This window comes from Panthera onca, chromosome B4 (genome assembly GCF_046562875.1).
Source record: "Panthera onca isolate mPanOnc1 chromosome B4, mPanOnc1 haplotype 2, whole genome shotgun sequence".
In the NCBI taxonomy this organism is placed as follows: Eukaryota; Metazoa; Chordata; class Mammalia; order Carnivora; family Felidae; genus Panthera; species Panthera onca.
Window position 1 is genome coordinate 78776555 of NC_138345.1, and position 69566 is coordinate 78846120.

The 69566-nt window shown below is 52.2% G+C and overlaps 3 protein-coding genes across 3 annotated transcripts in view; all 3 read right to left on the reverse strand.

The window, feature by feature from the left end:
* Positions 1-6770: 6770 nt before the first annotated feature.
* On the reverse strand, positions 6771-18635 carry KRT79 (keratin 79). Its single transcript, XM_060657515.3, has 9 exons — positions 17855-18635; positions 15127-15347; positions 13775-13835; positions 13555-13650; positions 9521-9685; positions 9233-9358; positions 8374-8594; positions 7786-7820; positions 6771-7509 (listed from the first exon to the last, which is right to left on the reverse strand). Exons 1-9 carry the CDS (start codon positions 18329-18331, stop codon positions 7307-7309), a joined length of 1605 nt encoding a protein of 534 aa, XP_060513498.3. The 5' UTR covers positions 18332-18635; the 3' UTR covers positions 6771-7306.
* A 5510-nt stretch (positions 18636-24145) lies between these two features.
* KRT78 (keratin 78) lies at positions 24146-32531 on the reverse strand. Its single transcript, XM_060657514.2, has 9 exons — positions 31992-32531; positions 31351-31565; positions 30246-30306; positions 29674-29769; positions 28431-28595; positions 27951-28076; positions 24969-25189; positions 24657-24691; positions 24146-24575 (listed from the first exon to the last, which is right to left on the reverse strand). Exons 1-9 carry the CDS (start codon positions 32355-32357, stop codon positions 24304-24306), a joined length of 1557 nt encoding a protein of 518 aa, XP_060513497.1. The 5' UTR covers positions 32358-32531; the 3' UTR covers positions 24146-24303.
* Positions 32532-68599: 36068 nt separating this feature from the next.
* The window catches only part of KRT8 (keratin 8), a 7873-nt gene continuing 6906 nt past the window's right edge, over positions 68600-69566 (reverse strand). The window contains exons 7-9 of the mRNA XM_060657512.3: positions 69527-69566; positions 69330-69388; positions 68600-69024 (exon numbers count right to left, since the gene is read on the reverse strand). The exon at positions 69527-69566 is cut by the window's right edge and continues 181 nt beyond it. Of these exons, the coding sequence (XP_060513495.1) occupies positions 68834-69024; positions 69330-69388; positions 69527-69566 (290 nt within the window). The 3' untranslated portion in view covers positions 68600-68833. The remainder of the gene's footprint in view (positions 69025-69329; positions 69389-69526) is intronic.

Here is a 69566-nt window from a genome sequence, read left to right on the forward strand (position 1 = left end):
GTGACTCTACCAGACAGCGAAGTCTAAAAGCTAGTTGCCATCCCACCCCCCAGCTTCCGCTATTGTCCTCGGTGACCCTTTGTCCTCCAGCCACTGTTCCCACTCTTATCAAAGAGGTCGTTGGGCCGGGAGATCAGGACCCGAGCTGAAGTCAGACACTTAACCATGGTGAAGCGACCGACTTCAGCTCGGGTCATGATCCCAGGGTCAGTGGGTTCAAGCCCCGCGTCGGGCTTTGTGCTGACAGCTCAGAGCCTGGAGCCTGCTTCAGATTCTGTGTCTCCCTCTCTCCCTGCCCCTCCCTCCCCTGCTTGCTCTGTCTCTCTCTCTCTCTCTCTCTCTCTCAAAAATAAGCAATAAACTTTAATTTTTTTTAAAAAAAAGAGAACACTTACAAAGAGGATGGCTTGCTGACAGGGGTGTGGAGCAGGGGCAGGAGGGTGTGTTTGTTTAGGGCTTTCTGAGTGAGGCAGGTGTGCACTCGCATTCAGCCTGGGATTACAGAGATCCCGAGGTCGTTCACGCAGCCCCAAAGCTGGCTGGCGCTGTGAGAAAGTACCCCCGCCCTCCCTGGCCGATCCGTGCCCTTGTGCCTGCAGTCACTGTCACTGGGCCTCGGCCGCACACTGGGCCTGAGTCACCCTTCGGGCAGCCAGAGTCAACTTGGGGATCAGAGACTTGGTAGGAAAGAAGCAGTCGGCATTCAAGGAAGGGGCCAGGAAGAATAGTGAGAGGTGAGGACTCCTAGAATGGGGGAGGGGAGGTTTTCCCACCCTAGGCACGTGCAAGCCGGGACGACCTAACACATATGGATGGCAAAACCATTCTTGCCATCCAAGACTTGCATGGCCCCACTTGTAAAACAGACAAAAGGAGACATACTCTGTCCGACTGCTGTTATGAGCAGGGAAGTGTGGGTTTCTCCCGGGCTAGCCTCCACCCCACCCCGCCCCCACCCCAAGCGGTCCCTGGGGTCTTCAGCCTCCAGGAACTCCGTGTGGGAACCCCTGCGTCCTGGTCATTCCCAGCCTTCAACAAGTATTTCTAAGGAACACGTTGTTGTTAGTGGACCTTCTGGACAAGGGATAGAATCCTTGTGTTTTATTGTATGATAACCCAAATATCTCGAGTTTTTAAGCTGTAAATATAATTTCAGTGAAACTGTTTGCTTGTTCTATTCAACCATTAGCAAGTCCTCCCAGCTCTCAACCCTAGTTTTCTTACATATAAAATCAAAAGTTTGGACTGGATCGCATCCAAAGTCCCCTTCCAGCTTCGGCATCCCGTCCTCTGTATCTTTCTCCGTAAAAGCAGCATCACCCAGCTGTTAAGAACTTGGGGTCTGGAATCAGATTGTTTAGGTTCCATGCCCAGCTCTGCTACTTACTGGCTGAGAGCCCTTAGACAAGTTACTTAGCCATTCGGTGCCTCAGCTTCCTCATCTGCAAGATCAGGATGATAACAGTACTTCTATCAGAGGCTGTTGGGAGGAGTGAATCGGCTAGAGCGTTGACAGTGGCTCCAGCCCACAGTAAGCACTCAGGGGACAGTAGCTGTTATTCCTAGAAGGCGCTGGATGGACATCAGGGGTGGCCTATGATCCACCCCTTGCAATGAGAAACATCACTCTGAAAGTGTGACTGTCTTCCCAAGCTGGAGACCACCCAGTTTGGTAAGGTGGAACTGGTTTTGCCGAGCACTAAGTCTTTGTGTTCCTAAGCTGTGGTTTAGGGTTTGGCTCACAGTCCCTCTGCGGACCTTCCCGTAACCCTAGAGGAAGCTTTCATGGGGCATGTCTGGGCTCTTCCAAGGAGGATGGGGTGACCAGGCTCAGAGTACAGGGGACATCCACCAAGAGGGGTTCAGATGAATCATCAGGAGGTCTAAGGTTGTCCGGGATGGGGTGGATACAATGATAGCCTCAACACAGGAGGCCACTCTCCTGATTTGGTAGTAAGGTTTAGGGGGGTGAAGGGCATAGACCAGTTGGGTGTAGATTGAGGAGTGAGGTCCAAGCTCAGAGTAGGGAGCTGTGGAGATGAAGAGGGAAAGGGGTGACTCTGAGAGCCACGATAGGGGAAGGACGAGATTTGGAGAGAGAGGGAAGCAGGGGTGGGACAGAGATAGCCTCACAGGAAAGGGACATAGGGCTTGATATCAGCAGCCCTAGAAGCCACTAACCAGCCATATGGCTGCTGGTGTGAGAGTTAGCTTCCGTGAGCCTTAATAGCCTCCCCTGCTTGGGATTCTCATCTCCTTCTCTCTCTGCCCTTCCCACGCTCGCTCTCTCTCTCTCTCTCTCAAAAATAAATAAACAGGGGCGCCTGGGTGGCTCAGTCGGTTGAGTGGCCGACTTCAGCTCAGGTCATGATCTCGCGGTCCGTGAGTTCGAGCCCCGCGTCGGGCTCTGGGCTGATGGCTTGGAGCCTGGAGCCTGCTTCCGATTCTGTGTCTCCCTCTCTCTCTGCCCCTCCCCCGTTCATGCTCTGTCTCTCTCTGTCTCAAAAATAAATAAAACGTTAAAAAAAAAAAAAAATAAATAAATAAATAAATAAATAAATAAACATTTACTTAAAAAAAATAATGCTGCAGTGAACATGGAGTGCAGAGATCTCTTCCACGTAGTGATTTTTGTTTCCTTCAAATATATTCCCAGGAGTGGAATTACGAGATCATCTGGAGAGTTCTATTTTTCATTTTTTGAGGACACTATGCACTGTTTTCCATAGTGGCTGCACCAATCTACATTCTCATCAACAGTGTACGAGGTTTCCCTTATCTTCCACATCCTCGCCCACATTTGTATCTCTTGCCTTTGTGATGGGGGCCATTCAAACAGGTGGGAGGTGATATCTCATTGTTGTTTTGCTTTGCATTTCCCTGAAGATAAGGGACATTGAACATCTTTTCATGTACCTGTGGACTATTTTAATTTCCTCTTTGGGAAAATGTCTATTCAGGTCCTCCGGCCATTTTTAAATTGGGTTATTTGGATTTTTTTGCTTTTGAGTTGTAAAGGTTATTTATATAATTTGGATCGTATATGTGATTTGCAAATATTTTTTCCCAATCCATGGTGGCCTTCTCATTTTGTTGATTGTTTCTTTTGCTGTGTGGAAGCTTTTTAGTTTGATAGAGTCCCACTTGTTTATGTTTTATTTTGTTGTTTATGCTTTAGGTGTCAAACCCACAAAACATCATTGCCAAGACCCTGTCAAGAGGCTTTTTCCCTGTTTTTTCTTCTAGGAGTTTTATGGTTTTATGGTTTCGGGTCTTACCTTTAAGTTTTTAATCCATTAAAGAATTCACTTTTGTGGGTGCTATGAGATAGTTTTATTCTTTTATGTGAATACCCAATTCCCTCAGCACTATTTATTGAAGATAATGTCTTTTCTCCATTGAGTATTCTTGGCTCCCTTATCAATATTAGTTGACTGTATATGCATAAATGGGTTTATTTCTGGGCTCTTGATTCTGTTCTATTGGTCTCTGAGTCTGTTTTTACACTGGTGCCATACTGTTTTAATTACTATAACTTCATAGTATACTTTGAGATCAGGAAGTGTGATGCCTCCAGCTTTGGTCTTCTTTCTCAGGATTGCTTTGACTATTTGCACTCCTTTGTAGTTCCATACAAATTTTATGACTGTTTTTTCTACTTTCGTAAAAAAAAAAAAAAAATTACTATTGGAATCTTGATAGGGATTGTATTGAATCTATAGATGGCTTGGAGTAGTATGGACATTCTAACAATATTAAATTCTTCCAATCCATGAACACAGATATCTTTCCATGTATTTATGTCTTATCCAATTTCTTTCATCAATGTCTTACAGCTTCCAGTGTACAGATCTTTCACTGCCTTGGTTAAGTTTCTTCCTAAGTATTTTATTGGTTTTGATGCTATTGTAAGTGAGATCATTTTCATAATTTCTCTTTCAGGTAATTCATCATTAGTGTGTAGAAACACTACTGACTTTTGTATGTTGATTTTGTGTCCTGCAACTTTACAGAATGCATTGATTAGATCTAATGGTTATTTGGTGGAGTCTTTAAGATTTTCTATATATAAAACCATGTCATCTGCAAAGAGAGACCATTTTACTTCTTCCTTTTCCAATTCTGACAGCTTCTATTTCTTTTTGTTGCCTGATTTCTCAGGCTAGGACTTCTAGTACTTTGTTGAATAGGAATGGTAAGAGAGGGCACCCTTGTGTTGATCCTGATCCAGGAAGAAAAACTTTTAATTCTTCACCATTGAGTATGATGCTAGCTGTGGGCTTGTTATACGTGGCCCTGTTTGCTGACAGTTTGCTGACAGTTGCTGACTATGAATGGGTGTTGAGTTTTTTCAAAAGCTTTTCCTACATTCACTGAGATGATCATATGATTTTTATCTTACATTATATATTTTTTTAGTTTCTTAAGGTTTATTTGTTTTTGAGATAGAAAGAGAGACAGAGCATGAGCAGGGGAGGGGCAGAGAGAACAGAGGCAGAACCTGAAGCAGGATCCCAGCTCTGAGCTGTCAGCACAGAGCCCAATGTGGGGCTCGAACTCACACACTGTGAGATCACTACCTGAGCCAAAGACAGACGCTTAACTGACTGAGCCACCCGAGCGTCCCTATCTTTCATTATATTAATGTGATGTATCACATTTGTTGATTTGTGTATTTTGAACCAATCTTGTATGCCAGAGATAAATCCCACCTGATCACAGTGTAAGGCCCTTTTTTTTTTAAGCTTATTTATTTATTTTGAGAGATAGCACGTGTGCACAAGCAGGGAAGAGGAAGAGAGAGAGAATCCCAAGCAGGCCCCATGCTGTCAGTGCAGAACCCAACCCAAGACTTCATCTTCTGAACCATGAGATCATGACCTGAGCCAAAATCAAGAGTCGAACACTTAACCAACTGAGCCACCTAGGAGCCCCAATAGTGTAGAGTCCTTTTAATGTGCTGCTGAGTTCAGTTTGCTAGTATTTTCTTGAGAATGTTGGCATCTATGTTTATCAGGGATATTGGCCTGTATTTTTCTTTTCTTGTAGTGCCCTTGTCTGCCTTTGGTATCAGGGTAGGCTGGCCTGGTAGAATAGTTGGGAGTGTTCCCTCCTCTTCTATTTTTTGTAAGAGTTTGAGAAGGATTGGCATTCATTCTTCTTTAAATGTTTAATTCACCAGTGAGGCCATCTGGTCCTGGACTTTTTTTTGTTAGGAGATTTTTGATTACTGATTCAATCTCCTTACTTAGTAATTGGTCTGTTCAGATTTTGTATCTCTTTCTGATTTGGTCTTGGTAGGTTGTATGTTTCTAGGAATGCAGCCATTTCTTCCAGGGTGTCCAGTTTTTTGTCATATGAGTGTTCAGAGGAACCTCTTATGATCCTTTGCATTTCCATGGGATCCATTATTGTACCTCCTTTTTCACTTATAATTTTGTTAATTTGGATCCTCTCTCTCTTTTCCTTGGTAAGTCCAGATAAAGGTTTGTCAATTTTGTTTGAAGGGTCAAAGATACAACTCTTAGTTTGGTTAGTCTTTTCTATTGTTTTCCTACTCTTTATTTCATTTATTTCTACTCTAATCTTTATCGTTTTCTTCCTTCTGCTGACTTTGGGCTTAGTTTGTTCTTCTTTTTCTAGTTATTTAAGGTGTAAAGTTAGATGGTTTAGTTGAGGTCTTTCTGTGTTCTTTTTTTTCTTTAAGGTTTATTTTAATGTTGAGGGAGAGAGACGGAGCGTGAGCAGGGGAGGGGCAGAGAGAGAGGGAGACACAGAATCTGAAGCAGGCTCCAGGCTCTGAGCTGTCAGCACAGAGCCCAACATGGGGCTCAAACTCATGAACTGTAAGATCATGACCTGGCCCGAAGTCAGATGCTTAACCAAGTGAGCCACTCATGAGCCCCTGTTATTTCCTTGACATATGTGTTTATAGCTATAAAATTTCCTCTGAGAACTACTTCTGCAGTATCCCATAAGTTTTAGTACGTTATTTTTCCATTATTATTTGTCTCAAGATACTTTTTTATTTTCCTTTGAATTTCTTTTATGATCCATTAGTTGTTGAGGAAAGTACTGTTTAATTTCCATGTGTTTGTGAATTTCTCAGTTCTCCTCCTATTACTGACTTCTAGTTTCATACCATTGTGGCCAGAGAAGACACTTGGTATGATTTCAATCTTCCCGAATTTACCAAGACTTGTTTTGTGGCCTGACATATGATCTACCCTAGAAAATTGTTCTGTGTGTGCTTGAGAAAAATGTGTATTCTGCTGTTGTTGGAAAAATGTGGATTTTTCTTAATGACCAGATATGAGGGCTGAGAGAGAAGCTATCTGACGCCATGATGATGAGTTACTTGGGAAACCAGGAGCCAGAGTGAAAGCAAGTGAAGAGAACTGGTTCTTGTTAAGACCCTCATTAGCCAGGTGATTTACACATGTTCTCATCACACCTTGCTTTTATGAAGGAGGAAACTGGGGCTCAGCGGTTAAGTGACTTGCCGAAGGTCACACAGTAAGTGGCAGAACTGGGATTTGAAGCCAAGTCGGCCCAGTTCTGAAGGCCAAGTAATAGGGGATGGGCTGGTAATAGGTAGATGCTCAGTGGCTGGGTTCTGCCTTGAACAACTTAGATATTCCCTCAAGTCTCCCCCTATGAATTCCACAAGGGAGAGAGTAAGAGCCAGGCCTACAGTGGTGATGGTTATCAGTGGATGTGCTTTTAACACGGTAATTAGCATGGGGCATAATGAGCATGTGGTTGACAATTTCAGCTCCCCCGGGGCAGGAGAGACCGGAGCCACAGACATCTAGCTGCAGTTACCATTTATTGAGATACATCACAGGCACAGACAGGGGAGGTGGGGTGGGTAAATTTGGAAAGGGACTGGGGGTTGGTGGGAGCCCGGGGAGGTTGAAAGGCCTTCGGGGACCATTCCCAACTTCCCTCCTTCCTTCCCCAGCCTGCCCCGAGTGCAAAGCAGATGAGCAGAGGAACTGAGGGAAATCTAGCCTCCTCTCGGTTGTCAAAAGATCACTCCCAAAGCACTCAAATACATCATTCAAGATGGTAGCCTTAACCCCCGTCCCCCTCCCATCACATTGCAGAAGCAAGGAGAAAACCTGGGCAGATTTGAGCCTTCCCAAAATGCAGATCACGTGCAAAGAGTCTGGCATGCAAGTAACACTGGACCTGTGGTCCGGGGCTGTTCCCGCTCCTATGGAGGTAGGCAGGGAGGGCAGCAGAGGTGGGGTGAGTAGAGCAAGGAGAAAACGGCAGGAGCCCCGCTTGCGAGGCTGGGCAGCTAATACCTCCGGCTGGACGTCTTGACCGTGGTGGTCTTCCGCAGGATGGAGGTACCCCCAGAGACGGGCCCTCCCTTGGTGCTGTAGCCCACACTGGTGCTGAACCCGCCCTTGCCAGCACCCCCACTCCCGCCCAGGGACATGCCACCCCCGAAGCCGGCGGCACCGCTTCCGCACACAGTGGTGGAGTTGCCAGTCACCGCTGCAAGACAAAGGGTCTGGGTGAGGTAGGGCAGCCGTGCTGGAGGAGGGCCGGGGACTTGGAGAAACCAGTGAGGGACAGCAACAAACGCAGGCCGTGGAGCCATGGAACACTGATGGAGAAGGTGGGGCGGGAAGCTCATTCTTTGAGAACCCCCCAACTGGTCTCCAGGGGCTCAGGCGGGGGGAACATGGGCTCCTGGCCAAGGATAGATTGAGTGGACTGAGCAGAGGACGGGGCTGGGCCTGGGGCAGGGGAAGACAGCAAAATACTCACAAATGCTGACTGCACTGGGGCACTCTCCAGACATCCTGCAGAAACAGAAAGACCAGGAGAAGGGTCAGGGGTCCCCGGAGCCCAAGCGAAAACCCTCTGTCTCCCCGACTCCCTCCTTCCCACTCTCTGCCTTTACAATGGATCAACTCAGTGGGTCATCTCTCGAGCCAAGGCCCGCAAGACAAGACCAGGAGACACACGAAACACGCCGTGGCCCTTCCAGCCGCTGCTGCAGAGAAAGCAGAGCCAGGGCGAGCCAAGTGGCCCCGTCCTGCGCCGTCCTCACTTCCCTCTGCACGCACACCACGGACAGCAAACAGAGCCCATGCCGAAAGACACCCAGTTTCTGGCTGAGGGGACTTTCTTTACATCTCGTGCCTTCCCAAGGACAGAGATGATTCATTTTTTCTCAAAGCTCCAAAGGTGGTGGCACCTGGTGTTGGAAGGAGAAGGCTCACTGCTGCAGGGATTCCAGACACCCTAAGGATTACTGATGGCTGTGCCAACCGAGGAAACACGTGGCAGAAGCGGTCAAGCTCTCCCCCAGGGCAGGGCTGGGAAGCCCTCTGAAGCAGGAGGGGCCCCCACCTGCTCTCCTCGCTCTCCAGCAACTTGCGGTAGGTGGCGATCTCCACATCCAGGGCCAGCTTGACATTCATGAGGGCCTGGTAGTCACGCAGCAGCCGGGCTAGGTCCTCCTTGGCCTGGTGCAGGGCCGTGTCCAGGTCCCCAAGCTTCTTCTGAGCATCCTTCAGCGCCAGATCCCCACGCTGTTCTGCTTCTGCGATGGCAGTCTGCAGTTGCTGGCACTGCCCAGGGGATGAGAGGGGTTGGGGACACCCTCCAGGGTCATCACATCCACCTCTCTGCCCTCAAACCAGACGTCACCATCCCCCACCCACCCCACCCACCCTGACTAACCGAGCTGGAAGGAAAGCAGAAATATTCCTCTGAGAGAAGAGATACTATTACACAAGCAGGGTCTTGTAGCACCACTGGGGAAGTCCTTACTGAAGTCTAACCTTAGCCTTTCCTGCTGCAACTCAACCCAGTGCCTCAAAAGAGATCAAATAAATAATGTAACCTCATCGTTCACCAGGTGCTTCACCCTGATACGGGGAAAAGTCCTTGCTTTTTTAGCCACGCCCTAAATGGAATCAGCATCTAGGACCTGAACACTTGAACCCTCAGCCTCCTGCTCTGACCCCCTGGAGATGGGACCAACCTCCTTGGAGGACGTTGTCCCAACTGCTCTACCACTAATATGCCATGTGACCTTCCCCAGGCCTCAGTTTCCTGTCCTGTAAAAGGAGTACATTGATCCAGCGTTTGAGTGTGTCCCATCCATCAGGAAAAGAGCAGCTCTGACCCCCTCAGCATGACAGTGAGAAGGTCCCCACCTCCACCAACCCAGGCCTGACCCCCAGGCTCCCAGCCAAAGGCTCACCTGCTTCTTAACTGCATCCACCTCACCCTGCAGCCTCTGGACAGTGCGGGTGAGCTCAGCAATCTCGTTCTTAGTGTCCCGCAGGTTGTCCCCATGCTTCCCAGCTGTCACCTGCAGCTCTTCATACTAGAGACCAAAAAGGTGGCTGTTGTGAGCTGTCAGTTCCCGGCCCTCCTGGGTGACTAGGGGCCCTTCGGAGGCTGGGTGTGTCTGGCCTCAGGCCTCTCACGATGGGGGATGTTCTGTGTCCAGTCCCAGCCCATACACCTGACCGGCTATTCTCCTCACCTTGGTCTGGTACCAAGCCTCAGCCTCAGCCCTGCTCCTATGGGCAATCAGCTCATACTGGGCCTTGACCTCAGCAATGATGCTATCCAGGTCAAGTCTGCGATTGTTGTCCATGGAAAGGATTACATTGGTGTCAGACACGTGGGTCTGCACTTGGCTCAGCTCCTGCAGAAAAAGAGAGAGCTGCCAGCGGTGCCCCTGCTCCAGGCCCCCAGGAGACAGCTGAAGGGTGAAGGATGGGGTCCCCAGGTGGCATCAGGAGGCCTGTGTTCTGCCCCAGGCTCCAGCCTAGAAGGAAAAGCATCATTCTCCCCGGCTGTGAAATGGCACTCTCATTTTGGTAAATATCATTTCTTTTTGTGCATTTACAAGTTTCCAAGAGATTAAAGAAGGGGAAAGAATGCATACTTACTGCCCTCAACCCTGGTGCCAGGCATTCGGCCAGCACGTCCACCAGTCCCTTTCATCGTCAGAAAGCCCTGGGAGGCAGGCAAGGCCATGACTGGCGCACAGGGTGCTTTTGTCAAATTGGGAAAAGTCTCCCCTCTGAGTGGAAGCAGCTGGTGGGACCCAGGGAGCTGACCGTGGGCCTGATTCAAACCCCACTCTCCACTCAGCCAGTTAACAACCTGCAGCATCATTCACGGTGGTCCTGACAGAGGTTGGTGAGGAAAGAGTCTTGGAGAAGAGAAGTGACACATCCAAGGTCATCCAGTCCTATCCTGGAGCCCAACTGGAACCAGTCAGTTGAGCGACAAATCCCAAATCGTTTCCTCTAGAATATACTGACATTTATAGACCATGGTGATATTCTTGGACCCTTCCTGGGTTTCTAGGACCATCAACTTTGACATATAAACAGGCATTTAAAGATGTCATGAACAGCAGCTTAGTTTCTGTGTTCTGGCTTTGGGTTCAGCTCTATCGCTACGCCATATGCATTGGCTCCCAGCTGAGCTCTGCCTCCGTCTCTCCCAAGGTCCTTCCTGCCCTGGGCTGCCAACAAACTGCCCAAACCCCAGAGCCAATCAAATACCTCATCCAGAGGCGCCAGAGTGGTTTAGTAGGTTGAGCATCTGACTCTTGATTTTGGCTCAGGTCATGACCCCAGGGTCATGAAATCAAGCCCCACACCAGGCTCTGCACTGAGTGTGGAGCCTGCTTGAGATTCTCTCTCTCTCTCTCTCTCTCTCTCTCTCTCTCTCTCTCTCTCTCCCTCTTCTCCTCTCCCCCACTCACTCTATCTCTCTCTCTCTCTAAAATTAAAAAAAATGTGGGATGGGTGAAGAGGAAGGGGTGAACATCCATGCTGCTCCCCAAACACAAGGCACTCTATGCTGCCTCCGTGTCACTGTGCAGGCTGGACCCTGGCTAGCAGGCCCTTACTGCTCTTCCTTTAGAATTCCTGCCCTTCCCTCAAAATTCGTCTCAAATCCCACCTCTTCTGAAGCTCCCACAGCTCTCCCAGGAAGAATCAGGCTCAGCCTGCTCCATATACCTTGTCTCTGTCCCAGCACGGCCTCACCACATGGTAACTGGAGATATAGGGCCCCCAAAGCAGGGACTTTGTCCTTCTGGTGCCATGTGGAGGCTACTCAGTAATATGTGTTAAATGAATAAGGGACCGCAAAGGAAAGAAACACTGAGCATGCAGACATGGGTCTTAGACAGTAAGAAAGCCAATTGTTGTCCATTCAGAGAAGAGGGGGTGGGCACCGTTGACCTGGCCCAAAAGTGAAAAGAATCTAAGAGAGGAGAATGAGGAATCCGCAAGCAATGAATGACCATCAGTGGTCCAGCAAGGAAAAAAGTGGGGAGGCACCTAGGAAATCATCGTGATGGCACAGAACACTCCCCAACAAGTTCCATTCTGACAGGGCAGATGGAGATGTTAGAAGGAGAAAAACACAGCCATGGATGAGCCAGGGGAAATGCTGAGGCCAGTAGACAAGGGCTGTAGGTAAGCTCTAGGTGAAAAAAACAGAGAGGCAGCATTGGACTAACCCAAAACACCAATAACTCAACTGCTACGTCATTTGCCTCTTTCCCATCAAAGGGAACAATCATCAACTTAGAAAGAGCAGCATGCTGGAGAAGAAATGGAAAACCAAGACAGACACAGAGAGTATGAGAGGCCTTGGCCTTGTTGGGGATCTCAGGGGTCCAGGCCAAAGGAGCATATCCTAGAAGGCCATGGCATTGCCAAGGGGATGAACACTCCCAGAGATCCATGAGAAATATGGAGAGTAGGACAGGTTCCAGAACCCCAGACACAGCAAATGTCCTCATTTTTGAGGGGATGATATTTAGACTTTTTCAACTTAAACTTGACGTCAACTTCCTATGAACCTCTAGAAATACAAAATATAAGTAAGAGGCAAGGAGCCAGCAAGACTTCCCTAAGGAAAGGCCAAGCCAAATGGATTTCACTTTCTACTATGGTTGTCTTACTAAAATGCTAAGGGACCGTCACAGATATTGCTTGACCAACAACTTCTTGAACACAAGACAGAAAGATGTGGGCCAGATAATGATGTGGTCACCTAGATTTTACAGTAGCTGAGCCACTTGAACCATAAATTATTGATTGGTGGAGTGAGGTCAGCCTGGGAGAAAGGCACCCCTGAAGGCCTAGGTCTTGCACTAGAACTCCGTTCTTGGCCCCGTCTGCTTTAATGTGCTTACCAGTCATTTACACTGAAATGTTATCACCCCACTGAACTGAAAGTTGACCAGGTCCACAGAGAACCCAAAGCTGGGGCATCATCAATAAATATATCCAATTACCCAACTGGGTATCTCCAACATATGGATGGGGGAAATCAAGTTTCAAAGTGCCCAATAGTGTCTGGTCGCCCAGACAATGGGACGAAACCACAATGACATTTCACAGGAGAAATGGGACTCATTAACTCTTCGGTTACAAAAATTCAACGGCCAACTTCCTGTCTTTGGAAGCTGGAAGCAAACAGATACATACCTCACTTGAAAGCACTCATGTGAAAAACTCCAGGGTTTTTATTAAGGATCAAATATCATGAAGTGACTTCTAAAGATGACACATAAACTAGTGCGACATTAGGCTGCAGGAATGCAAGTCTGTAACCGCCCTCCCTACCCCCCCTGTTTTCCAAAGTCTGAGATCAGAACCCTATTTCCTCAGCTTCTTCATATGCCACAGATGGCAGTCACCTAAGCATCCTGACCTCTAAAGTGCTGCCATATGAAAGACACAGGCCACACAGATGTGTGCAGCCTGGAGGGCAGAAGCAGGGCCAATCAAGAACAGAAGTCACGGGAAGATTGAAGTCAGCTTTCTAATTTGATCAACAATGAAAATGCCTGCCCTAAAAAATAGTGAGTTCCCTGCCACTAAAAGCATTCAAGTCGAGACTACATGACTCCTATCAGCGATGTTAGAGGAAGGGCTCCAGCATGAAGGGGAAGGGGGGCCATGAGGTCCCTTCCAAGTCTGAGTCTGAGATGCTAGGATCAACTCGGTTAACTTCAGCCCTCTTAGCCTGGTCTTCAAAGCCCCTTGTTTCCTGGGACCTGGCCTGGATTCTACCCACTACCCATATCTCAACTCCTGAGGCAATCTGGAATCTCCGTCCCCTCTCTGTCCATCTCTGCTCCTCCAACCCTTGCTCCATTACAAATGGTCTAGAAGGGAAATGGTCTAACACAGGAATAAGAGTCAGACTTTGAAGAAGTCCAAGAACCAGGCTTTATTTCCAGCACTGCATCTAACTAGCTATGTAACCATGAGGAAGCTACTCTGAGCCTCAGTGTCCCTGACTATAAAATGGAAACAATAATGGTATCTATATTGTGGCTTTGTTGAGAGGATCATATAAAGCTTAGCCCAGTGTCTGACCCATCCTTAGCACCTGATACATGGAAGCCTGTATTAATTAAAGGCCCAGGTTCTATATTCCCTCAATTAAATTGCACTGGTGAATTCAGATCAGACCTGCGGGGGAATCCCCAATGCCATATGTAAATGTAATTGTCTCTGTCCATTGCCATCTCACCAGTTCATAGAGGTGGTTTAGGAAGTCGAGCTCCTCAGTCAAGGTCCCTACTTTGCTGTGTAGATCCATCCGGGTCATGTACGCAGCATCCACATCCTGGGGGAAAGAGAGACAGCAGGGCAGATGCCTCAGCCCCCAGGACTCTCACCTCCCTCTGAGTCAGCCCAGCACCCTGGCAAGCCCAAAAACCACCTCCCCCACTCCCTGCCACCCTGCTCACCTTCTTGAGCACCACAAACTCGTTCTCCGCTGCAGTGCGCTTGTTGATTTCATCCTCATACCTGTTACACAGGAAGACTCAGGCCAGGCTCAGCCAGGTTCTGCCTTTTGGGACATTTAACCCACTCGGCTTTAAGCCCCGTTGGGTCCCACGTTATCTAAGAACACCTTTGAGAAGGAGTTCTGTAATACAGCCTACCAGTGAAGAAACTTGGGGTACAGTCTTTAAATATTTCTGCCCCGCCCCCCTTTGAGGAAATGGACACAGAATGTGTGCAATAATATGGCGACCAAGAGCAACTATCTCTTTGGATCAGAGCCCTGAGGAGGCTTTTATAAGAACAGGCAAAGATGTGTCCACAATGGCTCATCTTTGCTTTCACTTTCAACAGACGGGACATCTTTTAAAACAACTAACTTCTCTCCAACTGCTTTTGCTGAGACTTGAAGGGTTAGAAATTGCCAGTATCAAGTTATTGGAAAAGTTATGAAAGATTGGGCCCTAAAATGACAAATATACATATCAACTGATCATAATATGTGAATTTTATTTGGGTCTTGATTCAAACAAACTGTATTTTTAAAACTTAGGACATGTATGGACAATTGGAAATTCATAATGAACGGACAGTCGATGATATTGAAGAATTACTCTTTTGAAAGTTTTAGGTGTGTGAGGTGCCTGGGTGGCTCAATCGGCTAAGCGTCCAACTTCAGCTCAGGTCATGATCCCACGGTTCATGATTTCGAGCCCCACGTCGGGCTCTGTGCTGACAGCTCAGAGCCTGGAGCCTGCTTTGGATTCTCTCTCTCTCTCTCTCTCTCTCTCTGCCCCTCCCCTGCTGGCACTCTGTCCTTGTCTCTCAAAAATAAAACAAACATTAAAAATTTTTTTTAATTTTAAAGTTTTAGGTGTGATTATGGCATTGTGTTTATGTTTTATTAAGTCAAGCTATGCAGATAGGCTCTATGAATATAGCCAGCAAATATTTGTGAATGGAATCACATGATGGCTGGGATTTGCTTCAAGACAATAAGGTAAGGGAAAAATCAAGTAGATGTAGAAATAAAACAAGATGGGCTACGAGTTAAGAATTATTAAAGCTGAGTAATGAGGACATAAATGTTCATTACACTGTCCTCCCTACCTTAGAGTTTTTAAAATGAGGAACAATACACAAGTAAGTGGGACAATTCTCCAGGACGCAATGGGTCCAGAGCCTGGACACCCAAGGGGAGTAGCTCTGTCTGGGCACTGCCCCGGGTGGGTCCCAGGAGCCTGGGAATGGGGTGATTTCCCACGCTGTCCCATCCCTGCCCCCACAAGCTCCCAGCCTGTCCAGTCCTCCTTACTTGCTCTTGAAGTCCTCAAGGAGATCCTGCACATTTCTCAGCTCTGAGTCCAGCCTCCCCCGATCGCTCAGGAGGCTGTCCAGCTGCCTCCGCAGGTTGCCCAAGTAGCTCTCAAAGAGGGGCTCCAGGTTGTTCCTGGTGACACCCGTGTTCTGGCCCTGCTCCTGCAGCAGTGCCCACTTGGTCTCCAGCACCTTATTCTGCTGCTCTAGAAACCGCACCTGAGCCAGAGCAAGAAGAGTGGTGGGCTGGTACCATTCCTCTGGCCCCAGGAGGGACCCAGGACTGGGCCCATCACCACCACCCATCCCCGACCAGGACGTCACAGGGCCAGTGCAGACTACACATTGCCAAGGGGAGGAGTTCCTGAGAATACATTCTTTGCTGGAAAAAAAACAGTCCAATCCAATGACAAGACTCTAAAGAGTTAATAAACCATCAAAGCCCCAGCTCAGTCATTTGGTGGTTGGTGATGGTCAAGTCACTTCTCTCTGCATCTCCCTTTCCTACTTACACTGATTACACTGGACTAGATCAATGTTTGTGAACCCTCATTCTGCATCAAAATCAACTGTTAAAAATGCGGATGATGGGGGCACCTGGGTGGCTCAGGCAGTTAAGTGTCCGACTTCGGCTCAGGTCATGATCTTGCGGTCCGTGAGTTCAAGCCCCACATCAGGCTCTGTGCTAACAAGCTCAGAGCCTGGAGCCTGTTTCGGATTCTGTGTCTCCCTCTCTCTCTGCCCCTCCCCCACTTGCACTCTGTCTCTTTCTCAAAAATAAACGTTAAAAAAATGTTTTTACTGCAAATTCATATATAGTGTATGTGAATGTATGTATGCATATATACAAACATGTATGTATGGACATGTGGACACGCACACATATACAGAGAAAGCAAATGTGACAAAATGTAAACATTGGTGAATCTAAAGCAAAATAAGTCCGTCAGAGAAAGACAAGACCATATGATTTCACTCATGTGTGGAATTTAAGAAAAAGAACAAACAAGAAAAGAAAATAGAGAGAGAGAGAGAGAAACCAAGAAACAGACTCTTAACTCGAGAGAACAAGCCGATGGTTACCAGAGAGGAGGCGGGTAAAGTAGGGGACAGGGTCTGAGGAGGGCACTTGTCATGATGAGCACAGGGTGATGTATAGAGCTGTTGAATCACTATACTGTTCACTTGAAGCTAATATAACACTGTATTGGAACTGTATTCCAATAACTGTATTCCAATAACTGTATTGGAATTAAAATTAAATTAAATTTTAAAAATGGGTGCATCTGGGTGAAAAAATAGTTAGAAATATGTTGTACTGTGCTTGTAACTTTTCTGTAAATTTGACTCTTTTTTTTTTTTAATTTTAACTCTAGATGCCCAGTCCTATCTCTAAAGACTTAGAAGGGAGCTCAGGGGTGGGCTCTGGGGGGCTTCTCTGCCCGGCCAACAGGGACAACCACACAGACCACGTCCTAGACTGTGATGCTGAGAGCCTGGGAGAGGTTTTTGCTTGTCTGACCTCTGGGACAGTCCCACAGGAGGACCAAAAGTCACTAGGGGAGAAGGTGAGGAGGTGGGCGGAATAGCTTGCTTCACCTTCCACCATCTGGTTTCTCCAGGTCCCACCTCCACAGCACCCCAGGCCCTAAATCACATGGCCTGGGAACCATGCATCAGGTGCACCTGCCATGAGCGGTGACAGGGCCTCTTAATGCCAAGGACCATAGGGCCCATGAACCTGAGTTTCAGGCCCACCTCTGCCTCCAAGTATCTGTGTGAGCCTGGGAAAATCTCTTGACCCCTCTAGACTTCTGTTTTCTCTTCTTTAAAATAGACACAATATCACCTATTCTGATTCCTCATGGGACACTGTAGGTTTCACGTCAGAAAAGGACATGAATGTTCTCTGGGAATCCACACATCACTGAACCAAGGTGTGGTCATCTGCCAGGATTTTCCCTATCATGGTCCCTCTACCTGGGGGGTTGGGGTAGAAGTAGACGATGCAGTGAAATGGACCTGAAAATGCCGGAGGGCAGTACAAGAGCCATGCGGTCAACCTGGAGGCCAGGGAAAGAGTCAGGATGCCCCCGATCTGGAACAGACCAAACTCTATACCCCTAGCTCTGGTGACCACCCTCTTCACCATCCATCCCCACTTGAGCTTCTTGGCCAGAAGAGCAAGTAGGAATAGAAGAGAAAGGTGACTTCTCCCAGGACAACCCCCTCTATCGCGCTGAATCACATCTTTGTCCTTAGGCCTTCTCCAAAACTGAGAGAACAGGAAACAGATGGGGCTCCTTGGATAACATGTGTGACCTTTGAGCCAGTTTCCCCAGCGGTGAAATGACAAAAGGCGATAAGGACCACCCTGTTAAGAGGAGCAGTGAGGACAGTCTGCCCCTTCACTATGTGATAGGCTGCTGTGTGACCGTGTTAATTATGGCCAGAGAAAAGGCTGCACCACAGTCAAGGTGGGCTTGGCCGCAGACCTCCTGAGCAGAATTGAGATTCACCTGAGCAATGACAGTAAGATCCAGAAGACTGTCTCCAGCCATCCACGTCTGGGCATCCCAGGCGCAGGCGGGAGAGCTCTAAAAGTCATTCTATCAACCCCACCACACTGCACATGGGCTACATCAGCCTCTGCCCAGCCCACCCTCTCTTAGGGACCCTGCTTCTACTCCAAGGGCCCCTCCCGGCCTCCTTCCACCCAGGCTCACCTTGTCAATGAAGGAGGCGAACTTGTTGTTGAGGGTCTTGATCTGCTCCCGCTCCTGGGTACGAACCCGCTGGATCTCCGGGTCTATCTCCACGTTGAGAGGGGTCAGCAGGCTCTGGTTGACAGTGACCTCCTGGATGCCTCCGGGAGGACAGGCAGGCCCGAATGTCTGCCTGCCGGCGCTCAGGCCCCCATAGGCCCCACCGCCAAAGCCGAAGCCCCCCAGGGCCCTCCCTGAGGAGGCCCCTCCAGCCACACTGACCGAGATGCTCTTGCTGCCCCCCAAGTTATAGAGGCTTCGGCTGCCAAAGCCCCCCTTGCTGGGGCCACAGCGGGTTCCCCCAGCACTGCCACTGCTCCGGGACACCGCCACCGAGCTGAAGCTGGTGTGGGCCCGGGACCCGCCTCCTCCACCTGCAGAGTTAGAGCTAAAGCCTCCTTTAGTGGAGTATGTCTGCCGAGACACAGAGGACCTCATGGCTGTCAGAGGGGCCGGAGCACAGGCTGAGAGAGCTGTGAGGGAACGCAGTGAGCTTCTATGACACTGAAGGGCTTTTTATCTTTTCCCGGTTGGGCTGGCTCCTGGGCTCCACAGACACTCCTGCCCCATTGCCCCAGGAAGAGAGGGAGGGGCCCCGGGGGCCAGGGGAGTCCCCTCTCCCCCAGTGGGAGGGAGCGGCTGCCCAGTTATCACCTGCGCTCCAGAGCTGGGGCTGAGCCAAGACTGTGTGGGACAGGATGCCACCTTCTCCCCCCTGGGGCTCTCCTGACTTGGAACAGGATGATACAGTCTCCCACGGCCACCCCCACCACCCAGTGGCTGGCTTGGTCTCCTCCTACTCAGCCCTGATGGCCGCCATCAATGGGGCTCTGTTCTGTGGGATTTGGCCCAGGCCCCTGTCGTAAGCCAAGGCCCCAGGGCCCATGGCTGCACAGGCGGTAAGGGAAGGAACATTGAGCAATGGACTGGGGGGAGGGTGCCCAGGCCTGCTCCAGTCCCAGCCTCCCAACCCACGGCCTCACTGCCTCCTGGCAGGTCCAGGGTGGGGGGCACAGGTGACAGAGCGGGGCGGGAGCAGTCTGCTCTTCAGTCATACATGGGCAGATGGTCTGCTGGGTGGGGTCCCCGAGACCAGGGAGATGAGTGGGGAAAAGCACATTCTTCTAGGGACCGAAGAGAGATGGAGGGCTTTGACCATCACCTGAGACCCCCAACCCTCTGCCCTGCAGCTGAGCATCCCCAGAAGGGCCCAGCCACTTTGGAGGGGGCTGGAGGCCCCATTCGGACTGGACATAAGTACAGATCTGAGAAGTATGTGTTCAACAAAGACCACAAGAGGCCCATGAAGCATCCCAACATTCTCATCTTCCCAGCCCCCAAGGATCCTGATGCTTGAATCCCAAGGGCCGGAGGCTCTTCAATCACTTCACAAAGTCCCAGGCACAGCCCCAAAGGAAGACTTGGAGGTGTCAGCCGTTAGGACTGAGACAACTTTGAGGAGGTAACTTCAGAGATGTCCCTCCTCCCCCCTTGAGCTTTTAGCTGGAAAACTGGAAAATGGGCCCAGAGAGGTGAGAGAAACTCGCCTGAGGGAAGGAGCAGACGCAGTGCTTGCCGTGCTCCTCCCACAGTGGCTGGGCAGGGAGCTGGGGCTGTGGCCACTTGTGTCCCCAGGATCCCAAAGGAAAGGACATGGCCTGCTCCACAGCCCAAGGAAGTCAGGCAGAGAGCGGGCCCACTCCAGGCCCAGAGGAGGCTGTGGGACTCTTTCCCAGGACCACTGTGAGAGGCTGCAAGTTAGGTCAAACCTAACACCCAGGAGGGATGGGGTGAAGGGCATTCAGAGAACTAGACCCTTACTTCCCAAGAGAGGCTCTTCCTCCCTGCTGGGAGCTCAGATACAAGGCACTGGGGCAAGCCAGGCTGGGACGGAATCCCCACTGAGCTGTGTGTCCTGGGGCTGCTCTCTCAACCTCTCTGGGCCTCCTTTGCCTCTGCCTATAAGCAGAGCCCGCAGGGGAAATCCTTTCAAAAAGCCTCGGCCAGCCATCCCAGGACTGAGCCATTACTTCCCACTGACCTTTGCCTGCAGTCCCGAGGCTGTGATCACTTTCTCAGCCTCCTTTATCTCTCCCTGCAGGGGTGTGGGAGGGGGAAGGCGGGAGGGGATGCGGGGAGTGGGGCTTCTGAGGAAGGTGGGGAAGGGAGTGATGTCAGCCTTCTGAGTCAGGGCAGCCGGGGAGGTGGGAGTAGCGTTGGCTACAAACAAACAAACATTCCACCGCTCCCCAGGAATGACAGCCTCATGTCATTGACCTGGCACGCTGAGCCAGGCTTTGTGCTGAAAGCTGGTGACAGACAGCGGCACAGGCCACCCAGGGCTTGTTCTCTGAGTTACTGCTTGGAGACATGCTCCCTCCTAGGCAGTGGGGGGGATGGGGGGCTCACGGGTCCCAACCCAGCCACCGTTGGGACCTTCTTTTTCGGGCCTTGACTGTCCTCTCTGCTTTCATACCGAACACCCAAGCTTAGACCTTCTTTCTGTGGCTTAGGAATCGCTTCCTCCCCTCTGCTGCCGCTCCAACCAAGGGCTTCTGTGTCTGCAGACTGTCACCTGCCTGGGGTCCCCCCACTGTGGCAGGACACAAGAGCAGAGGGTATGGCAGGCTGCTGCAGGAGGGTCAAGGTAAGATGGCTGATGGTGTCAGCTGAGCACCCAACATAGGCCAGGCTGGGGACAGAGCAGTAGGAAAGATACGGGTGCCAGGCACCTGCGTGGCTCAGTCCATTAAGTGTCTGACTCTTGATTTTGGCTCAGGTCATGATCTCATGGTTCGTGGGGCTGGGCTCTGGGCTGATAGTGGGGAACCTGCTTCAGATTCTCTCTCTCCTTCTCTCATCCCCTCCCCCCTCAAAATAAATAAACTTTTTTTTTAATTTTTTTTTAATGTTTATTTAATTTTTGAGACAGAGAGAGATAGAGCATGAACGGGGGAGGGTCAGAGAGAGAGGGAGACACAGAATCTGAAAGAGGCTCCAGGCTCTGAGCTGTCAGCACAGAGCCCGACGCGGGGCTCGAACTCACGGACCACGAGATCATGACCTGAGCCGAAGTCGGCGGCTTAACCGACTGAGCCACCCAGGCGCCCCTAAATAAACTTTTTAAAAAAATTTTTTTTAATGTTTATTTCTGAGAGAGAGAGAGAGACAGCGTGAGCCGGGGAGGGGCAGACAAGGAAGGAGACACAGAATCCGAAGCAGGCTCCAGGCTCTGACCTGTCAGCACAGGGCCCAATGCGGGACTGGAACCCACAGACCGCGAGATCATGACCTGAAACGAAGTCGGACACTTAACCGACTGAGCTACCCAGATGCCCCTCAAAATAAATAAACAAACTTTAAAAAGAAAAAAAAAAGGAAAGGTACAGGGTAAAGAAAACACTTGCTGCCCTTGGGAGCCCTCATACAGGGATAGGACTTTCTAAACTAACAGCAATGGTTCTTATAATCAGCATTTACTGAGCACTTCCTACGTGGCAGACACATCAGTGCAGTAACACGTCTCACGTCCATGATGGGTAGGCTCCGTCCACCTCCTTCCTGCCCCAGATCAGTCATCCACCTTCTAGACCCCTGTAGGTTGCTCCCTTGCTCTCCGGCTTCCAGGTGGGTTGGCCAAGGCAGAGGGGATGGGGGCAGGAGGGGGGGATCAGTAGGAGATCTGGGAGAGGAAGGGAGGACTGGTATTTCTCCCCAGCCTCTTCCATGATTACGGCTTCTTCCAAGTGATCCCCCCAAAAGTCCCTGCTCCTGTCTCATCTGTCACTCCTTCCTCCTGTCTTTCGGCTCTACACTGGGTGGCCTCCTCACCCTGGTTCTTCCAGGATTGTCCTTATTTAGCACTGAAAGCCCCACGTCTTGGAAAAAGGCTCAGTCCTGGACAAACCACTAGCCTCGCTACTTCTGGGGATGGCAGTGGCTTCCCACTGCTCCCAGCCTCTGGCCCCTCCATCCTTTCTGTGTCCTTAGCCACGCCCACACCTCCATAGGTACCCCTTTCATTAAAGTCCATTTAGCCGACCTTTTGGGTGAATTTCGTTTCCTGCTGGGACGCCAAATGGCACGCCCCTCCGCCAGCCCTGTGAGGTAAGCGCTGTTATTAATCTCTTTCCACGGATGAGGAAACTGGAGAGGTTCCACAGCTTGGTCAAAGTCACACCACTAGTAAGTGGCAGAGCTGGGACGCAAGCCCAGGAATCCTGGCTCCTGAGCCGTGTACCCCCAACCCCCGTCTCCCTTAAAGAAGGCTCAAAAGCTTCCTTCTCAGACATTTTTGATGGAGAGATCCACAGGTCTGAGAAAAGGGCTGACCTCCCCTTAAAACTGGGACGGGGGGTGGGGAATGGCCTGACTTCCTGTGGCCAAGACCATGGAGTTTGGTGTTAGCCACATGGGGAGGGAGGAAACAAGAGGAGCCGTGCAGGAGCCGACGGGCTGCTGGGGTAGGGGCCCGGGTGGAGAAGGTGACCCTCCCCACCCTCTTAGCACCTGGCCCTGATGCCCACACTCCTGGCCTCCTGCAGAGCTTCCCACTGAAGAGGGAAGAAGACTTTTACAGTCTCATGTTCAGACAGGCCCGGTGGTGGGATGAGAGTCAAGAGGTAAGGGGACGGGCTGAGTTTCAGTCCCAAGTGCCCACCAGAGCCCCCCTGCACAAGCCAAGCAGCTGGTCCCCATCCTGGGTGCAGGAGAAGAACTTGCCCACGGGTCCCAGGCTAATGGGAAAACCTGGGTCCCAGGCAAGAACCAGACAGAGACAGAGCCAAGGATAGCTACGGGTACAGCCAGGCTGGGCCAGGGACAGAAAGGGTCTGGCGCATTCAGACCGAGGGAATTAGAGAAGGTTTCCAGGAGGAGAAAAATCCGGTGCAGACATGGGAAGAAGGAAGAACAGGGATGAGGGGCTGTGTTCAGTCAGGAGTACAGCCAATTTACCAGGGAACAAGCAAGAAGAGATACTGAAACATCAGCAGAGATGGAGGGAATGAAGGACATCCCAGGGAGCAGAGCAGAGGGCTGGAGGGAGCCCCCCAATGAGCTGATTGGGATGAGGGGTGGGATGCCCGTTGGATATTCCCAAACAGTGATCGATATTTCCCAGGTTGCCTTCTGCGGAGAGCGTGGGCTGGGCAGCAGGCCTGCTTCTGTTTTACTGGGTGAGGTGCAAGCCTGGGGGCCGAGCTGAATTGCCAGAGGGAGTGGCAGAGAGACTGCACACCGCCACAGGGCACCTTCATCTCTGCCCTTCAGCCTCCCCTCTAAATGCCCTTGGATCACCTGTTTAAAGCTAGTGCTTAGCATCGCTGCTGAATTGTTAATCTCCTGGGGGCACTGCTGTCCAGGAGAAGGGCCAGGTTAAAGCTCAGAGATGAGGTGGGGCTGAGGCAACAGGACCCAGCTTGCTACCTCGGATGGAGCTGGAGCCAGCGTGTCCCTGGAGGAGACTGTACAAAGGGGCAGGACACAGAGGGAACTTCACCAGAAACCCCCATCCCCCAACAGAGGCTGTCTGAATTAGCTACAGGAGGCTGGCCTCTGGCCCTGGTAACCAAGGCCTCTGGAAGGACGATCTGGCTCTCATGGGTGGGAGGGGTTATGTTGGAGAACCCAGAAACTGAAGGGGACGGGGAAGATGCTGAACCCCGGGGGCGCCTGGCTGGCTCCATCTATGGAGCATGTGACTCTTGATCTTGGGGTCATGAGTTTGAGCCCCACATTGGGCATAGAATTTACTCAAAGAGAGAGAGAGAGACTGAACCCATTAGGAGGGCAGGCTGGGATTGATCCAGCCTGCCAGCATAGCCCAGTCCTGGCACAGTGCCTCGAGTATGGTTTACACTCAGTAGAATTTGTGAGAGGGAAAGAGTGGGAGAGGAGAGAGAGAGAAGGGAAGACGCCCCCTCAGGGAGAAGTGGGTGCTGCTTCATGTCACAGAAGAGCTAGAGAAACGGTCCAGAGACAGGGGAAGAGGAGTAGGCAGGTTGGCCCGTGATTCCAGCCCGCAGGCTCTGGTCAGTGGTCCTCAGGCCTCTCCCCTCCCCACAAAGGACAATATTTGGCTGGCCAAGCCCATCAGGGGTTTCCCAGCTCCTCCTGAGGGCAGCGAGGAGGAGAGGATGAGGCTGGCTGGCTAGAGGACAGGGTGCTGTGGACTTGGCCTGGGGTGAACAGCAGGCAAAGGAGATGTGGGTCAGTATGCAGAGTAAGGGAGACTGGGCAAACACTCGGAACAGCGGGCAGGCATGATTTTATTGATTTGTGCAGAGTCCCCTGTGAGCTGGCTCAGGCTGTGGGCAAGGGACACAGAGCTGGCCAGGAAGGGCAGTGGAGGTGGGAACTGGGCTTAGAAGGTTCTGGAAGGCAAGGGGAGCAAGCGGCTGCCAGGTCACTCAGTATGTGACAGACGTCTTCAGACTTGACTCCACCGTCTTCTTCAGGATGGTGTGGCCGCCGGAGCTGGAGCCAGAGCTGAAGCCGGAGCCGGACACAGAGCAGGGGCCCCAAACCGGGCCCTGCCCAGAGCCCAGGGTGACGCTGGAGCCTCCGGTCACGATGCTGGAGCAGCCAGACCCAAAGCTGCCTTTCCCAACTCTGAGTCCACAAGCGCCCCCCAGGTCACCACCAGCTCCTCCAGATACGATGGTGCTGCCTCCCCCTACAGCTGCCAAGAAATGCGCCAGAGTCACGGCAGGGTCCTCAGCTCCCCACGGGGACCCCTCTCCCCAAGTCCTCTGATACTCACAGACAGTGACCTGGCTGATGCATTCCCCAGACATCCTGATGGAGAAAGGACAAGAGAAGGAAATGCTAAGAAGGGCTGCAAAGAATGCATTCCCTCATGCTTTTTAGCTTCTTGGAGCAGCTCACATACCCGATCAGCAGATGAAACCCACAGTCCTGGTTTTAAATCCCTGCCTCCCCGCTCCCCAGCAGAATAGGTTGCCCTTAGTGGCTCAGAGTGCCAGGAAATCTCAGAATCCCCCTCAGCAAGGAGAGCATTGCAGTGGCAGTCCATCCCCCTCTGCCCCCTCGGCTGAGTTCCCAGGCCCCCCACCTGCACTCCTCGGCCTCCAGGAGCCTGCGGTAGGTGGCGATCTCCACATCAAGGGCCAGCTTCATGCCCATGAGCTCCTGGTACTCCCGCAGCATCCGGGCCAGGTCCTGCTTGGCCGCTCTCAGAGCAGCCTCCAGCTCGTCCAGCTTGGCCTGGGCGTCCTTCAGGGCCAGGTCCCCACGCTGCTCAGCATCAGCGATGGTGGCCTGCAGGTCGGCATTCTGGGATGGGTGTAGAAATGAGGGAGAAACTGGCTGCAAGCCCAATACAGCCTCCCAAGTCACCTGCTGTGGATGGAGCTTAAAGCCCAGGGTAGACCACAATCTCAAGCGCTCAAAGTATCCATGGTCACCCCCACTTCCCCGTTGCTCTCATCCTAAGGGAGCGCATTGCCTCTTCTGCTTCCTTAACTCCCCGAGTGGGTCGAATAGTGTCCCCAAAAAATGTCATGTCCACCCAGAACTTCAGACTGTGGTCTTATTTGGAAAGAGGGTCTTTGCAAACGTAATGCATTAAGGACCACAAGATGGTAGCATCCTGCATGCAAGATGAGCCCTAAATCCAATGAGTTGTGTCCCTAAAAAAAGACAAGAGAACACGGAGACAAGCACAGAGAGATGACGCCATGTGACAACGGAAGCAGGGACTGGAGTGATGCAACCGTAAGACAAGGAATGCCCAGGAGTCCCAGGGCCGCCAGAGGCTAGGAAAAGGCGAGGAAGGATTCCCCTGCCGAGCTCCTTCAGAGGGAGCGCACCTGCTAACACCCGATGGCATGCCTCTAGTCTCCAGAACTGAGAGAATACACGGTCTGGTGTTTTCAAGCCTCCAAGTTGGTGGTACTTTGTTACGGCAGCCACAGTAAACTCATCTGCTTCCTGTCTCACCTCCTCCGATGATCTTCCCCTACTTCTTCCCACTCCTGCCCCTTAGCTCCTTACCCGAGGCACTGTAGCTCTACCCAGGCACTTAATGCCCTTCCTGTCCTGTATGGAGCAGTATCTACAAGTCTCATCTTGAGGGTGACCACCATCCTTGATGGTTTGAGAACAGCCCCATTTCAAACACTTTGTCCTGTTATCAAAGTACAGTAAAACCTTGGTATGGGAGTGTAATTCATTCCGGAACCATGCTTGTAATCCAAAGCACTCCTATATCAAAGCGAATTTCAAGAACCATTGGCTCAGTTGTGATCATGTGACGTTCAGTGTCACATACTACTCGTATTGCCAGACATCGCTCGTTTGTCAAGTTAAAACATATTAGAAATGTTTGCTCACCTTGCGGAACGCTCGCAGAACAAGTTACTTGCAAGCCAAGGTTTTACTATATATCAAACCATGTGCCTCAGTTTGGGGTTTGAGAAATACACTCTCTGTGCTTACCTCTCTGATCTGATAGAAAACTCCCAGAAGGGGAACAACTTCTCTATCTAATCTGCCATCCAGTGGGTTTACCTTCCTGTTTGGGTCAGGAAAGAAGGCATTCCCTAAAGGCTCTCATTATTCTAGTCCCAGTGTAGTCTCATTCCATTCTATTCTATTCTATTCTATTCTATTCTATTCTATTCATGTTTTTCTATTCTTTTCTTTTCTTTTGTATTCTATTCACAAGCACCTTGTTGTTGGGAAATATCATCTCTATCCTACAGATGAAAAAACTGAGGTTCAGAAAAGTGGTGAGGGGCAGAACTGGGACCCTAACCCCGGACAGCTGATGTCTGGTCCTAGACCGCGGGGCTCTGCCCTAGGTCTGGCACAAGGATATCCAGTCCACCATGTGTGTGCAGGAAAATGGGGCCGGGCGGGAAGAATTCCCAAGAGGGATTCTCACAGGACAGGCACCTTGCTGTGTGGCAGAAGCTGTGGGTCCCAGATGTGGGGACAGAGTAGCACTCCTAAGTACTGGCTGCTGGGCTGAGGCTCCGCACCCTCAGTCACCCTGGTGAACGAACTGAGCTTAGAAAGTGTCTGGGCTCTGCCCTTAGATACTGATTCCCTCAGTCTGACAGAGGCCCAGGGATCTGCATTTTAACAGACATTGCCGAGGCATTCACAAGCAAGGAATTCAAATCTATGGACAAAACACTGGCAGCAAATTGAACGATAGGACCTGGTCACCTTCATCTCAGGTCCTGAATCACATCCCACAGGAGAGCAGGTGAGGATGGGTGGAGACTGTGTCTGGGCTTTGAATGGCCTGAGCTCCAAGGGCTTTCCCAGGGGGGCCCCACCGGGGAGTGGACGGGTCACACGTGCCCTGCTTGCCAAGCTGAAGTGCGTGAGGAGCCCGCCTGATCTGTTGTCTCGGCTCTCAACCCTCTGCTGATCCCAAAACCGATTCTTCGGGTTTGGGGAAAGTGGGTGCAAAGATACTGAGAGCTGAAGAGTCTGTAATCCTTCACGTCTAGAAGTGAGGTCTCCGGGACTAGCAGGAAACCATGTCTCTCTCCTTGCTGCCCTCTCCCTCTCCCCCTGCCAGCCCACACCAGGCACCTACAGCATCACCTCCAACCCACACAAAGCATCTAAAGCATCTGCCTACGGAGGGCTCGCCCCCCCATGCACCCCCATTCCACTGCCCATCTCACCTGCCCCCTGAATTCCTGACTTTCACACTCCCCAATGCGGGACCCAGAAAGTCAGCACCTAGCCTTAGAGTCTCCGCTGGGCTTGAGGAGTAAGACTCAAACGAAAAGACTAGAAAACAGACAGATTAACACTCTCCCCCAAGGAGCCAAAAGCCAAATGTACACCTGGCCATGAAAGGCAGTGCGAGCAGCGCCCCCTGGAGTTGTTCAGTGCAAAACACACACAGGCTTGAATTCAGAGGGAGGTCAAAATCCTCCGAAATGGGGCTTGAGGTTCTCTCCACCCAAATTATCCAAAGCTTCAGCCAGTACTCAAACCTGGACACAAACCTAGCAGTGACCCTGGCACCAAGAGAGTACCGGGAGGGCCTGGGGAGCTCTGGAAGCCTTACCTGCTTCTTGAGGTTCTCAATCTGACTTTGCAGCCTCTGACTCGCCTGCTGCAACTGAGAAATCTGGACTTTGGTTTCCTTCATGCTATCCCCGTGAAGCTGGGCGGACGCCTGAAGCTCCTGGTACTGAGGGGGACAGAGGTGACACCATTAGTTGAGAGAACTTTCACCTTTGACCCCAAGACCATGAGAAACATCGTGTCCCCAATTCTTCACCTCCTCGCATCCTCACTCGGAATGCAGGTGAAACGCTGAAGGCAGGACACGGTGGGATGAGCCCACGCCAGTCTGGGCTGGTGTCCCCTGGTTTCCCTCACTGTCCCCCTCCTGGAGAGGGGAAGTGGCCATGCCCACCCAGCCCTGGAGCCCCAGGGAGGTTATCAGAACTGCCCCAAGGGGACCGAGGGGGACGACCACCCTGGGGCATGGGCATGGAGACACAGCCCTTTCCAGCCCGGTGCTGCCCCCTGGCCCTGGCACCTTGGTCTGGTACAGCATCTCGGCCTCGGCTTTGCTGTTCCGGGCAATCTCCTCGTACCGGGCACGGACCTCAGTGATGATGTCACTGAAGTCCAAGCAGCGGTTGTTGTCCATGGACAGCACCACGGACGTGTCGCTGGCCTGGGTCTGGAGCTGGTTCAGCTCCTGCAGGGAAGACTGACTCAGTGTCCACCCGCCCCTGCTCCCTTTCCCCCTTGGAGTCCCGGGCAGGTTGTCAGGATGCCTGACTTCTGCCCACACTCCGTCAGGGGGCAGCCCTCATTCCCCTGGGTGGTGCTGAGCATGCCCTCTGTTGTCTCCTCTCCTGAAAAGGAGGGTTGTAGGAGGTGATGTCTGATGACTCTTGCAGCATGGACATTAAAGGTAAATGTCCTGCAAGCTCGAAATCGCCTGGTCCCCATCACTGCCTGACTTCTTATCACACCTGCCTCCCTCTCACTCCTTCTGCTCCAACCCCCACAGCCTCTTCATTTCCACAAAGGTACCAGTGCTCCACTGGGGGCCCTGTGCTCCACCTGCAATTCCCCGGTTCCACCTGCCTGGTTAACTTCCCCACCAGCCTTCTAATCTTCTCTCAAACTTTGTCTTACAAATAAGGCCCCTCAGGGTGCCTGGGTGGCTCAGTCGGGTAAGCGTCCGACTTCGGCTCAGGTCATGATCTCATGGTTTGTGAGTTTGAGCCCTGCATCAGGCTCTGTGCTGACAGCTCAGAGCCTGGAGCCTGTTTCAGATTTTGTGTCTCCCTCTCTCCCTGCCCCTCCCCCACCTGTGCTCTGTCTCTCTCGGTCTACCAAAAAAAGTAAACGTAAAAAAAAAAAATTACCCTATCTGAAATTGCCACCTGCCTTACCCCCTCCCCACCTTCCTAAGCCCCCTTTCCCTGCTCTGATTTTTCCTGTTGGTCATAGCACTGATCACGTTCTAACATACTCTACAATTTACTTCTTTAGTAGGTCTATTGTTTATTGCCTATCTCCCAACAGAAAGCAGGCGTTGATTTGTGTCTGGTTATTGACTAGTGCATCTCTAGGACCTAGCAATCCACACAGTACATTCTCAGTATTTGCTTGTCAAATGTCTGCATGACTGGATCCAAGTCACCCTAACCAGGCTTCGCCTCCTGGCCACTCCCACTGTGGCCAGGGAGCCTGCCGGCCCCATCCCCTCCCCTCACTCCCACCTGCCCTCAGCAGACCACCACCCTGCATTGGTGGATCCTCACTTCTTCATACAGATGCCTCAAGAAGCAGAAGTACCCTTGCAGAGACTCCAGTGTGCCTTCTAGCTCCATCCTGCTCAGGAAAACCCCATCCGCATCCTGGGGACAGGAAGACAGAAGCCATGTACTCCCACTTCCTGCTTGTGGGTCCCACTCTGGCTCAGGAATTCTGGTCGCACACTGCCCAATACTCATCCACAGCTCTCCCCACAGACCCACTCCTTCCTCCTCCAACCCCGCCCCACCCTGTTCTCCCTTTTGCCTGACACTGACCCACACTGCCTTCAGGAAGCCTTCCCGGATTACTCTCAACCAGTTCTGCTTCTTCCACTCCCTCCCCACCCTCTCCCACAGTGACACCCAGAGCTCATCATGCAGTCCTTCCATCCGATCTTGTCCTGGGGTCCCTCTGTCTACATAGATGTCTCATTTCCCTGGGGCCCCCTACAGGCTGCATGAGATCATGTGCTGCATTAGGATTCCCACCCCCTGCCCTCCCAGCCCTGAATTGGGCTTTAAAGGTGCATGGTGGGTGCTCAGGATCTGCAGGAAGCAGCTGGACACCCCCCCCTCACCTTTTTTAGGACCACAAAGTCATTCTCAAGTGTGGCGTGCCTGTAGGCCTCCTGCTCATACCTGTCAAATACGTACAGAAGGACAATGCCTGAGGTGGTGAGATCAGAACCCATGCCCCTCCTCCAAGCACAACCTCCCAGAAAAGGCCCCTCTTGCCTTTAGATGCTTCCAAGCAGGACACATAACCAGCCAGCTCCCCTACCTTCCCTATCAGGAGGTCATTGTCACAATCTGGCTATGACCCTCTCCACTCTTTCAGCCCGTGTCCACCTGACCACATGAGGCCACTTTCCTTCACGTCTATAAGGCACATTCCCACACCTCTCCTCACTACTCACAATCGTCATGTGAAGGGGACATTTTGGATTGTGTCAGGGAGATCACGTGACTTTGCCCAAGTCGTAGATAATTAGGTGGCGCGAGCAGATCTAAGACCAGCTCTCCCGGTCCCATCCTGGGCTCTTTGCAGGACCCACCCCGCCTCACAAGCCATCCTCCCAATGGCTCTGGGAGATGAGAAGGGCAGGTGACATGTTCCCAACCTACAGGTAAGGAACTGAGGCCGGCAAAGGTAAAAGGCCACACAGCTACCCCTTGCTCACAGTCGCCAAACCCAAGCCTCTGGTTAGTCCAGGGCTCTCTCCACACCACCAGGTGACCTAGGTGGGAAGCCCAGAAACACAGCCCAGCTGTGAATCATGCCACAAGCCTGGGGATGGTCCCCCTAAATGGATTCCCTTCCACTACCGAGACCAGAGAACATCTGAGTCATTTTAGCCCACAGCTTGCTCAACAGGATTTATCGAGGAAAAACCCACTGCGGCATTGTTTAAACAGGCCCCTCCCAGGCCCCTGACCGGACACGTGGCCCTTGTAGCTGGATCTATTGGAACTGAGGCTCTCTAGACCTGGGCATCAGGCACTGTGGGGCCTCCTTACCTGTGACAGCGGGGCACCCTGAGAATCAGAGGGCTTGGGATACAGAAGGGAGGCCACCCATGTGTCTCTGGGAGCTCAGCATGTGGGAGACCCTCCAACCAACAGCCCCGATCCAAATCCTCCTGGACCCCACCCGGGCCCCCGGGGGCACTGGGGTTTGCCTACTTGGCCTTATACTCCTCCTCCTGGTCCTGGCAAAACTTCAGCTCGGCATCCAGGGCCCCTCGTTCTCTCTGGAGCTGCTCCAGCCACCTCTTGAGCTGGGCCACATAGGCCTCGAAGAAAGACTCCAGGCCCTGGGGACTGTCGCTTACCCCCTGCTGCTGTAGCAAGTGCCACTTAGTCTCCAGGACCTTGTTCTGCTGCTCCAGGAACCGCACCTGCAGCACAAACAGAGGGTCCCTGAGGCTCCGGTAGGACTCCCTGGCCACAGGCTCTGGAAAGTCAAGCCCCAGGAACCCCCCACCACCACTTAGCCCCCCTTTCCCCTACCTCCCAAATCCAGCCTGGGCAGGGGCAGCCTCACGCCCTCGCATGAGGCTCTGAGCACATCAAAATGATCACGATGGCTAACAGGGGAGGGGCTTCCCACTGCTGAACAACTGTTCTCTGTCCCTGTGCCCCAACCATAGAACAGCAGGGCCTCAGCCTAATCAGGACTGCAGTTAAACCACTGGAAGGACTTCCTCACTGCAGAAGTGATTAGAAAACTGGCAGCCAAGGAAACTTCTCCATTCCCAAATCCACGGAGGACAGTTCCTCCAAGGGAGGCCCAGAAAGAGGGGCTTAGCCGAGTTGACCCTCACCTTGTCAATGAAGGAAGCAAACTGGTTGTTGAGGGTCCTGATCGCTTGGGTCTCCTGAGTCCGCACCGCCTGGAACTGGGAGTCAATCTCAATCTTCAAGGGGGTCAGCAGACTGTGGTCGATGGTCACTTCCCGGATGCCCCCCGGAGGGCACAGGGAAAGCCCAGGCCCACAGCGGCCCTCCCCAAGCCACACCCCTAGCCTTCCCCCTGATGCCCAGGCCCTCCCACGAAAGCCCCCCCTGCGCCCCCCAAAAGAACCGAAGCTCCTGCTACTGAAGCTGCCTCTGCCACAGCCCCCAGAGTGAGGAGAGCAGGCCGAGCGAGCACTGAAGCCCCTCTGGGCCTGGCAGGAGGGGTGAGACATGGTAGAGACGGAAGGTCACACAGCTGCAGGCAGACAGACGGACAATAATCGAAGTGTGTGAGTTCCTGCCCCGAGGCCCCAGCACGAGACTTTTATCCCCTCCCATGCCTGGGCTGGGCCTTGGGGAGCAAGATGTTCTTGGCCTGACTGTATCTGTCACTGGCTCCAGCTGACCTATTCCGACACGGCTGGAGAACAGGGGCCCAACACGTGCAGAGCCCAAGGGAGAAGGAGGCCCGGACCCTGCCCTCGGAGCTCCCAGACCAGCAGGAGAGCTGGGCCTGTCCCAAAGACAAGGAAGCAGCCCGAGACCTGGACCCCAGGGCTGGGGGTGGGAGCGATGGCCCCAAGCAGTCACTGTGGGTCATTCAAGGAAGGCTTCCCAGAGAAGGAGATGGGGGGGTGGGAAAGGAGAGACGGGGTTCAGATGGAGCATCTGAGTGCCCAGGAGACACTGGACAGAAGAGAGTGAAGCTTCTCGAGGGAGAATCTACCTACAATAATTGGAGAAGGAAGGCGTTTGGTGGCAGTAGGAGAAACTACGAGGTTAATAGAGGTGTTATTGTCATCGTTGGCTGAAAGACGCTCCAGGATTTGGAAATGAAACTGAAAAACAGGGTGTCCAAGTCCCTCCTCTTGCTCAACCCAGCAATCATCCATGAGGCGCCACCCCACTCCAACCAGGCATCTCCATCCAGGATCTGGGCAAGTGGCACATTTCCAAGCCCAGCCTGTGTCCCCGCTCCTTCCACAGGCACGCAGCCCAGGCCCATCCACTTGGGTCACACACTGAGTATATCAGCTTACAGATCAGAGGCACCTAGGCTCTGAAGTAAAATATGCATTTAGAAAAATACTCCCGGGGAAAGTGGGTGATGGGCATTGAGGAGGGCACCTGTTGGGATGAGCACTGGGTGTTGTATGGAAACCAATTTGACAATAAATTTCATATTAAAAAAATAAGAAGAGGGGCACCTGGGTGGCTCAGTCGGTTAAGCGTCCGACTTCGGCTCAGGTCATGATCTCACGGTCCGTGAGTTTGAGCCCTGCGTCGGGCTCTGGGCTGACGGCTCTGGGCTGACGGCTCTGGGCTGATGGCTCGGAGCCTGGAGCCTGCTTCTGATTCTGTGTCTCCCTCTCTCTCAGCCCCTCCCCCGTTCATGCTCTGCCTCTCTCTGTCTCAAAAATAAATAAACGTTAAAAAAAAAATTTTTTTAATAAAAAATAAAAAAATAAGAAGAAAAAGAAAAATACTCCCTTGGGGTACTGGGAGCAGACACGGGAGTCCGGGGCTTCCCCCAGGATAGATTCTGTGTCTGCCCTCTGGTATTCCGTGAGCCTCCCACCAGGTCCAGGACACCTGGTAGGGGGCATCCAGCCACCACCTCTGAAGCTCCCTGAAGCTCCTCCACTGCTGGTGAGCAGCATTGGACAGCTCGGATTTTTAGAAATTTCTGAAGTTCCTTCTTTATATGGCGGGAGGGCAATTCTTTCTCCCCACCCCCCACCTGCTCCTAGAGCCAGATGGCCCCTGATACTAGGATACTGTGCCTTTGATAATGCAACTCAAAGCAAGAATAAGCAGGGACTCGGCATAATGAACACTCAAGGGACATGCTATGAGGAAGTCAGTCCTAGCAATGTGAACCATCCTGTGGCTGCCCTACCCGCAGGCCAGACAACAGTGAGCAAGTCTCCCCTCCCTCCAGAGGATTAGAAGCCCCTTCCTCCTTCTTCTCGCCCCACTTGGCACACCCCTGAATGAAGCTGAACCACAGATGACCTCAAGGGGAAGAAGTAGTGGGGCCTTCGGTGGGGAGAACAAAGGAGATCAAAGCGCTAAGGGGCCAGGTGAGGAAGAGAAGAAGAGTGAAAAGATCCCAGCAGGAAATCCGAGTGTGCCATGGAGAGGGAGGCAGCGGGGAGCAACTCTGGGGTCTAGAAAGAGAATCCAGGAAATGGGCTGAATCCCACTGAGGACTCACCTCCAAACCCTCCCCCCTGGGGACCGCCTTGCAGCAACAAGGAAAGCCAGATGCCTGCCTTCCAGGCTCCGTGAATGTGTTTGAGAAACATCTCTGTGAACTGGACTCTACCACCCCTCCCCCTGGTATTAAGGGTGGAAGACAGAGATCACGGTGGGATGGCACCAAATCCACCTCCCTAGAACTTCCTCATATTTGTAATGTTATAGAATAGTAAAGCCAGAGTGAACTTCAAGGGCATCTGACCAATGCCCCCATTTTACACTTAAAGACTCAGGCCCCATAGGGTGTAGGGCACCCTTGGGTAACCTAAGAGATGGCACCAGATGACCTCTAAGCCTGCTTTGACTAAAGACTCAAGCCCCATAGGGTGCACCCTTGTGCACCCTTGGGTAACCTAAGAGATGGCACCAGATGACCTCTAAGCCTACTTTGACCCATCACTCCATGATCTGAGTGACTTTTGCTCAAGGCCACACACACAGCTGATCAGGCTGGAGCCAGGACCACCACTCAGCTCAGGCCACCGTCCCATGGAGCAACCCTCTAAGCCCTTGGTCATAACTTGTCCACCACTCTATCCAGCTCAAAGTCTGGCATATGCTAGGCACCAATAAGTATTTGTTTTAAGACATGAGTCCTTATCCGTGACTGTCACACCCAAGGACCTTCTTGAATCGCCCCGGTTCTCAAATGCTGCTGTTTCCTTCCATTAAAAATAATAATAAGGGGCGCCTGGGTGGCTCAGTCAGTTAAGCACCCGACTTCAGCTCAGGTCATGAGCTCATGGTCTGTGAGTTCGAGCCCCACATTGGGCTCGGGCTCTGTGCTGACAGCTTAGAGCCTGGAGCCTGCTTTGGATTCTATGTCTCTCTCTGCCTCTCCCCCACTCACACTCAGTCTCTCTCTCTCTCTCTCTCTCTCTCTCTCTCAAAATTAAATAAACATTAAAAACAATTTTAAAAAAATAAAATCAAAATCGAGAAATCAAAAATAAATAAATAAATAAATAAATAAGTAGGGGCGCCTGGGTGGCTCAGTCGGTTGAGCGTCCGACTTCAGCTCAGGTCATGATCTTGCAGTTGGTGGGTTTGAGCCCCGCGTGGGCCTCTGTGCTGACAGCTCGGAGCCTGGAGCCTGCTCCGGATTCTGTGTCTCACTCTCTCTCTGCCCCTCCCCACTCGTACTCTGTTTCTCTCTCTCTCTCAAAAATAAATAAACATTAAAAAAATTTTTTGAAATAAATAAATAAATAAACAATCATTCAGTGATGGAGAGAATGCTGATGCAGTTTGGAGATTTGAATGCGAGGCCCTCACGGCCTGAGCGATCTGCTCCTGTACACAAAGGTGCACAGAGAGGTCTCAATTCATGCAGCAGCCAAAGGACAAACAGCTCAAATCACAGACTTCACACCAAACCCGGGAGTGTGAAGGCTCTGATGGGTCACAATTATGGTCACGGTTACGGCTGTCCTCAGGCTCCCTGCTCCCGGTTAACCCTCCTCAGCCTCACCTCCTGCTCTGTAGCCCCTGACCACTTGGGCCCACCTTCAGGAAAGTGCCAGGCTGGCACCGCTTCTTGAAACTCCATGGGGCCCTAAGCTCACTAGAATTCCCCAACCTCTTTGGCTCAAGCCTGTGCTGCCTGCGCAATTTCTTGACCCAAATGCCATTCGTTACTCACATTTATTCAATTTTGTATCAACAAAATGTGATTGAGCACCGACTGCGTGTGGGAGCCTGTTCTGAAGGTTAAGAATTCAGCAAAGGGAAAAGCCCAGCCCCCACACCAAGAAAGCCTAGAGTCTCGTGGAGACACACACAGTGAACAGGTAATTGGACAAGTATTTCATTGCAATTACAATAAGGAAAGAAAAGTATACGGCATGAGACAGGCCTAACCTAGCTGATCCCCTGATTTATTCTTGAGCGTGCCAGGAACACTCATGCCTCAGAGCCTTTGCATTTGCTGTTCCTTCTTCCTGGAATGCTCCTCCGCCGATACCCATGCCTAAAAGTCACCTTCTCTGCTGCCTTAAAACCAAAATCGCAATTCTGGGTCCATCCCTCCTCTGACACTTTTTATCCATTTCTCTGCTTGCTTTCTTTCCACTTAGCTCCTGGCACTTCCTAACATTCCATGTACTTTACTTACTCATTTTGCTCACCTGCCTTCCCACAGCAGACTGTGAGCCTCATGAGGGCAGGCATTTGGCCCCTTTGTTCATTTACGTATCTTCTGCACTTAGAATGGCACCTGGCAGGGGCGCTTGGGTGGCTCAGGCAGTTAAGCATCTGACTCTTGATTTCAGCTCAGGTCATGATCTCATGGTTTGTGAGTTTAAGCTCCACATCAGGCTCTGCGCTGACAGCCTGGAGCCTGCTTGGGATTCTTATTCTACCTTTCTCTCTGCCCCTCCCCCACCCATTCTCTGTCTCTCTCCCAAAATAAACAAAAATAAGCTTTAAAAAAAAAAAAAAAAAAAGAATGGTGCCTGGCATACAGGAGGCACTTAATAAATACCTTATGAATGAATGGATCCCATTCAGTTTCGTTTCATTGATTTCCTTCCATCTTTCAACCTCTGGAGGTCCTTGTGACTCTTAATTCTCTGAAGCATTAGTCAATCCCCAACCAACCACTGAAGGTGGGGGGCATGAATGCATTTGAGAAACATGGTCGTGTGTCTGTGTGTCTGTGTGTCTGTGTGTGTGTGTGTGTGTGTGTGTGTGTGTTTATTGAACGCCTACTTTGGGTGAGCACTGAGCTACATGATACAGGAGATGAAAAATGGATAAGGCCCCATCCCCATTCTGAAGGAATACATAGTCCCACGGAGGATACACATATGAATACAGAATGGGAGGTGGTCTGAGAGGGGCCGCACCGGGTTGTAAGTTGGTGTGTTGGCGTAATTGGTGTGGGGAATTCCTCTTTTGGAAGAACCTTGACTCAGGGTCCTGGTCTTGGAGGAAAGAAAGGGCAGACTCAAGTAGCATGCCACTGGACGCCCTCCCTTTACATCCTCCCAGGGTCTGTGCTTTTGGGTCTTATGCTCAGCTATTTGGGAATCTACCCAGTCATACTTTTCTCCAGACCCCATTTTTTTTTAAATCCAGCATCCAATTCTTTCAACTGAAGTAGAACTGACATACAACGTCAGTTTCGGGTGTACAACACAGTGATTCCACAACTCTACACATTGTGCTGTTCTCACCACAAGTGTAGGTATCTGTCACCATGTAACACTATCACAATAACATAGACTCCATTCCCTGTGCTGTGTCTTTCATTCTTGTGACATTCATTCCATAACTGGAGGCCTGTATCTCCCCGTCACTGCACCCATTTCACCCTGACCCCATTTTCCTGTCTCTCTACAAGAAGATCAGAAAATGTATCAGATGTCTCATTGGGGCACCTACGTGGTTTGGTCGGTTAAGTGTCTGACTCTTGATCTCAGCTCAGGTCTTGGATCTCAGGATCATGAGGTCAAGCCCTATGCTGGGGCCACTTTAAAAAAAAAAAAATCTCACTAAATCCCAGAAAGCCTTTATCTGACCTAAAAAACTATCAAGGTAACATTGTCAGTGAAATATTTTAAACAACAATAAAACACCAAATGGGGCCTGCGTGCCAAGCCCCATTCTAAGAATTTTACGTATATGAAGCATTTAATCCTAACAACTCTATGAAGTAGGGACTCTTAGTATCACCATCTTACAGAAAGGGGAACTGAGGCACTGAAGAGAACAAACAATTTGCTCAAGGCCACGCAGCTAGTATGCTACAGAGCCAGAATGTGAACAGAGGTAGTTGAGCTCTCGAGTCTCTGTGCTTGGCCACCACACTATGATGCTCTCAGAGACCTGGAAATATCCGTGTTGAAGGACACCGTATCCAGCTGAAGCCCAGAGAGGTAGGACTATTTGCCTGAGATCACACAGTAGATGCAAAAGTAAAGGTCATTCCTCCACATCAATTATCAACATTCATTAAGCACTACCGGGTGCTAGACACGATGAAACAAAGAATACCGAGAAGTCCCTGCCTTAGAGGAATTTGCAGTCTGGTGGGGAATCTATGTGAAAACCAGTAAATGCAACAGAGGTGTTGGAGGCGACGCTGTACTATGTACAGGATACCGTGGGAGCCCGGGGATCTTCTAGAAGCAGCAGCAGGTGTTCGTGTTCTTGACATGTTCGGAAGAGGATAATCCTCTCCTGGGGTCAAGGCGATGCTGTGCTGCCCGCGCTTGTTCTGGTTTTCCTGGCTTTTGCAGGGCAATGAAGGGGTTGGTTACTGTCCTGTTGTTTGAGGGGGACTGGACAGAAAGATGTCCCTCACTTGTCTTCAGCCAGCCTCCCCACCCCCCACCACGCACAGCCCATGACTTCTCTGTTAGTCACAGAAGGTTCCCTCAGTGTGGCCTTCACGGCTGAGAAATACATGCCAAATTCTTACCCAGAACATCCAGAACATCAGTCCTTCGCACATGCGATCCTCACCATCATGTACATAATAGTGTTCTTTTTTTTTTAACTTGATTTATTTGTTTTGAAAGAGAGCAAGCGTCAATGGGGAGGGGCAGAGAGAGAGAGAGGAGAGAATAACAAGCAGGCTCCACACTGTCAGCCAAGAGCCCGACAAGGGGCTCAGTCGTGACCTGAGCTGAAATCAAGAGTCAGATGCTTAACCGACTGAGCCACCCGGGCGCCCCAATAGTTTTCTTTAAATCAAATCTAAATCAATTCACTTTGTTTCTTATTCTGACCCTAGCCAGTAATGTCCTTCAAATCATGGCTTTTGTGTGGTAGTTCCAACTTTTCCAATTCATATTTAAATAAAATAGAGCTATTAAAATGTCACACGTTCATCCATGTGTCAATGGTCTACATAGGAAACGCAGTTCAACCTGGAGCTGCTTCCTGCATCAGAGCTGGAAGGCTCAGGGCCCCTGGGTGGCTCAATCAGTTAAGTGTCTGGCTCTTGACTTCAGCTCAGGTCATGATCTCACAGGTTTCTGGGATAGATCCCTGCATCAGGCTCTGCACTGACAGCAAGGAGCCTGCTTGGGATTCTCTCTCTCCCCCTCTCTCCCTGCCCCTCCCCAACTCATGTGCATGCTCTCTCTCCCTCTCTCTCAAAATAAATAAAAACTTTAAAAAAAAGAAAAAGCTGGAAGGCTCGAAGCTGCCCAAAGCCAGTGAGGACAAGGAGGGGGCAGCACTTTTTCAGATGTGGCCAGGTTCTGTAATTAACATCTCTGGTGGCCTGTGGGGCAGGAAAGGAGAGGGAGGAGATTAAAGAAGTAGTCCCTTGCTCCGCCCCAGGCCAAGCAGAGCACACTCCGGCATTCTCTGCCTCAGTACCCTCCTGCCCTCTGGGTTGGGACAGGTGGCCCAAGTCCTCCTCACTTCACTGGCAATGGAGGAAGGTGGCACCATCCAGAGAATGGGCTTAGTTTTTTGTTTATTTGTTTTTGAGAGGGGGGAAAGGGACAGAGAGAGAGGGAGACACAGAATCTGAAACAGACTCCAGGCTCTGAGCTGCCAGCATAGAGCCTGACATGGGGCTGGAACCGACGAACCAGGAGATCATGTCCTGAGCCGAAGTCAGACACTCAAACGACTGAGCCACCCAGGCACCCCGAAAATGGGCTTATTGCATCAAAGGTGGGCCAACCTACAGCCCCCGCAGCCCCTCCAAGTCCAGGTAACGAGGCCCCAAAACCCACAGGGAGTGCAATCCCAAGACAGAGGCCTGGGAGAGCAGGGATTTGCAAAGCTTTGCCTGGGAGTTCCAAATTTAAATGTATGTCCCCAGGGTGCCTGGGTGGCTCAGTCAGTTAAGCGGCTGACTTCAGCTCAGGTCATGATCTCATGGTCCGTGAGTTCGAGCCCCACGTCGGGCTCTGTGCTGACAGCTCAGAGCCTGGAGCCTGTTTCAGATTCTGTGTCTCCCTCTCTCTGACCCTCCCCCGTTCATGCTCTGTCTCTGTCTCAAAAATAAATAAATGTCAAAAAAAAAATTTTTTTTAATAAATAAATAAATGTATGTATGTCCCCAAGTTCAGGGTTGAGAGAGGCAGTAAGGGACAATGCCCCAACTCCTACTTTGGAATAATAACCTTTTACACATAAAACCTGATCACGTTTCATGAGGCACTCCTCAAACGCCTGTTGAGGACCCTCTGGGCACCATCGCTATGCCCGGGCCAGGCCTTGGCAGATCCTTCGTCTTGTTTCCAGAATCCAAGAAGCGAGCATTATGGTTGCTTACGCTGCAGGCACAAAAGCAAGTGCCTGAGATCTCGAAGACGGCAAGACACCAAGGCAGGACGCGAACCCAGGTCTTCTCAGGAGGCCTGCGGCATGGCGCTCGGGCCAGTGACTGCAGAGCCGGGACAAAGTGGGCACAATTAGCTCCCCTGTGTTTGCACAAGCTGGCTCAGCACGCCACTAGCGGAGGCGAGAGAGACCCTCCGAGGCATCAGGGAGCAAACCAGTGGTGCCTGGGAGAGGGAAACGGGGCAGGGCCGGACCGAGGGAAGAGGGAAGTGTTCACACCAGACAACCTGGGAGTCCAGACTTGCCCGTCCAGGGCTCAGCACGCAGGCGCCGCCACTCTGAACCAATCAGGTTCAGCCAGTTGGGTGCCCTGTCGCTAGCAGCCAAGTGCTCCTGATGTGGTAAATATTTGTGAGACGTGTTGCTAAGGTCAGCCTCATAACACCCCAGAGGGTGAAAGGCCCATGGGGCAATTTCTAGGGGAAAGTTCCCAAGATTCCTACAGCGCTGGGGAAAGTAAGGTAACGCCTCACCGGAAGTCCTGGACTGGGAAGTGGGGGAAGGGGGGGGGTTACCCGGATGAGCTACCCCCCACCCCCCACCCCCCCCACCCCCCACCCCCCGCCCCGCTCAACCCCCTAGCCAGCATCCCTCCCCTGGCCATCTGCAGAGCTGTACCCGAACCACAGGAAGGATTGGGGATGGGGGTTGAATCTTCTGCCCCCGCCCCCCAAGGAACTTCAGTCAGAGAGAACAGTATTTTCAAAACTGCAAGTCACAACCCAGCAGGAGGTTGTGAAATCAATTGAATGGGTCTCAACCAGCCTATCAGCGTGCATCACAGTGAGGCACCGCGAAATTTTGTTCTGTGTGTGTGTGTGTGTGTGTGTGTGTGCGCGCGCGCGCGCGCGTGTGTGTGTAAGTGTGTACAGAACTGTGATATGAAATGAATTTCTTCCAGGACGCCTGGGTGGCCCAGTCGGTGAAGCATCCGACTCTTAGTTTCCGCTCAGGTCGTGATGTCACCCTTTGTGAGTTCGAGCCCCACATTGGGCTCTGTGCTAACAGGGCGGAGCCTGCTTGGGATTCCCCTTCCCTGCTTGCTCTATCTCTCTCTTTCTCTCTCTCTCAAAAATAAATAAATAGACATTTTAAAAAATAAGAATAGGGGCGCCTGGGTGGCTCATTCGGTTGAGCATCTGACTCTGGCTCAGGTCATGATCTCACGGTCTGTGAGTTCAAGCCCCACATCGGGCTCTGTGCTGACAACTCCAAGCCTGTTTCAAATTCTGTGTCTCCCTCTCTCTCTGCCCCTCCCCCACTCATGACAGAGCTGTCTTTCTCTCTGTCAAAAATAAATAAACATCTAAAAAATTTTAATAAGAATAAAATAAAAATAAATAAAATGAATTTCTTCCTAGGGATCATTGTCCAAAAACGTTTAAGAAACTTTCTGATAGAAGTGGTCCCACACCCAAATACACACAAACCTAAGAAATAAGACCAGAACCAGGAGCAGCATTAGCTGTCAGGATGGGGGATGGGAAAATAGAGGTTTCCTCTGGGAAGCTTTTCCAGAAGAGGGAGGTAATGAAAACAGGTTTGAGAAGGGGGAAAGCGGAGGGTAAGGGGCTCTCCCAATCTATCCTGAGGGTTTGGAAATTCTAATATCTAATCTAATCCCTAAACCCACTGATGTAGGTTCTGCCCTGCAGCGCGCCCACCCCCCAAAGCGAAGAATCATGGCCCCCTCATCCATGGAACCACTAAGTCATGACAGTGATGAGGGCAGGAACCCTTGGTTGGGTCCACGGAGAACAAGGCTGGCCCGGCTGGGAAAGAGGAGACAGCAGCAGGCTGAGCACAGACAGGGCCCAAGGGGCCTGACAGTGGGCCTGCTGTGAGCCACCCAGACTGGGTCAGACCGTATGCCTGACCTTGAGGAATGTAGACTCCAGTTAAGAAGACCACAGGGGCACCTGGGTGGCTCAGGCGGTTAAGCGTCCAACTCTTGATTTCGGCTCAGGTCATGATCTCACGGTTCGTGAGTTCCAGGCCCACATTCAGTTCTGCGCTGTCAGCACAGAGTCTGCTTGGGATTCTCTCTCTGCCCCTCCCTTGCTTGTGTTCTCTCTCTCTCTCAAAATAAATAAACATTAAAAAAATAAAAGACCACAATAACGCACAACCAGAGAGTGACCCAACAACAAAAATACCCCATATAATACCTGCCAGTTGTAAAATGTCAGAGCAGAGAGATCTAAGAGGTCATCTTGTTCAATACCCTTGTTTTACAGCACAAGAAACTGAGGCTCAGGGAGGGAAAGCAGCCTACCCAGGGCACACAGCAAGGATAGGACTAGAACCCACTAAGCCAGGACTCATTTCATCCCGCATTATAGAGAGCCGTGAGTCTAGGATAGAGACCCACGGAGGAGGACCCCAAGCCCCCAGTCACCTACCCACTCCCACCACCCCAGCAAGCTCATGAAGGCTATCCTCCACCCATCACATTTACCCAGCCACTTTTCACCACCAAGCACCGTGCTAGGTGTTTCAGATACAACAAATAATCCCACCCAGCTAAGAATGCTGTCCTCCAGGAAGGGAGACTGGCTCCGTGACCCCCTCCTGCCCTGCCCAGACACTTGTTGCTTTCCAGATTGTAAGGCTTGTGGCACTTCCTTTTCTTTATACAAATGATACAAGTTCATCACTGAAAATTTTAGAACGACAGATAATGAAATAAAGTTAGGAAAAATAAAACTCTTCCAAAAACTACAACCTAGAGGTAGTCGCTGTCAACATTTTGGTGCCTAACCTTCCAGACTTTTTCCACATGTAAATATCTTTCATTATTCCTTCAACCCATATTTATTGGACACTTTCTCTGTGCCAGGTACTGTTATAGTACTATCTAGCGATAAAGTAGCCAACGAAACAGATCAAAATCCATGCCCTTATGGAGTTTGTGTGTTATAATTATATATATGCATATATCTGAATGCATATGTGTATATGCGTGTTTCTAGCATAGTGCTGTATGCTACTCTAGTGAAAACACCACTTATTCATATAAATATGTATTTCCCAGAGGTGGGATCAGATTACACATATGGATTTGTGGCCAGTTTCACCCTGTCTGTATCAATAAATGTAGATCAGAGTATTGTAAATGGTTGGGTACTCCTTTGCAGGGATCCTCAGGGCTTTCCACCCACCGGGTCCACTGTGTGATTTCTTTCCCAGAGGACACGTGAACCTCTGGGAGCCCCGTCTGAACGCACGTACGCACATACACGAACATGCATGCATACACTGTCTCCCGCGGGGGCCAGCCAGCAAGTCACTGGACAGGGCAGGCTAATCCAGTCCTGGTCCCAGACATCTTTCCAGGATTTTCCAGGGCTCAGACCCATTCCTGGTATTCCCTTCCAGGCAGGAGCAGAAGCAGGCCTGGCTTCTCCTGCTCTTCACTCCCCCTGCAGGAAGCCGGGGCTCTCACAGCTAGAACAGGGTCTGGGAGCCAGGCAGAAGCCAGCCCCGCAGCAATTCATGAAACAGGAGTAGGGGCTGATCAGGACCTCCCTGAAGTGCCTTCCCTGCCACCACTTCTGTGGTGCCTGATGGGGTTATAAGGTGAGAGCCCCCAAACAGGCCCCCAAATGGGAATGTAAACCACCAGGGACTCCTGGGTGTTTTTCTGGACGTGGTGAAGTCCCAGCTGGCCCTGGGGAAACCCACACAGTACGCGGACTCCCCGGAAGCTAGCTCCTGGGGTCCTCGGGGTACCTTGGGCAGAGCCCAAGAGTGACCTGAGGGTCAGGATCAGGAAGAGAGGACCTATAGGCTGATGGTTAAGAGCATCAGTCAGACTGCCTGGGTTCAGGTTCTGTCTCCACTACTGACTAGCTCTGTGGCCTCAGGCAAGTGACCTAACCTCTCTGTGCCTCCATGTTCACAACTATAATAAGGGAATAATAATTCCTATTTCATAGGGTTGCTGTGTATGTCAAACAAGATGATACACGTAGTGCCCAGAACAGCACCAAGCACCACCAAGGGTGGTGTCTATCAACTATTAGCTTTGATTATTATCTTCTCAGCCCCCACTCGCCAGCCAGGCCCTGGCCTACTAAAGGCTGCCTTTCCTGGGACTCCTCCTGCTCTCACGTTCTCTGAGGACAACCTGGGGCAAGAGAGACAGAGAACGGGGACATGTTGGGGGGGGGGGACATGTGGGGAGTGCATCGTGGGGAGCTTTTTTTTTTTTTTTTTTTTTTTTTTTTAATTTTTTTTTTCAACGTTTTTTTTAATTTATTTTTGGGACAGAGAGAGACAGAGCATGAACGGGGGAGGGGCAGAGAGAGAGGGAGACACAGAATCTGAAACAGGCTCCAGGCTCCGAGCCATCAGCCCAGAGCCTGACGCGGGGCTCGAACTCATGGACCGCGAGATCGTGACCTGGCTGAAGTCGGACGCTCAACCGACTGCGCCACCCAGGCGCCCCTGGGAGCTTTTAACTGAATGCAGGACAATGAGTGTGAATGTGCAGAGATCAGATGACCACGTAGGACTAAATATGTGTGTGCACAAGTCAAAGTGTAGGGGCCCTGGAAGCATATATGGTTCACACGCGACTGTGGAAGCTAGCCGTGCCTGTATAAGGGTGGGAGCGTGCACATGTAGCTCTGTGAACATCATAGAAGATACTCGTGCACATCAGCATGTAAGGGGGTGTACCAGGTTGTATATTGTGAGTGCGTAAGGGTATGTGTGTGTGCGAAGGCTGTGTGTGAATGTCCATGCTCCCCAGCCCCACCCCAAGCACACAGCTCTTGGGGAGGGGGCCACCAGAGACACAAATTCCCCATGCTGAGGGGACAGTGCCCCTGACCTGATCAGGGAACAGCCTTCATTGTTTTTCTCTCTTCTCGTTTCCTAGAGAAAAGCTGCTAGCTCAACAGAGCCCAGCCTTAAACCCCGCCCCACTGATCGAAACTCGGGAAGAAAACCAGCGCCAGCCATCTCCACCCTGCACCCCCACCCCTGTCGTGGAATGCTCCTGGCAGCACAGGACCCACACCTCGCCCCCCACTTCCCACTCGCTGCTCTGCTGGACCGACACCCTCTCCCTGTGAACCAAACCGCAGCCCCTCTGAGGGCAACCGGGGCAGCTCCCAGCCATGGACAGAAAGCTTAAGCCCTTCTCCAGGCTTTGAGAGCACTTTGCTTCCCTGCCCCAGCCATCCTTATGGGGGGCGGGGGGGCTGGCAACTCCCTGCCAGAGGGGAACTGGGGCCTGGGGTGGGGGGAACAACTTCAGAGCCCACAACCAACCCCCTCCCAGGAGGCAGGCACCCCACCCAACCCTGCATCTCCTAAGAAGGCAAAACCACAATACAGGAGTGGGTGGGGAGGACATCGCAGAAAGAAGGGTCACTTGGATGCAGAGGCCAGACATCAAGAGGGGTCCTTCCCTTCATTTCGGGGTTCCAGAGAAGACCTCTCTTCCAGGAAGTTGTCTCGACAGTTCACGGTGTTATATGCATTAACAGTAATCATTACTTAATGCACAACTACTAATGCCAGGTGCTTTGCATATAGGACCTCTAATTAACCCCATTTTATAGACGGGGAAACTAAAGCTCGGTCAGGTTAAATAACCTGTCCCAGATCACACAATCAGTGGTGACAGAGTCCAGATTAGAACCCAGGTCTGTCTGTAAAGTCTGGCCCCTTTCTTAGGCCCTGTTCTCATCTTCCTGTCTGTTCTCAGCCAGAATGGGCACCTCAGTTCTTTCTCCTCCTCCAAGGGGATGGGGGCGGGGGGGGGGGACCCAAAGACAGACAGAAACATGCTCAGACCAGACAGAACAACTAGGGGGAATGGGGGGCTGGGCTGTTGGCAAAGACTTGCAGACGATGGGAGCGTGGCGGGAGCTCAGGAAGCAAGGGGGAAAGGTTGTTGAGTGGAGGAAAGCAGGGATGAGAAGGAGGACTCTGGCTTCTGTGACACCTGGCTGGGGAGGGTGGGCGCATGGCTGCATGCAGGGTGGAGGACAGGGGGGAACAGAGAAGGTAAGAATTGAGGCCTGGTGGCTGAGCCCCCAAAGTACCCGTCTCCCTGTTTCATCACTACCCCTAAGGAGGCCTGGGCCATCTGCCTCTTGACCCCTCCCCAGCCAGGGGTCTCAGACCCCAGGGAGCCCAGGCGCTGAGCCACTGAGCACCTTCAAATTCTGGAATGTGCCAGAGCTTCATTCCTCGAGCTGCCTTGTTCCCAGCAACAGGGAGGAGCACTGGAGCCCCTGGGCTTGTGGGGAGGAGAACCCAGTGGGACTCCAGAGTAACCATCCAAAGTGCCCAGAGAGGCAGGCCTGGAGGAGGGGTTGCCCAGGGAAAGATTGGGGAGAGAGAGGATCCACAGGGGCCGGAGGGAGAGGGACAGGAAGGCACGGTGAAGGGAAGAGAACATGGGGGGAGCGGTGCCAAGAAAGCCTGGCACAGGATCCTTGCTGAGGTGGGGCTGAGGCAAAGCACTGTGGGGGGAGGGGGGAGGGCACACCTCCCCTGGCCCCACCCCAACCCCCTTCCGGCTTGTCCAGGCCCAGCCAAGTGCCAGGGAGAACCCGTGTCAGAAACCCAGGGAGCCAGAGCATCAGTTCCACTCGGCCCTCCCTCTCTGGGACTCTACTCCCGGAAAGCGACCCGTGCCTCACGAAGGCGCTTTGCAGGTAGGAAGCAGAGAAACTGTATCAAAATCCCTTTTCCCATTTAGCCCCCTCCCACTGGCTGCAAATTTAAAACATAAAATTAAAAAATAAAATAAATAAAAACCCCTTTTCAAAGTTCCTTGGCAAGCCTGCCCCGGCCAGGGTAAGGGGCTAGTGCTGCAGCAAGGGTGCCTGGGGGCAGACAGCTGACAATGAGGAAAGGTCAGAGTCAAGGAGCATTGGGAGAGGGGGCTGGGAGACCCGAATCAGGCCGGGAGAGGCTGCCCCACAGAGGCAGGGGAATGCTCAGATGACCTCTTTAGAGTCCTCTCCCAGGCTTGACCCCCAGGAGTCTTTTTGTGGCAAAGGGCAAACCGAAGCCCCCTTTCTCAGGGACCTCCCAGGAAGACCCAGCTCTCCAGAGGGTGGGGAGTGGGGCCGCGTCACAGTCTTTTCCAGCCCATTCGGTATCTGCTGATTTGTGAGGAAAAAGGGAGAGACTGGGAAACCTCATGCCAAGCCCACGGGTGTAAATGAGGGTGACGTTCCCTGCCAGTGGGTTATCGTGACAAGTAAGCGCAGCATCTAAAGCACCCAGCGCGTGCCTGGCACAGTTTCTCGGAGGCGCAAGCAGCCAGGATGGGATCCTAACACCCACGGGGGCCGGCAGACAGCAGGCCGCCAACTTCTCTCCACACCCCTCCGATAGGGAAGAGGGGCCTGGGCCCAAACACCCGCTGGCTCAGGCCTGGGCGCGCTAGCCAGGCTCATTTGCATGTCCTTTGCAAGCTCTCTGTCTGGCCACCCCAGACATTTGTCACTCCCGTCGCTTCAGAGTCCCTGGGCCCCATGGTGCCTCTGGCCCTTCCTACACTGCTGGAGGACCCCAGCGGGAGAAGAGAGCCGGTGCTGGCTGCAGGGGGCTGAGACGGGACCCCGCCTCTCAACAGGGCCTGACCGCCGGCCGCCGACAAGAAGCCTGGCTTAGGGCGACCCCTGCAGGGCATTCCCAGAATGGAGGGGGAGGAAGGAGAGCGAGCGGCCGCTCCTCCCCTCCAGGCCCCACGTGGGCGCAGCCGCCCAGCCCCTAAGCCTCCCGGGCGCCCCAAATGCTCTCCGGCCCCATGGAGACTGAGGGTCGTCCCCCACTAGATCTTTGTAGAATCTGGAAACTCACATCTCGCCCCCGACGAGCCAAGACCAAGGGCTCAGCGGGGTTGTAGCAAGCACCAAAGCAGAAACACTGGGAGTTCTGAGCTGTCGGCATCACCCGTGGCCCCAGATACCCCTGGATCTGCACCAGTGGCCACCTGGGCACCCACGCTCCCATCCTGCGCCCCGGCCACAGAAGGGATCGTGGTTTTACTGTTGGAAGAATTTAGGGAATACAGAGAAGATTGAGGAAGTGGGGAGAGCCTCACACAGCCAAGGCTGAGGTCTCTCCAGCCCAGGCCTCAGCCCATGGGGGATGAAACCACTAGGGAGGGGCAGCAGCTGGCTGCATTGAGGTCAAGCCGGGGGAGGATTTCCCCCACAGCAATGGGGCTCTTTGGGGGCCTCTGGGAGACACCTATCTTCCCGTCCAGGTCAGTTCTGCCAGTTCAGTTCTGATGGGAGGGGAGCCACGGAGAAATGCAGTGCCTGCAACATTTGACTCTCAAAAAAAATGTCAAAAATGCTCTGAGCCTGCAGTTTGCTTGTTGACATCTACACATACTCACAACCCTTGCTTTCGCCGCTGGGCTCCCTCTGCCTGCCGCCCCTGCTTTGGCTGGGCGTGTGAATGGGGGCAGACGAGAGGGCAGGGCAGAAGGGTGTGTGTGTGAACAAGTGAAGTCATTCTTTCTGGGTGGCTCCTTTTAATTAGCACCCTGAAAAACTCCCAGCCAGCAAAATTGAGTCTTGCCAACTGGGAGCCCCACCCTTCTGGCTCATCCAGGCCCTGGGGGCAGAAAGGGGCAGGAAATCTGAGAGCAGGGAAGGAAGGGGTCTGTTGAACGCCTTTGTGTTTGAAAGGCTTTCTCAGTCCTCTGAAGACCCCTCAGCAGGACAGGGCCACAACCAAGGGCCAGCATGCCTCCGGGAAGTTCGGATTGGCTTTTTCTGGAGCAGGCGAGTGGCAGTTGGCAAGGAATTGGTGGAACCATCATCTCCTTGCTCCCAGCTCTGCCAGTGAGACCAATCCCTGAACGTTTCCAGTGTCCTACACTATAGGGCATTACGCCCAGGTCCAGGCCTGGGTAAGACATACAAGCCTCTCTCTGGCCATTTTAGTTGCGCCAAACATTTGAAGCAAAGAGTCACCCAGTCAATCCCCGGATTCAAGTCCCCACAGTAGAAGCAGCAGAGATTTACTCCTTAAGTGGCTAGAACAAGCCTCATCCATCTTCCCTCAAGACCCCCAGCCCCACTGTCTGGAGGCCATCCCCTGGACTTGTCCATGCCCCCCCAAACCCTCCTCCAGGCAACTGCTTGATAAACCTCCCAGAGGCTGTGAGACCCTTCCAGTCTGGTGTGTGTTTATGTTCAAGTCCCAGCTATGGCATGTGCCTCTGTTCCCTGGATCTGACACCCTCCTCCGCCATCAGGCTGGAGATCCAGAGAACAGGGTCTGAGTCCCCCATTGCGCTGGTCTCCAACCACAGCTCCTAGGACCAGGGGGCCGGGGAAGGAGCTCAGACCTGCTCGTTGTGAAAATGGACAGGAGGGGCAAGGGAGACAGAAGCACTTAGAAGTGGGGTTCCTCTGGATGATCCCACTGCTGCCCCTACAGAATCACTGTGTGACCTCAGACATGAGGCCCTGCATCTCCGGTTTTGACTCAGTAACCTTGGGAGTTCCTTCCAGCTCCGACAGCCTGGGGTACTAAAATTATCCAGAATCCTAATGCATCCATGAGGAGAGGGGACTCCGGTGAAACGGCAAAGCACTAAGTGGAAAACCAGGCTGGGGTGGCCATGACTCCACAGGGAAGGATTCTCACTCCCAAAGCTGGGGTCAGGGATTCCTTCTAGCTTTCCCTGAGACTAAAGACCCATTTTCCAATGTCCTCAGCCCTGGGGAGGGTTGAGGACAGGCAAGGGCTGGGGACGGGGGGCATAAGGCAAAGTAGAGGGTGGCTCAGTTGGGCCCCCGAGTAAGTTCTAGAGAGTTGTCGCACACGGCTCTGCCTTTGGTTAGCAATACCGTACTAAACATGTAAAGGTTAGGAGGGTAGATCTCATGGTAAGAGTTCTTACCATAATAGAAAGAAAATAAAAAAGTAGAGAGAAGCTATCTGAATCCTGTCCAGAGCCCAAGGGGACCTGAGTCCAGAGGGGTGTCCCCCGCTGCAGGTGGTCCACCTCTGGCTGCTTCCAGGACCCAGCAGCCAAATCCCCACAACCACTACCCTCCAGAACCCACCGGCCCAGAGACGTGGTGGGGACAGGGCTACCCCTGACAACCCCCAAGCCCTCCCCAGGAAGCCAGGCCATCATGCCCGACCACTAACCACCCGGAGCCCAAATCCTTGGGGGCCCCACCCTGGGACTCAGGTTGTTAGGAGAAGGTGGCGTTTGATTTCAGATGACAGTGGAGAGAGCATGGGGTGACTGCTCTAGGGGGACAGAGAGGGGTGTGTTGGAAGAATGAAAGCGTCCTCTCCCTGGGGCTGAATGGGAGCAGGAGCTCGGCAGGCACCGCCCGACGCGGAGGCCTCCGCCCCCCACCCAGCTGGGCTGACTGTTCCCATCACACCCAGAGCAGTAAAACTTGCTTTTATGGTTGTCGTGGGGGTTGCTGTTTTCCTTGGGGGTGCTGTTTGTGTCTGTGTATCTATGTGCAAACACACCTGGTCCTTATGTATGTATCAATGTCTGAGGTTTGATGTGTCTGCGTGCCTTGGTATGTGTCCTTAAGCGTGTTTGCGTGGGTATATTCATGTGGGCCTCAGTGATCATCATAGCTGTCATTTATGGAACTATTACAATGCGCCGGGCACTTTCCACCTCTTATTGCCTTTAATTCTCTCAACGACCCTTAAGGAAAGTATTCTAGCAATGTCTATTTCACAGATAGGGAAACAGAGAGATTTGATAACTGACCCAAAGTCCCTAGTAAGGGACAGAGCTGGGATGCCTGCCTCTCATGCTCAAAGTGTGCGTGTGTGTGTGTGTGTGTGTGTGTTTTCTCAGATATACGAGACATGACATCTGCACGTCTGTCTGTATATGTCCATGTATCTGCACAGTCATACCTGCTCAGGGAGTCTATGCATGTCTGCACGTGGGTCTGTGTCAAGGCCCAGGCCCCAGCCAAGCCAGGCTCAGTAGCTGGGGCCACCAGAACCTCAGGAACAATGACCCTCTAGAAAATAATGCCTGTGTTTTCTGAATACAGCCGTGTGCCTGACTGCGGGCCAAGGACTTGTGCCGTGGAGACTGTTGGAGGAAATGCCAGTACACAGCCCCTTAGCCTGGGAAACGAGGGCAGTCTGTCCCCTCCCCAGAGAGGCTGAGTGCCCTGCAGAGACAACCTGGGAAGGACTCAGAGCAAGAAGGGGGCAATCCCACCCCTGGCCCGTTTCCTAACCAGCCCCTGCAAAGACAGGAAGGGGGCCTCTGGGACAGGAGCTGACTCCGGCTGGGAGCTCTTTTCCCTGAGAGCCCAGTCCTGTCTCCTACAGCCTCCCTCCGGAAGCACTGACCATAGGATCTGGCCAGGTGTCTCATCAGAGGTCCCTTGGGCTGCAAAGGACCCTGGGAGCTGGGAAGCCAGCGCACCCCCCACCCCCGCGGGGGCGGGGCCAGAGCTCCAGGCCGGGTGGCAGCCGGTGATTGGCTGGGCCCCAGCGCTCCCACGGCGGCCCCAGGGCCCAGGGCGGCTCCCGCGGGCGGCGGCGGGGCACCTCTCGGTGACTCACCCTAACCCCCATCCCCCACCCCTGGAGTTGGACGAATGCCCAGTAGCTTCCAGCCAACACCCGCCCGCTGCTAAGCTAGGACCGCCTGACTCAGCAGGGAGAGCGCGCGGGACATCTAAACTGGGTCCTTTGTAGGGCGCACAGTCTGGTGTCTGGTTTTCTGGGGGACCCGAGTGTCTACCCTTGGGGTGGTGGGGACTTCTGTCCTTCTGAAACGGGAAGTTGTGCCTATCCTTCTGGAAGTGTCTATGTCTCCCTCTCCCGGATCTTTGTGGGTCCCGCTGATGTTTATGGTACTCTTTTGAGTCTCCATTTGGAGTGTCATTTCCTGACCACCCTTTCAAGATCATCTCTGCACCGCCCCCCCCCCCCCCAAGGCCCTCCAAACACATCCTGGACACCACCTCCACGCCTCTTTGAGGCCTGGGTTCAGAGAGGCCCAGACCAGTCTGTCAGAGGCTATGTTGGGAGAGTTCTCCGGCTCCGGCTCTGCCCACCTCCATGCTATAGGGCCCCTGGAGGTCAGAGACCAGATGCTACCCTGCACATGAGGCTCAAAGCATCCTTCCATCCCCTGGGCCTTACTTGCAAGATCTCACAGTGCTTTTAAAGCCATCCCTTGAGGGGCGCCTGGGTGGCTCAGTGGGTTAAGCATCAGACTTCAGCTCAGGTCATGACCTCATGGTTCGTGAGTTCGAGCCCCCGCGTCGTGCTCTGTGCTGCCAGCTCAGAGCCTGGAGTCTGCTTCGGATTCTGTGTCTCCCTCTCTCTTTCTGCCCCTGCCCTACTTGCACTCTCTCTCTCTCTCTGTCTCTCTCTCTCTCTCTCTCTCAAAAATAAATAAACATTAAAAAAAAAAAAAAGCCATCCCTTGACAAGAAAAGGACCCATGTCCAGAGACTACTGCATGCCAAGCCCTATGCTAGAAGTTTCACGCTCCTCTCATCCGTTGCTTCTCACAGCAACTCTAAAGATAAGCCTCGGAGAAACTGAGGCATAGAGAGTCACACACGTATAGTTTGTGAGAGTCTGAATTTGACCCCAGGTCTGTCTGGCAGCAAAACGTATGCTCTTGCCGCTGGCTGTGGCTGCTCCCTAAACCCCTGAGCTGGCGGCAGCCTCCACTTGGTCCCATTGTACCATGGCACACTTGGAGGAAACCACTGACTCCACAGAAGGGCCCAAAATTTCCTATCCCAGGGAAGGATCCCTGAGGGCGGTGAGAGAGAGTGGGGTGGGGACCAGGGAGCAGAACAGAATGAAGCTGAGTGTCAGGGCATGTGGGCTTTGGAGGAGCAACAGAATGTATGTGCCAGGTTCCCAGCAGACAGAAGGCTGAGGGACACTGTCAGCTAGATCCTTATACTGCACGGGAGCCACACACACACACATGCACATACCCGATGTTTTGTGGGGGCTGTTGCACATGGACGCACAGGGGTATGTGTCACACTTACACACGTATATTTCACATGCACGCGGTACACGTGGTTTTTAGGATTGCTACAAACACATATAACCAGTGGAGTGGTTACACAGAATGGTAAATGGTTTGTAGGTCATTACACACACACACGCCATCAGAACTCCCAAAAAGGGGGTGATGGGGGAACAGGAAGAACATGTGGATTTGTTGCAGAAACAAGCAGGTTCCAGGTCCTGAACAAACAACCCAGGAAGCCCAGCCCCCTGCACTCTCTGTGCCCACTCACCGGGGACAGGCCACTGCCAACCACCGCCCCTCGGCAATCTGCACCTAGAACCTTCGGGAATCATGCGCGCGCACACACAGGCCTTGGAGAAAGCTTGCCCTGCCTTACACAGATGTCTTCCACAAGCATGACATAAGCAGTTGTGCGGGCACATGGCCTGTCCACAGACACATCCAAGCAAGACCCTCACGCACACATGCCTGGGTGCCAGCCACACACACACACACACACACACACACACACACACCACCGCCCACGGCCCACGGATACACACACCCAGCGAGACAGACACACAAATCCATAACGCAAATCAAACACACATACAATAGGAGTGAGGGTGCAGGCACACCGCCCCCCTCACACAAGGAATTAATTCCCCCAGCAGGGACCACTGCCCCTCAAGCTTGCATCTTGACCAAACAAGGCCCAGGCTTGCCCCATTAGCTGTCTCCCCTCCCTGGCCTGAGACAGACCCTGCCTGGCCTGCCCTGGCCTGCACGGGTGGGGCCCCGCCCGCTCCCAGCGCCAGCTGCCAGCTCAGCACAGGGCAGGGCGCCCTAGCTCCCGGCTGCCGCTCTGGCATGTCGCTGGCCCCACCTCCTCCTCCTAAGGCCTGCCACCTCAGCATCTGGGCCCCAGCCTGGGCTCCACCTAGCCCATTTCTGCAGGCAGTCGGCACAGCGCCTGATCCCCAGAACCAGTGGGGGGTGTTGGGGGGTGGGGGTGGCTACAAGGAAGGGCCTGCTGGCAAGACCCTAGGGGAAAGGGACAGCCCTTCCGGAGTCCCCACCACAACGCCCTGCTCCCTTCTCCTTCAGACTGACCTGAAGATGATCAGGTGCCGCTGACTGACCCTCACCAATCCTGGGTCCCCCAGCAACCAGTGACTTCCCGACTGCAGTGAGCAAACACACCCAGAGCCACAGCTCCATCACACTGTCCCCTAGCCGGCGGGCATCTGTCCATACTCGCGGGCTTTCAAGCACACACACAACCAGCGCTCTGTCTCATGGCCCCACGACATGCAGCCGTGCACACACGACCACTCAGTAGTCTGCTCCCAGCCCATCACAGCCGGGGCCCCGGAACTGCCAGTCACCCAGAGCCCCATCACAGACACAGAGTTTCAGGCAGCCTTCGAGAAATATACAGGGTCGAAAACAGTGCCCTGCGCGTGGCCCGTCACACAGACTTGCGCAGACCGCTGGGTGTTTATAATCGTCCCGAACGGTCATGCCAGCTGTGCCCTGAGACAGCTGGTTCTGGGGGCACAGGGCTCTGCGCACACACACCCCTTGTGTTTGCACTTCCAAGACTTCGGGGTGGGCTTCGTGTGATCCCTGCCTTATTCCTGTTCTGCAGCTCTGATCAGTCAGGCCAGGGCAGAGGGCTGGGGGATGTCATCCCAGAAGCCATGCCCTCTCACAGACAGCCCCCCCCCACCCCGGCCAGGCATGAGGAAGAGAAGCAAAACCAGCCAGGGGGCTGATGTGAGCATAGACACCCTTTGGTACCTGAGGTGGACAAGGAAAAGGAGTAGGCTCTGGGAGGGGGCCCCGCAAGGGCCCAGCAGGCCGGGTGCTGATGCAAGAGGGACAGTGACAAAATGGTGGCAGAGGCATCAAGGATGGGGCCTGGGTCCAAAAGGCAGTAAAGCTCCTCTGGCAAAATTGGGAGGCCCAGAGCCTGCAAGCGGGAGAGGCAGCGATCTGAAGGCCCAGACTCTCTCCTCTCCACGCTCCTCTCTGCCTCCCTCTCTTGGCTTGAAAGTCAAGCAACAGGCATTTTTAAAAGTCCCCACTGGGGGCTTTGGGGGCTGCCCTGCTTTTTCGCGATCAGGGCACCCAGTTTGTGAAAACCCATCAAGCTATATACTTATGGCATGAGCGCCCCTGTGTGTATGGTATACAACAAGGACAATATTGGTTAAAAAGCAAATCCCCCACCGCGTACAGAGTGCTGTGTCTTTCCGGGTTGATGCCATCTGCCTGTGCCTGTCTGTGCCTGTCTGTGCCTGTCTGTGCCTGTGCACATACGGCCTCCCCCATGAATTATTCCCTATCTCTGCTGCCTGAGGCCCTCTGTGTGTGCGCTGCACCAAATACATGTGTGCTCACAAGTGCACACACACACACATACACACATGCACACGCATGCACGCACACGCCTGTTTTCCCTCCGTGACAGCGAGGCTGCAGCCGGCAGGGCGAGGCCTCCCTTTCATTGAAACAACAGATATTTACGATCGCTCGCTCTGTGCCAGGCACGGGGACACAGGATGCATTCCAGGCCGACTCGGCCCTCACCAACGTCACCGTCTGTTGGGGAAGCTGCAACACAGTGCACAGGCCACGTGGTGGAGTGCAGGGCAGCGAGGGAGCCCAGCCTCAGAGGGGCCAGACAGGAGATGCACATCGCGGACGGGGGGAGAGCGCACACAAAGACTGAGAGGTGCCAGGAGGCTTCCTCCAGGAACCTGCAATGGGGGGGAGGGGGGGGCGGGGAATGGCAGGGGTTGTGGCTGCAGGGATGGTCTTCAGCCAGGGCAGGCAGGGCCTTGAGTGCCAAGCTCAGGGGCTCAGTTGTCTTCAATGAAGGGATTTGGCCAGGGGGCGACATGATCAGAATCAACCCAAAGGAGTGCTGTGGAGACAGGAGCACTGCCTGGGAGCACACACACTCAAGTCCTCACCCTGGCTCTGCTGAGATACTCAGTGACTTCCCTCTCTGAGCCTCCAAAACAAGAGTATCAGGGCTCTGTGCTGCTGACCAGGCCGGTGGGGGGGGGCAGCCATGTTCTGATGGGGTAGATGTCCCTTCTTCCAGAACCAAGACCCGCCCCCCTCCCCCCACGCCTGCTGTGCACATCCTCCTGGGTCCTGTCCCCAGCTTCACCAGCCAGCCCTTCTTCCTCAGCATAGCCCTCCCACCCTGGGCTCCGCTGGCTTTGCTGACAGAGCCTGGAGCCTGCCACCTGCTGGAGAGGCGGACCCGGTGGACTGGCACCTGGCAGTGTGGCGCCCTCTAGGGGAGCCCCTGCCACCTCTCTCATGGAACTCAACCTTCCAGTGCCCTGTACCAGGGGACACACCCCACTCAGCTCCTGGGGGCCCTCGGCCCCCAGCTCCCACCACCACAGCATTGGCCCCCAGGTTGTCAGGTGTGTAAGACATAGGTAAGTGGGGACTGAAATCCTCCCCAAGCTCCACTCACCAAGCCGTACCCAGGGCTGAATCCCCCAGGAGGATGGGAGCGTCCTCTGATTTGCAGGAGAGCACCTTGTGGGATTGTGGTGGACTGCAACACGGGGGCCTCCCCCCTTCTGGCTCCTGGAGTGGGGAGGGCGGGGCAGTCCTGCCAACTCAGCTCTAAGGAGCGTGTAGACGAGCTTCTTCCCTACTCCTCTGCTGCCCCCCAGTGGACACCTGAGGTATCTTCTGTTCGCTCAAATTCATCCTTCCCTCAGACTATGGCCCAGTGTTAGTGCCCAGTCTTCCAAGGTCTAGACCGGCTAAGCAGTGGGCTTCAGGGAACGATGAAAATCCAAGGTTTTCTGCGTCCCTTGGGTCCCCACCATTGCACTGGCCCCTAACATCAATACTGGACTCAAAGTGTGGCAAATGGGGGTGGAGACTGGTATTGGAGATTTTCCAGCTCCTTTTCGATGCTTCCCACAGTCCCTTGCATGGTGGTGTGGGCTCCTTTGCTGTGGGAACCAATTCCAACTTTGTCTCTCTGACCTCAGTCTCCCCACTTTGAACCAGAGCCTGGCTTGTGTTTTCCCTGGCTTGTGTGCTCTTAGACTGTTTTTTCCTAAACATTTGAATTAGTTGTCAACATTGAAAAATCAGATTCCATGGGGCACCTGGGTGGCTCAGCCAGTTGAGCATACCGACTCTTGATTTCGGCTCAGGTCATGATCTCAGGGTTGTGGGATGGAGCCCCTCGTCGGGCTCTGCTGAGTGGGGAGCCTGTCTGAGATTCTCTCTCTCCCTCTGCCCCTCTCCCCTGCTTGTGCTCTCTCTCTATATATAAAATAAAATAAAAACTTTTTAAAATCAGATTTCATGTAAAAATTCCGATTTCCAATTTCTGTTGCAAAGTTGTAAGTTCTGAAAATTCTGGATAAAAGTTCTAGACCCTGCATGTCTATAGCAGGCAGGGGCTGAGTAAAGATGCTGCCCAGGGCCTGGCCCCAACACTTGGGCAGGCAAGGGTACAAAAGGAGGCCTACAGCTCCCCTCCCCTTCCAACCCAGGTCCATCCCGTACCTCACCCCACATTTGGAGGGGTCACCAGGACAACTCTTCCAAGGGCTGGCTGTACCAACCCAACAGGAACACAGTGTGAACTACAAATGCAAGCTACATACGAATTTTTAGTTTTCTTTTTTTTATTTTTTATTTTTTTGTGTGTTTATTTATTTTTGAGAGAAGGAGACAGAGACAGAGTGCGAGCAGGGGAGAGGCAGTGAGAGAGGGAGACACAGAATCCGAAGCAGGCTCCAGGCTCTGAGCTGTCAGCACAGAGCCCGACGTGGGGCTCAAACCCACCAACCCTGAGATCATGAGCTGAGCCGAAGTCAGACGTTTAACCAACTGAGCCGTCCAGGCTCCCCTGAATTTTTAGTTTTCTAGTAGCCGCGTTCGTAAAGTAAAAAGAAATAAGTAGAATTAACTTGAATGGTGTATTTATTTAACCCAATATATGCAAAATATGATTTCAACATGTAATCAATATGTAAAATTATTCATATCTTATATTCATCTTTTCTCACACTGTCTTCAAGAGCTGGTGTGTATCTTATAGTTACAGCACATCTCAATGCAGACTAGCCACATCCGAAGTTCTCGGCCACACATGGCTGGCGGCTGTCTGGTGGGACAGGGCAGCTCTAGAGACTCCCCCACCCCCAAATCAGCCATCCCCTCGCCAGGACTAGGTGCAAAGGGAGCAGGACCCAGGGAAGAAGCCCAAGCAGTTCCTGGAAGTGAGCTTAGGGCCACGTGGACAGGATGGGGAGACCCAGGCTTTGTGGGTGGGCACACTCCCTTGGCCCCTCGGGCTCACCACCAGGGATGCAGGGGCACAGGCAGAGGATAACAGAGCAGGGCTGTCAAAACGCCTGGCAAGGGGTGCCTCTGGCTCAGGTACTGTAAGTAATTCTGGTTTGCCACAGTCCTCACCATGCCCTTTCGCTGTCCCCATATTGAAGCTGAGTGTCCAATGCCATGTCTATACTTGGGCCATCTTAGGGTAAAGACGAAATAGAGAAAAGAATGAGAAAATGAGAAAAGATGAGATAGAGAAAGAAAAGTAACCCATCCTATGCTTATCTTTCAGTCTACAGTGGGAGGATGAACAGCTGGCATGTTTCCAAAAAGACAGTGGGAAAGCATAGTTCTTTGTGAATGTGAAGAATACCCCCAGCATTTTTTTTTAGTATTTATTTATTTTTGAGAGAGAGAGAGAGAGAGAGACAGCATAAGCAGGGGAGGGGCGGGGGGGGGGGGGGTGGGCAGAGGATCCAAAGCAGGCTCTGCACTGACAGCAGAGAGCCCGATGCGAGACTCGAACTCACGAACTGTGAGATGATGACCTGAGCCAAAGTCGGCTGCTTAACCAACTGAGCCACGTCGGCCATTTAACCCAACTGAGCCACCCAGGCGCCCCTACCCCAGCAATTTTTATGTGCAAACAACCTGTGACTATCCACAATTTCTCACCCCAGACCAACTTCCCTCTTTTATCTTAGCTGTCTGGCCCCCATTGGCATTTGAATTTTTAACCCCTTCCACCAAAAAAATCCTCCAAGTTGCTCACGTTCTCACTGTTGCAATAAGTCCCACAGGTAGACCAGCAGCTGGAAGGAAAGGTAGCGTCAGGGGAACCATCCAGAAGCCAGAAGCAGGCTACAGCGAGGAAACGGATTGGCTGCGCACTCCCCAAAGTGCCCGCCAGGGGGCACCTGAAGCCTGCCCGAAGTGACGCACGGGCCTCAAGGTCACAGAAGCCCAGCTGCCCCTCCCCCAGCCCCGCGGCGGCCCACCAGCCTGGCCTACTCCACAGTCCTCTCCTCTTAGCCCACAAGTTCCCCCCCAGGTTAGAAGGGTCTGGACAGGTCAAATAATAATCCAGATTTAGCGTTCCTTTTTCCAATCCACTCTCTGCCACCAAACAGCCGGGCAACCCTGAGGAAATGACTTTCCCTCCCTGGCCTCAGACCCCGTCCCTCGCCTGTAAAATGAGACGTGACCCTTCCTCACAGAGAACATGTGAGAACCAGACCCAGTGAAGCCTTCGTAAGCTCTCTGACATCTGCGAAGAAGCCCGACACACAAGAGGGCGAAATTGGGGCGTGGAGGTGGAGAAGGGACCGGAGTGGGCAGTTGCCTGAGGGCCCCTCGGCCATAATGCCAGTGCCATGCTTCGTGGGGCTCCCCGGTCTTACTGGGGAGTGGGTCACGGGGGTGAACGACAGACACAGAAGGGAAGGCAGAGAGAGGACTCCTCCTGAAAGGGGTCCTGAGGGAAAGAGCAGGCACCACCATGTATGGCTCACAGAACACCTTCACGTTCATTACCGAGTTCCAGCCCCAACCCCCCGGGGATGGTGTTGATCATTCCCATGTCACCGGCAGCAAACTGGCATTCGGAGAGGGCATGCAGGGTGTCCACAGACCCTGTGAGGGGGAGAGCCGGCCTTCTGATGCTCACCCAGCACCCACCCCATGTCACCACGCGTCCCTGCCAGGAGCTGCCAGGTTCATCTTCCTAAAGCACTTCTTCCTTCACTTTACTTCTTTGCCCCCCCACCGGGAAAAATCCCCAGTGACCCCCACTGCCCAGATCAAGTACAACTTCCCCAGCGCAGCATTCTGGGCCTCCAGGGCTCACCGAAATAGCCAGAAGATTAAAATGGCAGGGGAAGAAGAGATCTTAGCAGCCAAAGAGTCCAACAACCCCGTTCAAGAAGAGCAGACTGAGGCCTAGAGAAGACAGAGATTTTCCAAACCTTCCAGAGCAGGTCAAAGGCAGAATGGGGCTGGGAGCCAGTTTGCTTACCCCAGCCAGCCCCCTCTCTGATCATCTTCTAGGCTCCTCTGGCAGCTATACCCCTGAGTCAGGCTAATATGCTCACTGTATTAAGACTGGCTTCAGGGGGCGCCTGGGCGGCTCCATAGGTTAAGCATTCGGCTTCGGCTCAGGTCCTGATCTCATGGTCTGTGGGTTCAAGCCCTGCGTCGGGCTCTGTGCTGACAGCTCAGATTCTGTGTCTCCCTCTCTCTCTGTCCCTTCCCTGCTTGTGCTCTCTCTCTCTCTCAAAAATAAATAAACATTAAATTTTTTTTTAATTAAAAAAAAAGATTGGCTTCAGGTAAGCATAACAGAAAAAAAAAAAAAAAAAAAAAAAAAAAAAAAGAATAACAATGCCTCAGTGCAGATGGAAGTCTATTTCTCTCCCAATGTCCAGACATGGAAATAATCTGTCCAAGGCTAGTATGGCATCCCATGGTGCCATGGACCCAGGTCTCATCTTTCCTTTGCTCTGCTAAGGATGGCTTTCATTCCCCAGGTCACCTCATGGTCCAAGATAGCTGCTGAATTGCAGCCATTCCGTATGCATTCCCACCAGAAGGGAGGGGTGAAGGGAGCAGCTCACACCCCCTCCCTTTTAAGATACTTCCCAGAAGTTGCACCCTCCACTTCTATCCTTTTGTCACATGGCCACAGCTAACTGCAGGGAAGGCAGAAGTATGTAGTCTTTAGTCTACGTGGCCATATGCCCACCTAAAAGTGGCATTCAAACTACTGAGGAAAGGGGGAGAGAACGCAAATTGGGGAACCAACACGAATTAGAGCACTGTGGTCAGTGCTCCCTAAATCATCACTGAGTCCATCCTGCACAGCGACTTCTCACCTTGCCACGTGCCAAACGTCCAGCCCTCTTCCACCCTGTGCCTGACCGTCTGCCTCCTCCCAGGTGACCAACGGCTTGCTGAATGAGCAAGTGAAGTTGACTTTTCTGGGTTGTGTATTGTCTTCCCGGGTAAGCTGGAAGTCGTTTGAAGCCAAGGACCCCGTCGTCGTCGTAGGTGTCTTTGGATTCAGTTCTGCCATCCTCATCCCCACCCTCCAGGCACCAGGCACACACTGCTAGCTAGGCACATTTGGGCCAAGTTTGGTCCCAAGCCTGCTTTCCCACTCCTTCCCAGGCACTTACCGAAGGCCACAGTTGCTGATGTGGGGCCAAGGCCGCTTTGCAGGGACATGCTTTAAAAGACCAATACATCAGGGGCACCCAGGTGGCTCAGTTGGTTAAGCATCTGACTCTTGATTTCGGCTCAGGTCATGATCTCACGGTTCATGAGTTCAGGCCCTGAGTAGGGCTTTGCACTGACAGTGGGGGGAGGCTGCTTGGGATTCTCTTTCCCTATCTCTCTGTCCCTTCTCCACTCTTGCTCTCTCTCTCTCTCTCTCTCAAAAATAAATAAATAAACTTAAAAAAAAAAAAAAGACCACTACATCAGCAGTTTCTGGACTAGGTATGAGCAAATTGATCATTTTTCCCCTAAAAGAAGGAGGGATTTTTTCTTTGGTTTTTTTTTAAAGGTTTTAGTTTTAAGTAATCTCTGCACCCAGTGGGGGCCTGAACTCACAACCCCAAAATCAAGAGCCACGTGCTTCACCAACTGAGCCAGCCAGGCACCTTTTTTTTTTTAACCTTTTTTTTTTTTTAAGAAAGAGACAGAGAGAGAGAGAGAGAGCGAGCACATGAATGGGAGAGAGAAGCAGAGGGAGAGAATCTCGAGCAGGTGCAGGGCTCAATCTCACGACCCCTAGGATCATGACCTGTGCCGAAATCAAAAGTCAGACACTCAACCAACTGAGCCACTCAGGTGCCCTGACATTGTTTTTTTAAGTAGGCTCCATGCCTAACAGGGAGCTTGAATTCACAACCCTGAGATCAAGAGTCACATGCTCAGCTGACTGAGCCAGATAGGCAGCCCTAAGGAAGGACTTTCAAATATTAAAAATTAAAAAATTAAAAATTTTTCACTTATTCTTTTATTTAATAATTTTTTTTCTTGATCACCTATGTTATGCCAGACACTCTGCTAAGTACTGAAGATAAAGAAAAACTGGGCAGATGTGATTTGGTCCCTGCCCCAACGTAGCTTACAGTCTATCAGGCACGGCTGACATGAATAAGGCATCACTACAGATGAGCACAGAGTGATAGTCTACAAGGAGAAAGTACAGGATACTTTGAGAACTTATAGAAATAGCCCTGGGGCAACTGGGTGGCTCAGGAAGTTAAGTGTCCCACTTCGGCTCAGGTCATGATCTCGCGGTTTGTGAGTTCCAGCCCCGCGTGCGTCTCTGTGTTGACAGCTCGGAGCCTGGAGCCTGCTTCGGATTCTGTGTCTCCCACTCTCTCTGCCCCTCCCATGCTCATGCTCTGTCTCTCTGTCTCTCAATAATAAATCAGCATTAAAAAAAAAAAAATTGCTGGGGCGCCTGGGTGGCTCGGTCGGTTAAGCGTCCGACTTCAGCTCAGGTCACGATCTCGTGGTCTGTGAGTTCGAGCCCCACGTCGGGCTCTGGGCTGATGGCTCAGAGCCTGGAGCCTGCTTCCGATTCTGTGTTCCTCTCTCTCTGCCCTTCCCCCGTTCATACTCTGTCTCTCTCTGTCTCAAAAATAAATAAACGTTAAAAAAAATTTTTTTTTAAATTGTTTTTTAAAGAAATAGCCCACCCAGCCCACGTGTCTAGAAGGCTTTCCTGCAGAAGCTGCATTGTGCTGCACCATGAAAAAAGAATAGGAAACTGCTATGTGTGCATAGAAAAGCAACATGTCCCCAAAAAGATAGAACAGCATGTGCAAGGGCCCTGGGCAGAAGGAAGTGTGACCAAGCACCAAAAAGCCCACATCACTGAGTCAACGAGAACACAGGAGACAGTGGCCAGGAGGAGGCCTGAGGAGTAGGCAGAGGCCGAGCAGGCCCAAACTGTGGGCCGAGGCAGAATGTGGGGGGTGTTGACATCAAGGAGTTCTTTTTTTTATGTTTATTTATTTTGAGGGAGAGAGAGAGAGAGAGAAAGACACACACACAGGTGTGTGTGTGCACGTAGAGAGGCAGAGAGAGAAGAATTCCAAGCAGGCTTCATGCTCTCAGCACAGAGCCTGACGCAGGACTCGATCCCACGAGCGTGAGATCATGACCTGAGCCGAGATCAAGAGTTGGACACTTAACCCCTTGAGCCACCCAGGCACCCCAACATTAGAGGGTTCTAAGGAAGAGAGTAACCAAGTCTGATCTGTACTTTTATTTTTCATTTGTACTTTTTTTAAATTTTTTTAACTTTTATTTATTTTTGAGAGAAAGAGAGAGACAGAACACTAGAGGGGAAGGGCAGAGAGAGAGAGAGACACAGAATCAGAAGGAGGCTTTAGGCTCTGAGCTGTCAGCACAGAACCCGATGCGGGGCTCAAACTCATGAGCCATGAGATCACGACCTGAGCTGAAGTCAGATGCTCAACTGACTGAGCCACCCAGGTGCCCCTCATTTGTACTTGTAAAAGTGCACTCTGGGGGCGCCTGGGTGGCTCAGTGGATTAAGTGTCCGACTTCGGCTCAGGTCTTGATCTCGCAGTTCATGGGTTCAAGTCCCGCACTGTCCCGCTCTGTGCGGGCAGCCCGGGGTCTGAAGCCTGCTTTGGGTTCTGTGTCTCCCTCTCTCTCTGCTCCTCCCCTGCTTGTGCTCTCTCTCCAAAATAAATAAATAAACATTAAAAAAGAAAAGAAAAAAAGTGCACTCTGGCAAGGAGTCCAAGGAAATCTTCTATGATACAAGAAATGTTCTATGTTGTACGTGGGAAGATAAGCAGAAATCCATCAAGCCCTTTCTGCCTTTTATTACATCTATGTTACACTTCAGCAAAAAAGGAACAAAGGCTTTGTTCTCTGATTGGCCAGGCTGACTCCAGCCCTCCGTGGGCCCAGAGAAGAGGTACTGTGACTGGCAGGCCCACCAGAACCACAGGCTAGAGCTGGAAAGGACAGTTCCTGAAAAGAAGGGGGATACAGTGGGAGTGGCCAGGTGGGCAGAGTGTTTGTTCTGTTACCAGAACAGGAGAAGGGGTGCCGGATAGGCAAAGCAGCTAACACTGACCAGGATATGCAAAGAAGCAGCCTGTGGCTGGCCCACTGGCCAACTGATCTCCAGCCCCCTCTTCTCTTCCTCATGGGGTACTTCTCCCAGTGGCCTCCTCCCTTCCCACCACCTTGCACCCTAGTTTTGTCCGGACCTCCTCCTGAGCCTGCTTTAGATCACCTAAGGTTATCACGGGCCATCTTAGCCCAGATCACCTTCGGAAGGCAGAGCAAACCTTGAAACGACAATGTATGAAGAATGGCCCACAAATGCTTGGAAGATTCATTATTTTATTCCTGGAGGGGTGAGAGTTGAGGAGCAATGTCTGATTTCCCTGGGATAGTCAAACATGGGCCTTCTATACCCATAGATTTTCTAGAAAACTAAAATTCAGTCCTATAAGAACACAAGCTTCTTTTCTAATATCTATGGAAGATTTAAACGTTACAGGGGTGCCTAGCTGGCTCAGTCGGTGGGGCATGCAACTCTTGATCTTGAGGTTGTGAGTTCAAGCCCCATGCTGGGTGTAGAGATTACTTAAAAATAAAACCTTAAAAAAAATTTTAATGTACATTTACTTTGACTCAGCAACTCCGGGAATTATTCAGATACCCTCATCATGTACCGTATGCCATGTATCCAAGGTCATTAACTGCAACTTTGCTGTCATAGCAGAAGATTGAAAAGACCCACAGTTTGAGGATTGGTTAAATAAAATATGAGACTTTATCCTGGAATTAAAATTAAAAACTCAATTAAAAAAATTTTTGTAATATGGGGCACCTGGCTGGCTCGATCGGTAGCGCACAGAACTCTTGATCTCAGAGTCATGAGTTCAAGCCCCACATTGGGCATAGAGCTTGCTTGCTTACTTATTTACTTCCTGACACTAATACATACATAGCATCCATAGTGGAATATTATGCAGCTTTCAAAAAGCATAAGACAACAATTTACATGCTGATATGGAAGAACAGGCACTGACTGAATGTCAAAGCACGACATATAGTACTACATATAGTGTAAAACCCTTTGTGAAAGAAAAGTACACCTGTATATATGTATGTACCTAAGGAATTAATATGTACATAAACTCTAGCTGAGATGAATTACAAGAAACAGGTAATGTTAGTTACCCTCTGGGTGAGAAACCGGGTGGCTGGTGAGGAAGGAGGCCGTTTGTACTTAGAATTGTGTATGGGGGACCTTTAGATCTATTCAAAAACAAAAACAAGCTTAAATTTTTTCAGCTGCGTGTGACATGCGTACATATGATAAAAATCGAGTATCGTCAAAAAAGCGCCCACTGGTCCAAGCATCAGACATCACTTCCATCACTTACAGGGTAACCTTATGCAAAGTCTGTGCATAATTTGGGGGTTTTAATACCCAGGCCCCTCGGGAGGGCTGGAATGTGATGGACAAGCTCCGCCCTCAAGTGGGTATTGAAGTAACGTTTCCGTCCTTCCTCAGTGTCCTTGTCTAAGCTCTGGTATTTTGTTATCTCCTGAGTGACCTTGATCACATAGTAGGTACACAGCAACTGGGACAGGAAGGAGGGGGAGGGAGGGAAAAGGAATTCTCCCCGAAGCTTTTCTGTCTTTCCCTGAACAAACACCTGGGGTGTGGAAGGAAATTCTAGGAGGCTACTGGTGGGACCCTTGGCTGCCCCCTGCATGCCCACTGTCCCGGGGGCAGGGCCTAATAAGACAGGTGGCTAGCTTCAAGAAGGATTGGGGAGTGCACAATAGAAAATATTGACTCGGGGCCTCAGTGGGCAAGAGGTCCCTTTCACTTCGTGGTGGGCCTGCTCTGGGCTCTAACACTACCCTGCCACCTCCTGGGACCTGGTGAGTCAGTCACACGTGAGCAGAAGGCTGGTTAGCATTGTATATATACCTTTGCAAGTTGCGACAAAAATGAATTTCTTACTTCAAGCTGCTGCCACAATAATTAGAGAGATGATGCTGTTCTAAATTTCTTGGTTACATTTCTTTATTTTTGAGAGGGAGAAAGAGACAGAGCACAAGCGGGCAAGGGGCAGAGAGAGAGGGAGACACAGAATCCGAAGCAGGCTCCAGGCTCTGAGCTGTCAGCACAGAGCCCGGCGCAGAGCTCGAACTCACGAACCATGAGGTTATGACCTGAGCCCAAGTCACTCAACAGACTGAGCCACCCAGGCACCCCAATGCTGTTCTAAATAATGGTGCTTAGTCTTATCATTGAAGAGGGAAGTCCTTTATTTCAACAGAGTCCAGAACCCTGGCCCCGGAAGGGGGTGGGGCAGTAGAATGAGGGGAATCAGTCTGGAAGCAGCTTCACTGAGGTGGGTGGCTAGGGAGGTAGCAAGATAGAGTCCAGAGGCTGGGAAACCAAGGTCTGGGGACAGAAACTTGGGAGACCCACAAGCAGGACCAGAACTTGAACTTCCAGTGCCAGCTGTCCACACTTCTATATTGTCTTTTTTATTCTCCCTTGGTGTTTCGGAAAGTAAATAAGGGCCTGTCCACACTTAGTCTAGGGGGCCAACATATCAGCCTCGAACTCCCTGGTCGTGGCAGTGAAACCACAGGCCAGGAATGCGCTGCCCCACCTCACTGTGTCCTAAACCTCTGGTCCTGCCCTAGACCTTGGAGGCTGCATTTCAGCAAAAACAGGCAAACCCCTTTACACATTCCACAGAATATATCCACACCCATATACACACAGCACACCCTCCACATGCAAACACAGAATGCACACGCCCTTCGCATACTCAGCTGTGTCTATAATATAAAAAGTGCATTTAAAAGGGTGGAAAGCGGGGGGCAAAGACCACTGTAGGGTGGGTGCAACCATGAGTGGAACAGGGAAGAGCCCACTTATCAATGCCAAGTCCTATACGATCTCGGCTTCTAGAAATTGCAGGTGTGACACACACCCAGTTACTAGAAATGGACTCTGGGCTTCTGAAGGGATGGGAAAACGAGGACTCCTTGGTCCTCAGCTGCAAAGGAATCACGACGGTAAAAAGACATCTGTGACCACCAAGAAAATGCCATGTGCCTGGCTGAGGAGGAAGAGGAGAGGCTTGGGAACTGAACTGGGTTCCAATACCAGACCCTCCTCTTTCTAGTTGGGCCAGTTACTTGGCCCTATGTGCAAGCGGTCCTGTGATGCTATAGAAAGGAAACTGAACTCTCTCCTGATAATTCCACCCAAAACCTGCTCTGCTGGCCTCGAAGGCTTTGTTGCACAGGTAAAATGAAATGGGTATTTAAGAGCACATTAATGGGCAAGGCGTCATCTGGCTTTCAGCAAAGAATTCTCTCTGGGAACAGCCTAGAGAAGGCCAGACTTTCCTCCCCGGTGCCCCCTACTTTCCAGGACCCCCTCCCCCCAGCTTCTGAGTGCCAAGAGAGGCCTCCCGACCACCTCTCCCCCACCCCACCCCACCCCACCCCACCCCTTAACACGGGCTGCACACAGCCAAGTGGGATTGGCAGAGCCATCTGAGGCTTTATTTGGGAAAAGACTCTTGAATTGGCTTTTAGCTGGGGGCAAGAGGGGGTACCCAGGGCAGTGGACTCCCCCGAAGGGTAGGCTGAGGACTGGGGCGAGGCTTAGGTGGGCCTCCCGTTCCCGATGCTCCCCTGTGCAGCTCCTTCCCCCACAGGCTCTATGGCAGCCACTGGAGCGGGGAGGCTGGGAGAGACCACAGTGGTTGTTCACTTGGACAGGACGTCAGACGACTCGGACACCAGCTTCCCATCACGGGTCTCGATCTTCTTCACCACCACAGCCTTGGAGGAGCTGACACGGCTTGAGGAAGCAGAGCTCCCACCAGAGCCGAAGCCAGACTGCATGGCATAGCTGAGGCCAGGGCTCATGAGGCCCCCGTAGGCTGAGACCAGCCCACCTGGTCAGGGATAGAAGCAGTCACATGAGCGCACAAGGCCATGTACACATCAGACTCCGTGTCCCCTGTTCCCTGTCACTCCCTACATAGTCCGCAGGCCTGGGAAATCACCCTGCTTCATTATTTTAGGATTACTGGGGGGAAACCAGGAGCAGGGTAGGACAGAGCTTTGAATTAGTTATGTGACCTTGGACAAGACATCTGACTGCACCCCAGTTTCCTCACCTGTACAAGAGGGAGACGTATAGGAGCTGGCTGAAAAGGCCCCACCCTCCTGCCCTGCACCCCAGGGCCAGGACACTCACCTGAGTAGCCGGTGGAGGTCTTAGTGTGGATACTCATGTTCTGCATCCCAGACTCCAGCCTGGACCCAGAGGACACACGGACATCAGACCCAACTCCTGACCCTTGTTCCAGGACCACGGGACTCAATTCCCACCCCTCCCCACGCCAGGTCCCAGGGCTGGGGCGCCAGGGCCGCTCAGAGACCCCCAACACCCACCTGCTCTCCTCGCCCTCCAGCAGCTTGCGGTAGGTGGCGA

What these genes read in the sequence shown, in the direction of transcription:
- KRT79 (XM_060657515.3), bottom strand. Translation starts at nt 18,331, where the DNA reads ATGAGGTCCTCTGTGTCTCGGCAGACATACTCCACTAAAGGAGGCTTT. An exon ending in TCGCCTCCTTCATTGACAAG is followed by an intron (nt 15,348 to 17,854) that starts GTGAGCCTGGGT and finishes GCTCTGGCTCAG; the next exon opens with GTGCGGTTTCTAGAGCAGCA. An exon ending in TAAACCACCTCTATGAACTG is followed by an intron (nt 9,686 to 13,554) that starts GTGAGATGGCAA and finishes CTTTTTCTGCAG; the next exon opens with GAGCTGAGCCAAGTGCAGAC.
- KRT78 (XM_060657514.2), bottom strand. Translation starts at nt 32,357, where the DNA reads ATGTCTCACCCCTCCTGCCAGGCCCAGAGGGGCTTCAGTGCTCGCTCG. An exon ending in TTGCTTCCTTCATTGACAAG is followed by an intron (nt 31,566 to 31,991) that starts GTGAGGGTCAAC and finishes TTTGTGCTGCAG; the next exon opens with GTGCGGTTCCTGGAGCAGCA. An exon ending in ACTTTGTGGTCCTAAAAAAG is followed by an intron (nt 29,770 to 30,245) that starts GTGAGGGGGGGG and finishes TCCTGTCCCCAG; the next exon opens with GATGCGGATGGGGTTTTCCT.